Below are 60884 nucleotides of genomic sequence, written 5' to 3'. Positions count from 1 at the left end.
TGCCTGGCTAATTTTTATATTTTTAGTAGAGATGGGGTTTCACCATGTTGGCCAGGCTGGTCATCTCAAACTCCTGACCTCAGGTGATCCACCCGCCTCTGCCTACCAAAGTGTTGGGATTACAGGCGTAAGCCACTGCACCTGGGCCTCCTCTAGCTTATTGAATATGTATATTTGGTCACCTTGTTCACCATCAATTCCTGTTCCCCTTGCCCTTCCCGTGAAGTGTGTTTCTGGCTTCTGGCTGGAGGCTACACTTTCCCAGACTGTTAGAAAGGCCACCCTGCAGGCTGCAAGCCTTTATATCTATAAAAAAAGCTCTCTTTTTCAGATTTATGAAACTCATGATTCTTCAGTTGACAGACTGGATGAGAAGGAACTCTCCAGGTGAGGCATATGGGATACTGAAGCTTCCAGATCCAGGGGAGGGAACATGCCTTGAAGCTAGAAAAACCTTTCTTTGTTTAAGTTATAGAAAGTAGGGCTGGAACAGAGTGAAGGCGGGAAAGACTTTCTAAGACAAAGTTGGAGAGGTAAGCTGGAGCCAAATCATCCAGGTCAGTGTCAGTCCTTGAACTAGCTCATGATGGGATAAATACAGAAATTGAAAATAAGCTTGTAAAGCCTTTTAAACGATTTGACATAGTGGTTTGATATCTCTTCAATCTAATGAAAAAATTGGACTTATATTTTGAGGTCTCATTTCTAGTTTCATTTTTTCTAGTAATTCATTTTTATTTTATCTTATAAAAGCATCCATCAGAGAGGAATTGAAAATTGAAGAGAGAAAAAAAAGAAAAACAGAAAAACAAGCTGATTCTTTGTCATAGATAGTTTGAGAAGCATTGCTGTGAGATCTTATAAGTTCCAATAAAGAGTTAGATTTTATTTTTACGTTCAAAAGGAAGTCATAGAAAGTTTTAAGTTTTAAGATTCACTTGAATTGATTTATCTTTTACAAAGACCTCTACAGGGCTAGTCTGGCTATGACACGTGTCAAAAAGTGGAGTCCCTTGGCAGGTGAGGATATATTTCCTAGGCGTTTTATTGACACATGAAAAGGAAAAGAATAATAGAAAAAAAGAATTAACGAGAACTGAAAGATTGCATCTTAGAAATAGTAAGAACTGATACCTCACCTGTTCCTACAGTCCAGTAAAAATTCTGTAAGCCTTTTTGTTTTTGAGCCATTTGAGGCTGGGGTGGAGAGAAATGGAAACACATGTTAGATAAACGAATTACTTTTTGAAAGAGCCTTGGCGTTTGCTGGATGGAGAGTAGATTGAAGGTCTTCAAGGCAGGTATGGGGAGAGCTGTGAGGAAGACCATTACAAGGTCTGCTGTAGCTGGTGCTAGGATTGTGGCTATGAAAAAATGGGTAGTGGATGGATTCTGGATATATTTTGTACATGGACTCACAGAACTTGTTAATACAGATTTGATATGGTAGAGTAAGGGAGAAGTAGAAGTCAAGGAAAATTCTTGGGTGTCTGACTAAACAACAGAGTCTATGGTGATGCACCATTTACTGCTATAGGGAAGACTTAGAGAGTAACAGATTTGGAGGGGAGGGCGTATGAGGAATGGTGTGGGTAAAGAGCAAAATCAAACAATGTATTTTCTACATCTTGAGTTTAAGGGATGTGAAATACACAAGTAGAGATGTTAAGTAGGCAGTTAGATATATAACCTACATATACGTGGAGCCCTTAGGTGCAGTCTGGCCTCAAGATAGACATTGCGGGGGTGATCAGTGTATACGTGGTATAGATGGTGTTTAATAATATGGGAAAATAATAGTTATTATGGGGCTTGAGGACTCCCAGTCTTTACAACAGATGTCAAGAAGGGCCAGCAAAGGGAATATGGGTGGAGGAAACTGACAAAGAGGAGGTAGCAGGAACAGTGTAGAACCATTGAAACCAAGAGAGGAAAATGTTCAAAGAAAGAAAGAGGAATGTGGCTGGGTACGATGGCACATGCCTGTAATCCCAGCACTTTGGGAGACTGAGGTGGGTGGATCACCTGAAGTCAGGAGTTCAAGACAAACCTGACCAACATGGTGTAACCCCTTGTAGTAGTAGTCTCTACTAAAAATACAAAAATTAGCCAGGCATGGTGGTACAGGCCTGTATTTCCAGCTACTTGGGAAGCTGAGGCAGGAGAATCACTTGAACCTGGGAGACGGAGGTTGCAGTGAGCTGAGATTGCACCACTGCACTCCAGCCTGGGCGACAGAGTGAGACTCCATCTTAAAAAAAAAAAGAGAGAGAGAAATGAAAACTTGTGTGAAAAGTTACTGAAAGAAATAGTAAGATTAGCCCAGAGGACAGTAACTGTATTTGGCAATATCAAGGTCATTGGTGAGCTCATAATTAAGATTCTAATTATTCTTCCGGTAAAGATGAAACACTTTCCCTGTGAGAATGATCTATGTGGAGATAGTAGTCTTTAGTCCTGTGATAGCCTGTTCCTTAGTGACTGAAGCCCTTGCCCAGCCTAACAGTACAACCATGCCGATAACTTTCCCAATATTTTATCCCAATAATCCCAGTGATCTCTTACCTAGTCATGGCAAATAAATGCTACTACTCTCAAGGTTCCTACCAGGCTTGCTTTCCTTCTGCTTTCAAATACTATACTTTGTGCACTGACTTTCCTATGCCCCCAAACCAATAGAGGTCACATCTTATTATATCCAATTCCTATATATCTCCATTTGTATGGCATGTTGGACTTTTTGCCATAGCACAAGTGTGCAGGATCTGTAAGCCATTTTACTGGATCTTCTAGTAATTACTCTACAGCTGCACATATTACAATTGCTGGTAAGAGTTATTATTACTCTCCCAAATTCTGCTGCATGGGTCTCTTGAACCTCAAAGCCGTTCCCTACCTGGGAAGGAATGGTTAATATATCACATACTGACAGGATTTTACATACATAGATTGTAAAAGAAGGCATGAAAACAAGAAGTGAATTTTATTTGGACTGTAAATTGTATACAGTCCAAAGGACACTTGGACATCATGTAAACAACCTGTCCCTGATCGACAGTTGCAGGAATTCTTCTGTAACATCTCCACAAAATAGTTATCCAGACCCTACTGCTACCTACCCCTCCGGGTAATGGAAAAATGCTACTTCCTGAGACACCTCATTCCATTTTTAATCAGCTCTAAGAGAAAGAGAATGTTTAGTTTATTGTATCAAGACTTTCATACACTCCTCCAAGATTTTTTTTGTTACTTTGGAATTAAATCTTCCTTTTCTAGATGACAGCCCTTTAGATATTTGAAGACAATTTTGAAAGTCAGCCCACATCTTCTGTCCTTCCTTTCAAAAACTGTGACCAGAAGATAATCTGGTAGGTTATACCTCATCTCTTAAGGCTGGACATGCCTCCTCTCTCAGGTACTTGGATCACCAGTCATTTAACTTTATCCCATGGAAGTAGAGAGGGTTGGGTAGGGGCTGGGCAGAGAAGAAAGGGTTTAACTTAATATTTGAGAAAGCTGTTTCCCACCCTCTGCCTGATAGCTGTTGCTAGAGACAACCGGTATTGGGAATGCTTCATAATAGACTTCTTGAGCAATACAGAGACAAGTTATTATTTTTAAAATGTTTCAACAAAGCTAGAATAGCAAAACTAGAATTCATATACCTCTGAAAAACTATCATTAGCACTTATGGTGGCTATGATTATTGAAGAAACCTGGGAAAACATTCCTTGAAGAAATATAGAGTTAATAAACATGACAAAAGTTCCATTAGGATATCAAAATATATGCCTACTTTATGCTCCTATGCTGATTTTAGGAAACGAAAGCTTTATCTTTTGTTCTATGTTCTATTCAGTAATATCTCCAATGACTGTACTAGCTCACAGAGTATGGTGGTTAGTTACTACGTAAAACACTTACATAAGTGGTGGATTTAAGATGGCCACACATTCTTTATCCCTCTACCCAGTTACAGGTAGAGTTTAATTCTCCTCCCTGGCTTTTGTGACACGCATCACTAGTAGAATGCAGTGGAAGTGACACTCTGGGACTGAAGGCGTTGTTAAAAGAAGCCTTCCAACTTCTACTGAGGTCTCTTGGAACTCCGTTGCCAGACTTTTGGGTAACTTCAGCAGCCCTGTGGGAAGGTGCACTGGAGAGGAGCCGAGGGCTGATCTCCCAGCTGACAGTCAGCATCAGCATCAATTGACCGGTCATGGGAGTCAGCGTTCTTGGAAGTGGATCCCCAGCCTCAAAGGAATCAACTTAGTCAGTGCTTTATGGAGCAGAAATGAATGCTCAGCCAAACCCTTACCAGATCCCTGACCCACAAAACCATGAGCAAAATAAAATTGCTGTTTTAAGCCACTAAGTTTTAGGGCTATTTGTAATATAGTAACAAGTAAGTAGACAACGTGCAGTAACTTATTTAATTCTCACAATAGCCCTATTAGAGAGGCAGTATTATATATTCCATTTTACTGGTGATGAAACTGTCCAAAAGGTATTAAGTAATTTGCCTAAAATTCTACAAGTAACAAGACAGGAAGATGTGAATTGAATCAAGGTCTGCCTGACTTTAGACTCCCAATTTGGACTTTTGAGCTAAATTGTTAATGTAATTCTATTGTTTGGATGGCAAATGAGAAAGTAAATTTGATTTAATTGAGTGTATCGAATCTTTAGTTTTTCAGATGCCAAGATGCTTCTTTCACATCTTAGGATCATGGTGGTTTGTAAACAGATAAGAAAGTTTGGAGTCACCCAGAAAGAAAGCATAGTCAGTCACGCTTCACCAATCCAGGGCTCGCTTATCCATGTCAGCTCTTTAAGTCGTGTCTGGGATCCCTGAGGTAAGCACAAAGAGGTCTGAGTGGTGAGAAATAATCAGAAACCACAACTTGCAAAACTGTTCTGTAACTTGCAAAACAGACAAACTATCCAAGCTATGACCCTTTCAACATCAGCTCATCCCAAGCCCTATGTTCAAAATAAGACCACAAACTTGATTTCATAGTAACTGTACAAGGACTTGTGTCTTTAAAGATAAGACCACTGATTGTTCCAAAAAGTCATCGAGTTGACAGATTCTGACTCGTCACTGCTCAGACCCTCCTCATCATCTTCTGCCCTAAATCCATGCTATGACAAACCCCAGTTCCCCAAACCCTGTAAGTATCTAACTGCCCTAGTTTGAGACGTGCCACAGTTCTCATGGCGTGTGTTCTTCTTGCTGCAGGAAGCAGATAAACCTAACCTCTTTTTGACCCCAAGTGTGTCTTGGTGATCCTTAATGGGTAGGGTTTTTTTATTATTTTTTCATAACCATCAGACAACCAGGGATGGATTTTTTTTTTTTTGAGACAGAGTCTCACTGTCGCTCAGGCTGAAATGCCGTGGCGCGATCTCTGCTCAGTGCAATCTCCACCTCCTGGGTTCAAGCGTCCCTGGCTCAGCCTCCCGAGTAACTGGGATTACAGGCCCCCGCCACTACACCCGGATAATTTTTGTATTTTTAGTAGAGACAGGGTTTCACCATGTTTGCCAGGCTGGTCTCGAACTCCTGACCACATGTGATCTGCCCGCCTCGGCCTCCCAAAGTGCTGGGATTACAGGCATTAGCCACCATGCTTAGCCGGATAATCTTTTATAGCAGAAAAAAGAAAAGTCTAGCTTAGATGACAGAAAATTAAAAATGAGACATAATACCTTGAGGAATGTGCTTACTTGCCAGGGATACCATGGCAACATATCATAGACTGGGTGGCTTAAGCAACAGGAATCCATGTTCTCACAGTTCTGGAGGCTGGAAGTTCAAGATCACGGTACGTCAGGGGTTGGCTGCTCCGGAGGGCTCTCTCCTGGGCTTGTGATGGTTGCCCTCTCATGGCGTCCTCATTGGTCCTTCCTCTGTGCTTCTGCATCCCTGGTGTCTTAGTGTGTGTTCTATTTTTTTTTTTCTTCTAAGGCCACCTGTCAGGTTGGATTAGGGCTCGTGATAATGACCTCATTTTAATATAATCAACTCCATAAGGCCTTATCTCCAAGTACAGTCACATTCTGAGGTACTCGGGGTTAGGGCTTCAACCTGCCAATTTGGGGGTGGGAAGGAGGCACAGTTCAGCCAGTACAAGAACACATGGGGCTACTTGGGTGGGCATATGGGCCTGGGTTTGAGGATACTGAAGGGGTTAGACTTATTTTGTGGATCTCTACTTTACATTGGTGAAGCCTCCTGCAGCTGGAGGATTGTGAACAACATGTCAGGGTCGTGATGGAGACAGAGTCCCTGAGCTGCTTCTATGAGTGGATCATCTTGGATGTTTTTCCCACTGTGACACATGTGCTAGCCAAGGTTCACCAGTACAACACACCCACGGGAGGTTCCTGTCCCCCTTGGGCTAGCTCTAATTGCACCTTTGACTCTTGTTTCTTCTCAGGTTCGTTTTCCCTAGGAGAGAGTATGCTTGTTCACAGCTTTAGATACCACTAGATGACTCCCAAATTTATCTTTCCATCCCAGACCACTCTGTCCTTTTGACTCCAGACCCATGTCTCCCACTGCCTCCCAGGCTTTTCCACTTGAACTTTCCTAAGGCATTCTAAATCCAATGTATGCAAAACCCAACTCAGGATCTTCCCTCATTCCCACACTCAGACTTTTTAGGAATAATGCTCAAAATCCTAAGGACATTGAACACTCGAACAAAGGAGTCTTAGCAAAGCAATTTTACTTCTGTGCAGAGGGGTGCCTCCTTGGCCAGTTGCCATGAGAGCACACCTGAGCAAAGGGGCACGAGAGCCTTTATTCCTGACGCAAGTCCTGCTCCTGTACCCTTTCCCCATTGGCTGGGGTTGGGTCGTACAATCTAAACTAATCCCGGTTGGCTAAACATTTGATTTTTTTAGATAAGGTGGGCACATAAAAGAAAGCGGAGAGGAGAGGGGAAGGGGTGTCTGTAATGAGCTGGAAAGTGAGTCCTCTTTCCGAATAAGGAAAGGAATGTGAGCTGGTACTGCTAACACCTGGTACTGTGGCATGCCTGGGCATCTAACAAAGGCAAAAAGGAAAAAAAGGGGAAAAAGGGAAAAAGGCGGGGGGTACTATGAATTAAAGAATAAAAGATTGATTGGGTTATTTGAAGAGAAACCTCATCATATCCCACAGACTTTACTCAGCATTTTCTTAGTGACAATACTGTCTGTCCTTTTATCTAGGTCAGAAACCTAAAATAATCTTTAATTTCTCCCTCATCTTAACCCCTCACTTTCAACCCATTATTTATTCTATTGACTACCTCACTGGAACCTGTCCACTCCTCCTTAGCAGCCTGGACCACGCTAGGTCATCTCTCCCTCACCTTCCAACTGATCACTCCATGTCCCTGTATCCATTTTCTGGCCATCCAACCAGCTCTGCATGCTTGAATCTCATCCCCATGGATGAATTCTCATTTGTTTTTCAGGGTAATGACAAAACATTTTTAAAAGCCCTGCATGTTTCATCCTTCATCCTTCCCCTCCAGTCCCTTTCACATGGCTCTCCCTCTGGCTATCCCTGCCCCAGCTACCTGACCTTATTTTATCCCATTCTGCATGCTGTGCTCCCTGCTTCCAGAGGTAATTCCTATGAGTTCTCTCTGTTTGGAACACTCCTTTTCTTTGCTTGTGAATGTCCATTTCTCTTTCAGATCTAAAGACTTAAGCTAAATCATCACTACCCACACATAATCTCTGTCATACAGATTGTAAATGCACTCTCAATCTGCCTTTTTCTTGTGAAGGTCATATGATATAGTTGTAAGGGTCATGAGCTCATTAATACAAACTTCTTGACTTCAAGCTCCAGCGCTCCCACACTAGTTCTGCCAATCTTGTGTAAAATTTTAAAACACTCTGTGCTTCAAAGTTCTCAGTGATAAAATAAGAATAATGCAACAATAACAGTACTGACTTTATCAGATGATCAGTGTATTAGGCCATTGTTGCAATGCTATAAAATACTCGAGGTGGGGTAATTTATACAGAAAAAGGTTTAATTAGCTTATGGTTCTGCAGACTGCACAGGAAGCATGGAACAGCATCTGCTCGGATTCTGGGGACGCCTCAAAGAGCTTTTACTCATGGCGGAAGGTGGAGCCATCTCACATGGCAGAACAGAAGCAAGTAGGGGCCTGGAAAACACATTGGGAGAATAATCGAGGAAGACTTCCTCAGCCTTGTGAGAGACCTAGACAGCCAAATACAAGGAGCACAAAGAACACCTGAGAAATTCATCACAAAGAGAGCATCCGTATACCTGTCTCCTTGGGCAGGTGTTTTTCTAGGGTTGGGGCCTGAAAATGGAATTACTACATAGAAAGGTATGTTGTGTCTCTACTTCACTAGGGTTTGTAGTTGTACCAATTTATACTCCTAGTAATATATGAGCTGCCCTTTCCTTATGTAGCCTCCAAAACTTGACATAATTAGATTTAGTCATATTGATGGATATAAAATAATATTTATTATTGTTCTAATTTGGTTTTTTTTCTGATTATTATCAAGGTTCAATTATTTGGTTTTCCTCTTTTGTTAATTGCCTATTTATCTCTTTTGCTCATTTTTCTACTGGGTTATTTGTTTTCTGCTTATTAAATTTTAGGAGTTCTTTATATACTAGGGAAGAGAATCCTTGGTTCATTATATGTGTATATTACAAATATTTTCTTTCATTCTGTGACTTATCCTTAATTTTGTTTAGACTGTTTCCTTAACACCAAATTAAAAAAAAATTAGTAATTTTATTTTCCTTTTGTGTTTCTGAAAATGTACGTGAATTTGAAAATAATGGCCTTCTTTGTTATCTTGTCATGAATATAGTGTATCTCTCCATTTATGGAGATTTTTTTGTTTAGGGATTATTTCGTGTCCTTCACTATAGTATTTTGATTTTATTCATGTCTTGCACATCTTTTTTGTTGTTGTTAGATTTATTCCTAGGAATCTTATGGTTGCTATTGTAAATTCTTTTAATTGACATTTTCAAGTTGTTTATTGCTGTTGTACCAGAATGTTAATTTTCATTTATTGATCACATATAGAACAATCTTGCTGATTTATTGTCATAAAATTGTTTATAGTATTCACATATAATTTTTAAAAAATGCAGTTTATGGCCAGGCGCATTGGCTCATGTCTGTAATCCTAGCACTTTGGGAGGCCAAAGCAGGTGGATTGCCTGAGCTCAGGAGTTTGAGACCAGCCTGGGCAACACAGTGAAACCTCGTCTTTACTAAAAAAAAAAAAAAAAATAGGCGTGGCAGCTTGTGCCTATAGTCCCAGCTACTCAGGAGGCTGAGGCAGGAGAATTGCTTGAGCCCAGGAGGCGGAGGTTGCAGTGAGCCGAAATCGTGCCACCCTAGCATGGGCCACAGAGTGAGACCCTGTCTCCAAAAAAAAAAAAAAAGGAGTTCCTTCTCCCTTTGTATTCTTACCTTCTCTCTCTTTGTTGATCAATATTGTCAGAAATTTGTCTATTTTAGTAGTATTTTCAAAGATTGACTCTTTGATTTCTTTGATCCTCTCTATAATTTGTTTGTTGTTTACTCATTGACTCTGGCTCTTATTTTTACTATTTCCTTCCCAGCTCTGGAGTTTAGACTGTTTTTTTTAATTAAAATTCTGCATTAGTGCGTTTATTCATTAATATTTTTTCTTCTCTTTGCACATGAACATTTTAGGTTATGGCTTTTCTTCTAAGCAAAATTGGGTTTAGCTCATTCCTTCACGTTTTGGCTTTTCATCATTATTAAGCTCTAAATATTTTAAAATTTTTGTTATGATTTTTTTCTTTTGACCTATTGGTTGTAGATTTAAAATAATTCCAAACATATTGTTTATTTATTGGACTATTGTGATAGGCAGACCCTCCCCCACTACCAAAATATGTCCACACTCTCATCCCAGGAACCTGTAAATATGTTACTTTACATATTATTATTTTTAATTTTTTAAATTATTTTTTAAGGCTAGTCAGGTGAAGCAGTGGGAGTGGAGAAGAAACAAATAAATCTATGATCACTGGTTGTGATCAATTAGCTGTAAACACCAGTGCACTCGGACCGGCCAATATGTTGCTCTACGTGGCAAACGTGAGTTGCAGATATGAAGATGATGGATCTTAAAATAGGAAATTATCCTGTATTATCTGGGTGGGGAAAATCTACTCAAACATATCCTTAAATGCAGATAACTTTCTCTGACTGGAAACAGAGAAATGTGGGAGAAGCCAGAGAGATTGGAAGTATGAGAAGTACTCATCACTGCTGCTGGATTGCAGGAGGCAGGGCACATAGAAAGCATGAGAGGGAGTACAGGCAGCTTCTAGGAGCAAAGACTGCCTGGGGCTGACAGCCAGCAAGGAAGTGGGGACTTGGATCCTATACCTGCAAGGAACTGAATTTGACCAACAGTCTGAGTTTGGAAACATCCCCAGGGCCTCTGGAAAGAAACGCAGCCCAGCTGAACACCTTGATTATAACCTTGTGAACTAGATGATTCATGCTGGTTCATGCTGATTCATGAACCAGCTGATTCATGCTGCACCCAGATATCTGACTTACAGAACTGTGAAATAATAAATGGGTATTGTTTTAACCCACTAAATTAGTGACAATTTGTTATAGCAGCAATAGAAACCTAATACAATTATATTTTGCTTATTGAATTCTACATTTTTCTATAGTAACCAGAGAGTCGGGTATGCATGACATTAATTCTTAGTGTTTGCTGAGAATTACCTAGTATATGGTAAATTTTGGTAAACAAACCATACGTGTTTGAAAACGATGTGTGATTACTAATTGTTTGTTACAGGTTTTTCTCTATGTAATCACTATATAAAGATTAATAGTTTTGCTCTGCTCAAACTGTCGATTACTCATAGACCTATGTTGATATTTCCCATTGTGACTGTGAATTTATCATATTCATTTTGTAATTCTCTCAAATTTTGCTTTATATCTTTTTAGGTGATGCTGTTAAGTATGTATAAGCTAAAAATTATTATATCACTGTGGTGAATTAGTTTTCATTATTATATAATGACCCTCTTTATCCCTAAAAGGATTTTATTTTTAAATCCTAAAGTCCATTCTGTCTGCTATTAATATTAACATGGTTACATTAGCTTTCTTTTGGTTAGTATAACATTTTCCATATTTTCCTACAAATTTTCTGTGCTGTTGGGTTTCATGTCAATCTCTTAAAGAGAGCATATATGTGTATTTTATTTTTCTAAACCTTTTCTTAGAAAAATTCTTTTTTAGAATATTTGTCTCTTAATTGGTGAGTTTATTTTAATCACTTTCGATTACTGATCTATTTGAACTTATTTCTACCATCTCATTTTGTGCATTTTATATATTACATGTTCTTTGCATCTTTTTTCTTTTAAAAATTTGATTGGATTGATCAAATTATTTCTCATTTTTTGACTCTAATAGTTTGAAAGTTATATATTCTATTTCAATTGTTGTTACATTCACTCTTAAATTTATACATACTTAGTTGCTTTAATGGAATCTAAGCTTGCCTATATCTTTAACTCCTTTCCAAATAGTCTTTGGATTATTTATCTCTGTTTTCCTCCTTTATTGTATGTTATTTATTGTCTAGTATTTTAGTTCCTCTGTTTCTATATTCTCAAGTTAATCATTTTTATTTACCTATTTTGAAGATAAAATGGTATTTCAAATGACTGACCCAGGGATCTTCTTGATTGCTGAGCATTGAGCAAGCTGGAACCAACATGTATCAGTCTTTTTTCACGCTGCTGATAAAGACATACCCAAGACTGGGCAATTTACAAAAGAAAGAGTTTAACTAGACTCACAATTTCACGTGGCTGGGGAAGCCTCACGATCATGGCAGTAAGCAAAGAGGATTCAGTCCCCTCTTACTTGGATGGCAGCAGGCAAAGAGAGTATGAGGAAGACACAGAAGCAGAAATCCCTAATAAAACTACCAGATCTCGTGAGACTTATTCACTACCACGAGAACAGTATGGGGGAAACTGCCGCCTTGATTTAGTTATCTCCCACCGGGTCCCTCCCAAACCACTTGGGAATTATGGGAGATACAATTCAAGATGAGATTTGGATGGGGACCCAGAACCAAACCATATCACAAGGGCCCTTCTTACCCCAGTGGGGACTGGGTGGGGAGAGGGGAGACCATACTTGAGATCACCAGTGCTTACTATGGACACCAAGTGTGGACAATTGGCATTTACTCCTAAAGAGCTACCTCTTGTGTTGAGACTATCTGGGGCTAAGCCCAAAGTGTTTTCTCCTGCCTATCAGCACCCTAGAAAGGGAATGCAAGATGGAGGATCCCAGTCCCCTAACACAGGGCTTCCCAAACCAAGCCCTCCTCTCTACTCATGCCAAGAGAAGGGAATTCTTTATTCTCTACCTTACTCAACGGTCAGTCAGTCAGTCAGTATGTATGTATGTATGTATGTATTTTGAGACAGGTTCTGGCTCTGTTGCCCTGGAGTGCAGTGGCACAATCTCGGCTCACTGCAACCTCTGCCTCCCAGGCTCAAGTGATTCTTGTGCGTCAGCCTCCTGAGTAGCTGGAATTACAGGCGCCTGCCACCACGCCCACCTAATTTTTGTATTTTTAGTAGAGTCGGGGTTTCACCATGCTGGCCAGGCTAGTCTCGAACTCCTGACCTCAAGTGATCCATCTGCCTTGACCTCCCAAAGTGCTGGGATTATAGGTGTGAGTCGCCGGCACCAGGCCTCACTATTTATTTTAATTTATCACATATTATCAATGTGTTTACCAATGTTTCTTACATACAATTTATCTTTTGAGATTCAGTTTCCTTCTTACTGAAGTTCCTCATTCAGTATTTGTATTAGTTGGTTCTTTCATTGCTATAAAGAAATACTGGAGACTGGGTAATTTATTGAAAGTTTGTTAAAAAGAAAGTTTTAATTGGTCCTGCAGGCTGTGCAGGAAGCACAGGTTATGGCTTTTTTCTTGATGATATGCTAAGGAAGGGGTGGGTTATTCATGCCTCCCCTTTTTGGATCACACAGGGTAATCTGTGATTGCCATGGCATTTGTAAACTGTCATGGCGCTGGTGGGAGTGTAGCAGTGAGGACTACCAGAGGTCACTCTTGTCGCCATCTTGGTTATAGTGGGTTTTATCTGGCTTCTTTACTGCAACCTGTTTTATTAGCAAGGTCTTTATGACCTGTATCTATGCTGACTACCTGTCTTATCCTGTGACTAAGAAGGACTTAACCTCCTGGGAATGCAGGCCAGTAGGTCTCAGCCTCATTTTACCCAGCCCCTATTCAAAATGGAGTTGGACAGGTTCAAACGACTCTGACATTGTGAACCTATGGTTTTCAACACCTTATATTAGAATAACCTGGGATGCTTTTAAAACATCTAGAGATTCTGATTTTTAATTGGTCTGTGGTGGTATCTAGGGATCAGTATTTGAAAGAACTCCTCAGGTTATTCCAATTTATAGCTGGCGAAAACTACAACTTAAGACTTGACATTTACTTAAAAAGTTCTCCAGAGTAGCTTGCAATATGAAAATGGGCATTTCTCTGAGACACCAAAAGAAATGGTATGAAATCATTCATAAAAGTTATGATTACTAAAAATCATTCAGAATTTTAATGATTATTAAGAATCTTTATTTTTGAGAGGTCAGAAATGAGAACAATGCATTTTAAAATTATTTCCTTTTAAAATTGTAAGAGGATCTTGGTGTTATAGTATTCTGAGGATGCTGGTCAAAGGATGTGCTACCATTTGTGGTTAGCACATTATATAACAAATGCTTTGGTATGATTCTCCTCTGCAATAGGTTCTGAGTAATATCCTTAATATGATGTCATGTGGGATTCTATGGTGTTAGAAATGCACACCTTAGAGAATGGGACTTAGAGCTTAAACATAAAAGACATAAAAGATGATATTGCCAACGAGGCAGAATCAGCACATAAAGGAGTTGAAGGCACAGGTTTTGCATGACAGGTTAGGACTGGAGTCCTAGCACTGCCCATTTCTGAGTATGACCTGTGAAAACTTGCTGACAATTTAAAAGCAATAGTTTCATGATGTGTAAAACGGATCCTCATGCTTAAATGACATTCCTTAATGTTTTAGTTTTCGATGTATTCTGTTGATTTTCTATTAGTGTAGTTAAGATTTTTATCTCTTATGTACTCCCACATCATCAATGCTTTCTCTGACCCCATGCAAGCATCTACTTACATTATACATTTTTGGTGAAATCAATATTCACCATTTACATTCTTTTGATTATGTAAGTATTGTTCACAACATTATCATAAAATGTAATACAATTACATTTCTTTTATAACTTTTTGTTTTTTCTGGAGTTAGTAGTTGCTAGGATCCTCCCCTCCACCACCAATATATTTGGTTTTCCAGGTGCCTGTCAATTCTTCCCCAAGTACTCTGACAGAATTGTACATGTCCTTTCTGTATAGCCACTCTTGATCTATTAGTCCTGGCCTTTACTCTCCGCGGTGGAAACAACTCTGTTCTGGAGCCTTTTATCCTACTGATCCAGTCTGGATTGGCTGACCTCTAGACTTTTGCATAGCTGCCGTTGAGAAACGAATTCTCATCCAAATTCCCCTCACCTCTTCTGTGTTTCATTCCTTCTTTTGAAACTCATGTCTTTTTGCTTTACTTCCTTCTTGTGGTGGAATTTACCTTACAATAACTTTTTGGGAAACAATGCTTGGGAGATAATTTTGGGGGTAACCTGTATTCTAAAAATGTTTTTATTTTTATTTTACCTTCTGTTTGGTAATGTAGATGGGACAGAATTATATGTTAGAAATAAGTTTTCTTCAAAATTTTAATGATACTTTCTATTCCTTTCTCCTTTATTTTTGCTCTTTAAAAGTCTGATGACTTTAGTCGGGCATGGTGGCTCACGCCTGTAATCCCAGCATTTTGAGAGGCTGAGGTGGGCGGATCACCTAAGGTCGGGAGTTTGAGACCAGCCTGACCAACATGGAGAAACCCCATCTCTACTAAAAATACAAAATTAGCCGGGCGTCGTGGTGCATGCCTGTAATCCCAGATACTCAGCTGACTGAGGCAGGAGAATCGCTTGAACCCAGGAGGTGGAGGTTGCGGTGAGCTGAGATTGTGCCATTGCATTCCAGCCTGGGCAACATGAGTGAAACTCCGTCTCAAAAAAAAAAAAAGTCTGATAACTTTTTATTCCTGAATCTTTATACATGGTCTCTTTTTTCTTCTATTTAAACTTTCAGGATTTTCTTTTTATCCCTGGTGTGCTGAAATTTTATGGTGACATGCCTTGGTCTTTTTTGGGTACTTGGGTAGGGCTTTTCAAACTACAGATTTATTTTCTTCAGTTCTGGCAATTTTCCTTCTATTATATCTTTTTTTTTTTTTTTTTTTTTTTTTTGAGACGGAGTCTTGCTCTGTCGCCCAGGCTGGAGTGCAGTGGCCGGATCTCAGCTCACTGCAAGCTCCGCCTCCCGGGTTCACGCCATTCTCCTGCCTCAGCCTCCCGAGTAGCTGGGACTACAGGCGCCCGCCAGGTTGCCCGGCTAGTTTTTTGTATTTTTAGTAGAGACGGGGTTTCACCATGTTAGCCAGGATGGTCTTGATCTCCTGACCTCGTGATCCACCCGTCTCGGCCTCCCAAAGTGCTGGGATTACAGGCTTGAGCCACCGCGCCCGGCCCTATTATATCTTTTATATGTTCCTTTCTTCTACTTTTTCCATTTTCTTTTTCTGAAGTTCTTATTATTTAGATCTTAGTAGATCCTCTATTTTTGTTATTTTTTTTTTTACTCCTGTGTATTTAAATTTTACGGGATTTTTTTTTTTACCTTGCCTTTCAAGTGTTCTTTTGCACTTTTATTTTTAATTGTAATTATGACAGTTTTTGTTTCCATTTGCTGTCTTGTTTTAAAATGTCTTTTTATTTAACAATGTATTGTTCTGTTTTTATGGATGTCCTACCTTCTCTTGTTTTTTCTGTTCTTAATCATTCCTTAAAAAGTTTTTTTTGGTTACCATTCTCTGTATTGTCAGTGTTTCCTCTGAATTCCTTAATTCTGTTTTGTTTTTCTGCTTCTGTTTATAGTTTTAGAGGTGTGCCATTTATTTATCTGCTGTCTCCAAGCTGAATACTTACTCTTCCTTACTTGCTTCTGTACTGCTAGTTCTGGGAGTCTACAAACTACAGTTCCCAGGATCCTTTGCCAAGAGACTGCCTTTTAGGTTCTGTCAGTAAGTGGCATTCATGAGAGTTCAGAAGTGGGAGGAAAGGGTAAACTTTCTGATTCTGGCTTCCACAACAGTGGAAATTGTTGAGTTGCCAGAAATTGCTGGTGATTGTTGTGAGGATTGTGGGTTATGGCAACTACCAACTCCAGGTGTCTGTTCCAGCAGTAGTAGCACCTCTTAGGTATTTCTATATCTATGTCTGGGGAGCCTTTCACTGCCCTAGGCTGCCTCCTCATAAAAAGAATGAAGGAAATGAAATAGTCATTGATTTGCTGACATCCAAACAAATCTTTTTTTCCGTGGAAACCAACACCAGAAATAGTAAATGGGAAATCAATTAACCTTACCAATTCTCTATTCTTTTTTTTTTTTTTTTTGAGACGGAGTCTCGCGCTGTCGCCCAGGCTGGAGTGCAGTGGCAGGATCTCAGCTCACTGCAAGCTCCGCCTCCCGAGTTTACGCCATTCTCCTGCCTCAGCCTCCCAAGTAGCTGGGACTACAGGCGCCCGCCACCTCGCCCGGCTAGTTTTTTGTATTTTTTAGTAGAGACGGGGTTTCACCGTGTTAGCCAGGATGGTCTCGATCTCCTGACCTCGTGATCCGCCCGTCTCGGCCTCCCAAAGTGCTGGGATTACAGGCTTGAGCCACCGCGCCCAGCCCAATTCTCTATTCTTGCTGAACAAGATGGATAAACTATATTAATGTGATATATATATATATATATATATATATATATATATATATATTTTTTTTTTTTTTTTTTTACCTGAACTACTGGAGAAATAAGAGAGCCTGCTAGATTTGAAATAGATTGGTAACATTTACAGAAAGCTTGCTTGTTTATAACACAGCACTCTGGCCAGGACGTATACTTCATCAGGAAAATGTCACAACTGAATGGGAAATAGGAATTTGAAGCCATTTATTTCTCTATAAATGAAAACACATTCAGTCTTACTCTTTTGGTGATACCAGATGATACCATTTAAAGGCCATAGGTTCTTGCTTTAATTATATTTGTCACTAGGTTAATTAATTTCTGCTTCTGTGTATAGTTGCCCAGGTAACACATGTATGTGTCTGTGTGTGTATGCGAACTATATAACTTAATTAGTGGAGGACACTGGTCATGTGGATCACCAGAGTTTTTCCATATTAATTACCTTTACAAGTCAATGAAGGAACAAAGGTAAAGGCAAAAGAATTAGAACCAGGCCATTTTTTTTTCTAGCATAACACAGTTTTCCCTTACTTGGTTAAGCAAGGAAAGTTGAAAAACTCTTAAAGAGACTCTAGCCTAAGGCATTGAGTCTTGCAGAAGGGATTTCCAAACTAAACCATGAAGACAAAGTTGGACAAGAAGTAAATTTTTTTCTTGGTTACATGCCTCTGTAAAGCATATTATTTAATAAACGGTTGGTCAATTTCTCTGGAGTGAGAATTGCATTCTCCTGAATTGAATGATCAACACAAACTTCTATTAGCTTGGTACAAAAGTAATTGTGGTTTTTGCCATTACTTTTAATATGTGTGTGTTTATGGGAATCTTTGCTGGTTTGTTTCTGTGGTTGTGTCAATCTATGTACAGCAAATTTAGTATGATCCCTGTCTCCTCAATTTGGTGTAGAGAGAAAAATACTAACTTGGGAATCAGAAGAATTGGGATCTAGCTTTGGATAAAAAAGCGTAATATTTTAATATGAAAAGCCTCTTAGGAGACTTTACCACAAGAAGGATCATGCATAGTATTCTTTATAACAATGAAATCTAGAAAAAAAATCACTAAATTTCCAATAAGTGTGAATTGTTTAAATAAATTTTGGTACATTTACGTAATTGAATTTATGCAGCCATTTAAAATACTGCTGTAGAATCATTTACTGCCATAAAATGATGTTTTCATAGATAGGTTTACTTCATATAATGACTGTTCATTTAATAATTTTTGGCCATATTGGCTGTTTCACAGTTATACAATGTTTCAGACAATGTTTAACAAAATTTAACTATTTTTCACCCAAGCAATACTAAGTAAATATGCTATATGAAACATTATAGTTTTAGGATAACCATGTTAACCAACCCAAATTGTTAAACATTATGCTTTTAGGATAACCATGTTAACCAAACCAATTTTCTCAACACAGTAGTTTCTAATCAAATAATATAATGTGAAACAAGTAGAATTGGGCGCCATATTAGGTGATTCTAAAATACATTGATTTGTGTAGGTTCACCAATCCAGTGGGGTAAAGACAAAGTGTCTCTGTGCTCCTTCCATACATTACTAAGAATTATAAAACTGATATGGTTTGACTGTGTCCTCACCCAAATCTCATCTTGAATTTTAGTTCCCATAATCCCCACATGTTGTGGAAGAGACCCAGTGGGAAGTGATTAAATCATGGGGGTGGTTTCCCCATGCTGTTCTCGTGATAGTGAGTGAGTTCTCATGACATGTGATGGTTTTATATAGGAGTCTGGCATGTCCCCTGCTTGCACTCATTCTCCCTCCTGCTGCCCTGTGAAGAGGTGCCTTCCGTTATGATTGTAAGTTGCCTAAGGCCTCCCCAGCCCTGCTGAACTGTGAGTCATTAAACCTCTTTCCTTTATAAATTACCCAGTCTTGAGCAGTTCTTTATAGCAGTATGAAAACAGACTAATACAAAGACTTAACCTTTATTTTGCCCTACAGATAGCTTTCAGTGCTCTAACTTTATTTCTAAGTCCAATTATTTCTAATTTGAGTGTCAAATATAATCATGAATCCCTGAATATGTGAAAAATTGGTAAAGAAAATGGTGCATAGAAAATTCATCTTCCAAAGGAATGACTTTCTCACAACTGTCCCCAACCAACAGCCACTACAAAGACTATTCATCCTCATTTTGTGAGTACAATAGATCTTTATTATATTTTAGTCAGTGTACAAATCATATTCAGATACTTCAGAATACTGTTGTCAGTTGTTTGTATAAACTTGTTTTAATTGCGTGGTTAGCAATGTGAACATTGTTTAGGTCAGGTAGGTTAAGATAAAAATGTGTCATAAAGTTTTTCATTAAAAATTAAAGAAAACATTTAAATTTACTTTTTTTAATTTAGAAAGGCTTTTCAGAATGGAGTAATGCTGTGAAGCATGAGAGAAGTGAATTATTAAATTCAATAAAGCAGATTGCAACCTACAGGTAGCAAAAGACAGACATAGCACTTTGGGAGGCCGAGGTGGGCGGATCACAAGGTCAGGAGATCGAGACCACAGTGAAACCCTATCTCTACTAAATATACAAAAAATTAGCTGGGCGTGGTGGCGGGCGCCTGTAGTCCCAGCTACTCGGGAAGCTGAGGCAGGAGAATGGCGTGAACCCGGGAGGCGGAGCTTGCAGTGAGCGGAGATTGCGCCACTGCACTCCAGCCTGGGGCACAGAGCGAGACTCCATCTCAAAAAAAAAAAAAAAAAAAAAAAAAAGATAGACATAGTAGAAATATATAGATGGATATATAGATAATAAATTGAAAAGATGTATACCAAAATTGTTCCCAGTGATTCTGTTGTTAGATGATAGGGGTGATCTAATTTTTAAATTAAATCTGATGACTTTCCTCCCTCCCTCCCTCCTTTCCTTCCTTCCTTCTCCCCTTCCTTCTCCCCTTCCTTCCTTCCTTCCTTCCTTCCTTCCTTCCTTCCTTCCTTCCTTCCTTCCTTCCTTCCTTCCTTCCTTCCTTCTTCTTTCCTTCCTCCTCCTTTCTATTTCTCTCTTTTATTTGCTTAAGTAGCAAGATAATATTTTGAGATATAAACTAAAATTCCTGAAGAGGTTTTGTACCTCTTCGTTAGTCTGATGCAATACGAAATTTATCTTAATGCCATAGGGATGGGCTGACACAGAGCAGATTGCAGGTAAAAGAAAAGTACTTTTTAACTTTTGTGTTTTCGAAGTGAAGACCAGGCAAACACAAAGTTTGGAAAAGCACATGAACAGTTAGAACCAGTTCTCCCACATAAATACTGGATAATGTCTGCCTGGACTTGGGAGGAGCAGAAGAGAATCAGAGGGAAAGGAAGGTTATGGGTCTTGGATGGGTCAAGTTCTGGGATTTGGAGGCAGGAGGAGAGTGATAGAATCCTCCAATACATTTGGGGATTTGAGAGCAGGGAAGAACTCCTTGCAGAGGAATTAAAACTCACAAGTAAACAGAAACATCTCAAAATAACGTTAGCAGGATTCTGCCAAGTGTTGGTTTAGTGCTCTCACATTTGGATGATTATAGAGGGAGAGAAAAAGTGGGAGGTAGAGGGAGAAGACAAGAGTTAGCACTTCCAAGACTCTTATTACAGTCCAGAGATTTCTATCTCAACAATAGTTCAGTAAGGCTTTGGGTCAATATGGATCATTCGGTTATAGTAATGTACGGAGTATTATTTTCTCCAAATCACCATAATGACAACCAATATTACATACACAGAGATAACTTTCCTGGAATTTGCCTGATGTCAGAATGTATTTATAGTTGCTCTCAAGCCACTTTACAAATAAACAAAAGAAACCATTTTGAAAGCTTAGAAGTTCATGAGGTTTCATTTCCATTAAAACCTAATCTGAACAAAATATACCAATCTAGTTCCACATGAGGTTGAAATGTGACTTCATTTCTAACCTGCCATATAGTCTAATTTAAGAAATAGCATTACACACATAAAGTGTCTCCTTATGCCTTCTAGTAACAAATTCCATCTTCCTATTTACATCTATTAAAAAATTACAGCTCAAGAGTAAAAATATTTGCAAATATGCTTTGATCTTATTTCTGCTGTTGTTTTGCTTCCACTTCTTTCAGAGTTTATCATGCTAATTCTGCCCTTTACTCTGCACCTGGCTCTGCCCTTGCCACTCCACTGAAGGTCCTCTTTTCCAGGTTGCCAGCATCCCTGCACTGCTGAACCCATGCATCCCTTCGCTGCCTTGACCTCACTTAGTTTCCCATAAACAGTCAACGCTATTGTTCATGCTCTCCCTCTTGATATTTCCACACCCGCACTTATGTTTGTCCACCATCATTTTTGGATTTTTTCCCCTTCCACTTTTAAACTTCCCAAAAAGTTCTTCTTTTTCCTCTCTATTCCTTAAACATTGGTGATTTTTTGATGTATGTCCTCAGTCTTTTTTTTTTTTTTTTTTTTTTCATGTTATTCATCCTCATTCTCTTCTTGAGAAATCTCTTGTTATTTCAAGGCTTTAATTATCAGTTATACGCTTATTGTTAAATCTGCATCTCTGATCTAGCTGCTGCTTCTGAGCTCCAGGCTTATGTATCCAACTGCTTACCGGGCATCTCTACCTGGCTGTCCCATAGTCCCTCAAACCCTATATGCCCAGATTGGAACTCATCCTCCCCACAAGCCTGTTCCTCCTGTGTATACCTATCAGTGCTGGTATTCCAGGTTGCATCTTAGCCAAGCTAGAACCCTGGAGGTCCCATTTGACTCCTTTCTGTCTGTGAACCCCCATCTGTATTAGTCTGCTTAGGCTGCTATGACAGAGTATCATGGGCTAGGTGACTTAAACAACAGAAATTTATTTTCTCACAGTTCTGAAAGCTTGAAAGTCTAAGATGAATGTGCTGGTAAATTTAGTTTTTGGTGAGAGTTTTTTTCCTGGTTTGCAGATGGCCACCTTTTTAATGTGTCATTACATGGCAGGCAGAGAGAAAGAGAGAGAGAGAGAGGGAGCAAGTTCTCTGGTGTCTCTTCTTATAAGGAAGGACACATCCTATTGGATCAGGGCCCCATATTTATGGCCTCATTTAACCTTAATTGCTTCTTTAGAGGCCCTAACTCCAAATATAACCACATAAAAGTTAAGGGTTCAAAATATAAATTTTGTCAGGGGTTGGGAGAGACACTAAGTTTCAGTTCTTAAAACCATCCATCAGTCACCAAGATCTTTAATTCTGTGTAGTAAATAGTGTGTGAAATGCCCACTTCTCTCAACTCCATGGTCATTAGTTAAGTTCTGACACCATCATCTTTTGTTCACCTGATTTACCACAGCAAGCATCCTTGTTGTTTCCCTGCTTCCAGTCTAGCCCTCTCCCATCTAGTCCCTACACTGCAGCTAGGGTACCCTGTCTCCAATGCAAATCTGATTACATTACCCTTCTGTTGAATCTTTTCAACATCCTCCCATTACTCTCACAATAAAGCCCAGTCCGGTTCATGTGGCTCATTAAGACCTTTGTGACCTGGGCCTTGCTAGTCGTCCCAGTCTTACATCTCACAGCTCCCCACTGTCTTACTCTGTTTTGTGTTGCTGTAAATGAATACCTGAAGCTGGGCAGTTGATAAAGAAAAAAGGGCCGGGCGCGGTGGCTCAAGCCTGTAATCCCAGCACTTTGGGAGGCCGAGACGGGCGGATCACGAGGTCAGGAGATCGAGACCATCCTGGCTAATACGGTGAAACCCCGTCTCTACTAAAAAAATACAAAAAACTAGCCGGGCGAGGTGGCGGGCGCCTGTAGTCCCAGCTACTCGGAGGCTGAGGCAGGAGAATGGCGTAAACCCGGGAGGCGGAGCTTGCAGTGAGCTGAGATCCTGCCACTGCACTCCAGCCTGGGCGACAGCGCGAGACTCCGTCTCAAAAAAAAAAAAAAAAAAAAAAAAAAGAAAAAAGAAAAAAAAAAAAAAGAAAAAAGGATCATTTGGCTTATGATTCCAATGACTGGAAAGTTCAAGATTGGGCATCTGCATTGGGTGAGGGCTACAGGCTGCTTCCACTCATGGTGTAAGGGGAAGGGGAGTCGGTGTTGCAGATATCACATGCTGAGAGGGGACAAGCAAGAGAAGTGGGAGGTGCCAGCTCTTTTTAATAACCAATGTTTGAGGGAATTCATAGAGTGAGAACTCACCCTCGCCCCCCATGGAGGGCATTAATGTATTCATGCAGAATCCATCTCCATGACCCAAACATCTTCCATTAGGCCCCATCTCCCAGCATGGCCACATTGGGGATTAAATTTCAACATGAGGCTTGAAGAGGACAAACAAACATCCAAACTATAGCACCCACCTTGTGCTCAGGCTCCAGGCTTAAGAAGCATCCACTTTCCCCAAGGAACTACATTTTTTCTCTTGCAAGTCTTTAAGAACTTACTGTTTTTTCCTGCAGTTGTGTTCTGCTCCTTCTCCCTGCCTCCTCTCTTCTCTTTTTCCCTGTTTCCTCCCCAGCATCTGAAGAGCCTGGCTAACGTTTACTCATTTCTCAGGTCTCAGCGTTGTCAACACCACTTTCTCCCAAAAGCTTTTCCTACTCTCTAAGGCTGGGCTGGTGTCCTTCCTCCAGAGGCTCCTTTGCTTGCTCATCTCTTCTTACTGTGTCCCAGAGTCTAGCACAGAGCTTGACACAAAGCCAGCTTTCACTAATTAGAAATGGATGAATACATCTCACCCACTGTTTAGGCCAGTTAATCAGGCAATAAACCCGTTCTCTTCTGGTAACAGTGTCCTCCACCTCTGAACGAAAAAGTAAACCACATCTACATTATATCAATGTACTATTTTAGGGGAGTCAGCAGGTGATGTCATAGGACAGAGCTCTGCAGGGTGGGTGGGAATGGTCTTGAATGCAGGGAGGTCAGCTCAGTCACTGTGTAGGAGGGACGTCTTCATGTCCCCTCATTTGCTGCCAGGCCCTCATGACAGCTTTCTGTCTCTATGTGAATGAATGGCTGCAAACCTGAGAGATATTTAAAACACCCAACAACTGCTATGGTTGTATAGATAAATAAGTGAATGAGAAAATGACAGTGCTCGCTTTGGTGGCACACATACCAAAATTGGAATGATACAGAGAACATTATCCCAGTCCCTGCATGAGGATGACACGCAAGTTTGTGAAGTGTTAAAGAAAAAAAAAGAAAATCAGAAATGTGTTTCTGATTCTCTAAACTAAACTTTATGTCACAAAACAAGTGATGTAAGTAATTCTGGTGCATATCACTTACCAAATTATTCGAATCATTTCCAACTTGTTTACTGATTGTAGAAAAAATGTTTTTGTGGTTTTCACTGACTAAATAATGCTCCTTTCTGAGCCATGATTGAACACAAGAACTACATCAAGGTCTTCCAAGGATTTTACGATTAGCAACGGTGTGCATGTAGTTTGCCAGCAGCTCCTCCACAGTGGGACTTGGAGAGCCCACGTCCCAGCCTCACCAATAATGCCAGGGCTAAGTTGCTGCCCACCATTTACTCTGTTATTCCAACCCAGACCCACGTGGCAGTGGGGCCTTCTCTGCTGCCTCCGTCACCGCGTTGCTTAGCTGAGTGGCCACCAGGGGCCGCCCTCCCTAGACCACCAATGCTTCCAGACCCTTTCACTGCCTTTCTGGCCTCAGCAGGTGATAAAGCCTGGAAGTGGAAATGGCTCGGATGAGGTATCCTTATTAGCCAGAGGAACTACCAGCAGCCCAAGGCAATGGATTTTGGTGGGGGAGGAAGGTTTGAGCTTCACAGCACTTCCCTGCTTGAGAACGTTCTTTCCTTCTAGTAGGAAATATTTATGTAAGGGTCCCTTGGCCTGGCGTGGGAGTGCCTCGGTGCTATGTTCCAGTCTGTATCCCTGTCTCATGTCCCTTTACTTTTCTATGTGTGCCATGTGTTGCAGGCAAGCTGGAACATTCCCATACACACACACACACACACACACACACACACACACACACACACACACACAAGCTCCTGCCTCTTTCCTTGTGCTTGTGTAACCCCTCAGTGTGATCTTCTTGCCCACCACTAAGATAGAGCTATCAAGACAGGGGAATTGCAATAAAGAGTTTAATACGTGCAGAGCCCGCTAGATGGCAGACTGGTGTTTGATTATTACTAAGATCAGCCTCCCTGAAAATTTGGAGGCTAGGATTTTTCAACCATAGTTTGGTGGGCAGGGGCTAGGGTATGAGTGCTGCTGACTGGTTGGTAATGCAGTCATAGGGGTGTGGATAACCATCCTCTAGCGCTGAGTCTGCTTCGGGGTGGGGGCTACAGAGGAGTCGCTGGTCCCCGTAGGACCATCCCATCATCAGAAATGCAAAAGTCTGAAAAGACATCTCAAAAGGCCAATCTCAGATTCTGCAATAGTGATGTTATTTACAGGAGTACTTGGGGAAGTTGCAAATCTTATGACTTCCAGAATAATGGCTGATAGTCATTTAACTACGAATTGAGGCCCCTCTCATCCTCCTAACCTGGTGGCCTGTAGTTAGTTTTACAGAGGTGGTAGTTTTGGGGAAAGGCTATTATTAATTAAGCTATAAACTGAATTTCTCCCTAAATTAGCTTGGCCCACACTCAGGAATGACCATGGGCAGTTTGGACATTAAAGGCAAGGTAGAGTTGGTTAGATCAGATCTCTCTCACTGTTGTAATTCTCGTTGTTATGATTTTTGTAAAGGTGGTTTACCTTGGACTGTTGCCTCTTTCTCAATTGTTCTCCCTCCTCCTACCTTTAATTCTACCTGTTAATATTTCATCTCTCCTTCAGAGCTTAGCTGACATGCTGCCACCTCCTATGAAGGGATTCCTGATCCCTCCAACGAGATTATAATCTTTCTCTCACATTTATTCCTTCTCTTATGACGGTGACCCTACTAGACCTTATATTTTTACTTTAGCATTTGCATAGTTAATTTTTAAAATATTCTATATTTTCCTAAACCGATGATCCCAGAGAGAAATTTGCTCTGCTTTTCCTTTTCATCCCCTGAAGATCTTAGTCTAGAGCCTTTCACGTAACAGGTATATAATCCTTTATGGGGGGGATTTGGAATTATTATTTTTTCCTTTTTTTAGTTATTGTCTATTTATAGTCTTGTTTGATGGAATTATTTTGTGTGATATGTAAAAGTGTTATCAAGGGAAATTTCTAGAACCAATGTGAAAGCTACAGAAAGAAATGTTTCTGGTTTCTATATTTCTCTAAGCCTTAGATTCTTCCTCTGCTGAAATGGGGGTAATAATAGTCCAAGCCACGCAAGACTGTTGTGTGGATTAAATGAGACCATGTGTTACTTAGCACAAAGTTCACCATGCAGTAAGTGGTCAGGAAATAGCAGTTGTTTTTGCTATTGCTGTTATTATTACTTTGCTCTAATACAGCTGACTAAGTATGAAAAATGCTGCTACACAGATCTTCCTTCTTTCACTGGTATTTGGTAATTCTTTCATTCAACTTATATTTATTATCTAACTACTGATATTGAAAATCCTGTGCTTAGAAAAAATTCCACACGAGTCTCCTGTCTTCGTGGAGCTCAGTCCAGAGTGGAGTCAGATATTTATCCAGCAATTATGCAAGGAGAGATACACGGTTCTTCAGGACCCTAGTTTAGGGAGCCTAGGCCTAGGGAGAGAAGTCAAGCAAGATGTTCCTGAAGTGTTCAAATGTGGCTGTCAACTTCCTGGACAAAGTAGTTTAGGGGCCAGTTTGACCAGGGCTGGGATTAGGGTAAGGCAAGTGAGGCATTTGCTATAGGGACAAAATTTAAGGGAGTCTCAAAAGATTCAGCGATCAAGATAAACAATATTTTACTGCGATATTAAAAATAAAAATTAATGCAAAAAAGTTCCCAATGAACAAAACATCACACTTTTGGATAAAGATAGGGTCAGTAACAATGTTGTATTGAATCATATTGAAGCCTTAGGCAAAAGGAGAAAGTCAAATACTGATTCTCAGTTTTAGCCCTGGATTTGACTGGGTAAGAATAACTTTAAAAGTCCGTTTATATCCAGAAATTCTGGAAAACTAAGTACACTTACGTGGAAACCTCTAATTCTATCCAGCAGAGGGCAGTGATGCCTAAATAAACAGTTGGAGGCTTTTGCTGTCATTTTCATCAATCTTCATCATCAAATTTGGGGAGGGATTAACTTCAAGGTTAAAAGTTTTTGCAATGGAAATAGCGTATGCTGTGGAAACTTTATGTAACTCTGGTGTTAGAGGAACAGCAAACTCTTATAAACTGCCATACAACAAGCTTTCTTTTTAGTAGATGTATTTTTACAGATATGATTTGAAATGTAGCCAATTCCGGGACTTACAAATCATGAAGCCACATAGTGAAGAACATTCTGTAATTTTTGCGGGGGCCAATTTTTGGAGGCAGCAGTCAATTAGTGGCTGATTTCCATTTCATTCCTGTCTTCTTTCAATATTAAAATCAGAGACTTAGAAAGAAAGCTGGACATAATGTAGAAAGAGAGATCCCCTCATTTGCAAGCTAATACAGGCGAGGTTGGCTTATTATTTGTTAATTCACTTGTTCATTCATTATCTCATTTATTCAAGGATTTCACAAGCATATATTGTCTCCCATATGACAAATACTGTGGTGGCACAAAGGGACACAGAGACTCAGATGAGTCACAGTGCTCACCTTTCTTGAGCAACTACTTAAGAACAGGTAACAGTGGCAGAAGTAGATCCTTGTGACACTTAGGCTAAGTCGGTGTGCTGAGATATATGCCAAGCACTCTAGGAACTTGGTTCAAGAGCAGCTAATAGTTCTTCATCTGTTTACTGTTAAGGGTATTTTTGGAATCAAAGATAATTTTGGAAGTTTAGTACTTTGTTTTTATTTGACTCTGATTTGGGCACAAAAAAATACCTCTAATGAAACTTCATGCCTTTCTCAGGTTCTAGTTCAATGGGGACATCCATCACATGCTTCTTGATGACTGCCTGAGAAAGAGGACGGAAAGGTCAATCCCTAAAGAGATAATCTACACACGTAGTTTGTAAACTGTGCCTTGGGAACTCTAGGGCTCTGTTTCTCCAGTGTGGTCTGTATCACCCGCATCAAATACTTTAGAGTACTTGTTAAAAATCCGAATTTCCTTCCTGGAGACCTACAGAATCAGAGTCTGGAGGGATTGCGGGCAGGAAGGGTAGGGACCTGCCCTTCCACAAGTGTTCCAGGTAGTTCTTATGCATACTAAAGAGCTCCAGGAGCTCGACTCCTTGCCTTTGCCAGCTCACATAGACCCCTTCAACCACATCACCCCTTCTTCTAAAGTGTAAGTTCCATGAGGTCTGGGCTTTTTGCCCACCGTGTTCACAGCTGTATCCCCAGTACTTTGAACAGTGGCGCACAACAAATATTTGTTGACTGAATAAATTAAGACATTACATAAATTGAATTTCCACCTAAGAGTTCATTTTGAATAAATTAAGACATTACATAAATTGAATTTCCACCTAAGAGTTCATTTTGACCAAGGTTTCTAATACTAAAAAAAAAGTACCTAGACCATAGTTTTGGATCATTCTCTTTCCTTAAAGAATGGAAGCAAAGGTAGCTGAAAGCCCTTAGGTTTCTGAGCCCCTCTTAGATAATTACATTGAGTATGGAACCGAGTTAGCCACATTTTCAAGACCAAGTTACTATTGCCTTCAGATAATAATCTGGTAACCATAAGTATCATTCCTACATTTACTCCAATAAGGATTGGACTTTAGAAATGTCAAGTGTCAATTACTGGTGAGTTTGATTTCCCATCCAGCCATCCTGACTTGTAGACCAAAGCTCTTAATGCTGGAATGTCTGACACTCTTGATTCAATTTAAGGCACAGCAGTAATGTGACTTTCTGTGGGTTTTTGCATTGACAGTGATGGAGCTGAAACTAGGCACTTTCAGTTGGATCTTACGCTCGGTAAGATAGCATTTTTTTGATTCCTGTCAGGGGAGAGCCCTTGTTTCTGTGACCCTGTGTTCAATTCTACAACTAAAAGTTATTTATTTATTTATTGAGACAGAGTTTTGCTCTTGTCACCCGGGCTGGAGTGCAATGCCTTGATCCCGGCTCACTGCGACCTCCGCCTCTCGGGTTCCAGCTATTCTCTTGCCTCAGCTTCCTGAGTAGCTGGTATTACAGGCATGCACCACTACACTTGGCTAATTTTATATTTTTGGTGGAGACATGGTTTTACCATATTGGTCAGGCTGGTCTTGAACTCCTGACCTCGTGTGATCCGCCCACCTCGGCTTCCCAAAGTGCTGGGATTACAGGTGTGAGCCACCACGCCTGGTCTGAATGTTATTTATTCATTCATTCATTCACGTACCTGTTTTTCATAAATATCAATTGAACATTTCTGTCTAGAAATGCCTTTAGTCAGCTTTACAGAGAGAGTTGGGTAGTCTTTATATATTCATGGGAAGAATCTACTTGTTATTCTATACTGAGACTGCCACATTTGTGTGTGTGCGTTTTGTGGATGCACTGCTGAAAGTGAAGTCCTTGGATAAAAAAGGGGGTAGTCCCTTGTTCCTGATTCTCTCTTCTCAGTACAAATAAAGATCAACTTAAAAAAAAATAAATTATAGACATAAGCTCTGTTTGTATGAACTGGAGCCTGAAATCAAGTAGTGGATAATAGGAAGGGAGGGAAGCAATGTGGAGTAATAACAACCAGCTTGTATATTACATATGTTTAGGTTCCCCAAAAGCAGGATGCTGAAACAAGAATTTAGGTACAGGCTGTTTCTTTGGCAGGTGGTCCCAGAAGGCACTGCAAGGGAGTAGAGAAATGAGACAGAGAAGGGATCCTCCCCTTAGAGATGGGTTGGACTGAGTCTCTGAATGTCACTCTGAATGACGAGGAATTTTAGGTTATCCACCAAATTGCACCCCTCATTAGTTAAGGGTTGTCTGGGAGCATTCACTTCCTGGTACTTTCAGCCTGTGTCTTTCCTCCTTTGTGTGGTCAGAGGATAACCTCAAACAAAAGATGCTGCAAGAAGTCTTGATAGTAAATGGGAACTGCACAGGTGGCCTCTAGGTAGGTAGGGGGAAGCATGACTTTGTGATGATATATATATGTGTGTGTGTGTGTGTGTGTGTGTGTGTGTGTGTGTGTGTGATGGTGAATTTTATGAGTCAACCATTATTGTGGGTCTTTCTGTGAGGGTGTTTTTGGGTGGGGTTAACATTTAAATCGGTGGAGTTAAGTAAAGCAGATTGCCCTCCATTTTATGGGTGGGCTTCATCCAATCAGTTGAAAGCCTGAGTAGAACAAAAAGATTGACTCTCCCATTAGTAACAGAATTCTCCAGCTAACTGCCTTCAGACTTCATCTGCAGCATCAACTCTTCCAGCCTGATGACCTTTGAGCTGAACCTTTGCTCTCCCTGGATCTCCCACTCCACTGGCCCACCCTGTGATTTTGAACTTACCAGTCTCCACAATCGTGTGAGTCAATTCCTTAAAATAAATCTCTCTGTCTCTCTCTTTTATTGGTTCTGTTTCTCTGAAGAACCCTGACTAATACAGTATGCCTGTGCTTGATTTCTTCTGGTTAAGAAAGAAAGCAGTACTACTTTTGGACAAAGAAGGTAATGTGTGTTGGTTTTATGTGTTTTATTTTACCTATAAAATAAATTGATATTCTGATAATTTTTCTAAAGCTTGTAAAACGCTTTAGTTAAATCTTTTTTAAAAGGTAACCAAAAGTACAAACCCAGATAACTTTAAACTCTTAACACCAAGCACCATCACTGACAGAAGCAATTTCATTTCAGGAGCATTTTATTCTGCATAAGAGGGGATACAATGGTACAAATCTGCAGTTTGGTGGTGGTGGTTGTTCTTTTGGGAATTCTGCATGTGTAGGCTATAATTTTTTACAGTGGGTTTAGCTCATAATACATTCTGTCCATGAAGCACATTACCGTTGAAGGTGTGTTTGGCCTTTGCCTGTTTATTGCTACCCAGAGTATATATAATTAGAAAGAATTTATTATTTCCTAGAAGGTGTTAGGTGCCCACTCTTGTCTCTCTGATTCTTTTGATTCCTAAGCCCCTGAAAGGAACTCTTAAGAATAACTCTGGATGCAGGTTGGCAAAATAAATGTATTTTGGTTTGTACAGTCTGAAATTTCTCTACTGCATATACTGTATTGTTTTGCTACTTGTCAATATTCAGTCGAAGTCCCTTGAACATCTGAAAAGCTAAGCCTGATAAGAAGCATTAAACAGTCTCTTATTTTCTGCATTATAAAACTAATTTTCAGAGCAGCAATTTGTATGAAGCAAATAATCAGATTATTGCCTTTATCTCTAAGTGTTTCCCAGATGGAACAGCATATAGAACAGTATATTATGCAGCTTGAGTTGGATGTACATCAAAATCATTAGTTTATATTGAAAGCTTCACTGGGAAGATTAGAACTATAGTCAAGATAAAACTAACTCTTCGGAGATGAATTCCAATGAAGTAATGCCAAATAAGTGGAAAAAGGCATCTTTGGAAAAAATATTTGTTGTCTATATTTAATATTCTTAGATTTCTATTAGACAATCTAAAGCAGAGAATTAGTGAATAAGTTATTAATTTGGAGATGATATTGGGAAGAGAATGTTTATTTTCAACTATCCCTGTTTTACTCATGGCATTCTGCGTATTAATAGAATAAAAACAATTGCTGGCTGTATTAACATATTGTGGGATGTAAGTGACAGAAACTCGGCCTTCAACATAGCCAAGCAAAACTGGAGAGAGTGACAAGTAGAACCAGGTACTTGAACACTTTCAAGATTCTTACTCTGGGTATCAGCTTCATGCTTCTTTGACTTTCCTCTGAGTATCTTCATGATACCCAGACCAGACTGGCTTTCTCCAAATGGCAAAAGATGACCAGTGATAGTTCCCAAGTTTTACATCTTTAATTATACTTGCTGGAGAAAGTTTGACTTAATATACGTCGACTCATGTACTTATGAAACACACACCTCTCCCCAGTTTAATGTGGGAACACTCAGCCCTGGCAAGGAAATGGGGGCTCCATCACTGAGTACCTGCCACATTCCAGGTAGAGTTTACCTAGGGCTTTCTATACATGATCTCTAATCACGGAATTCTTTCCAAGTAAGCCTCACTCTTTTCCAGATCAAGCATAAAGTGGTTAAATCACCAAAGTCACACTGCTAATAAATGATGTATCTGGGATTTCAACTTTATTTTTTAAATTTTACTTTAAGTTCTTGGATGCATGTGCAGAATGTGCAGGTTTGTTACATAGGTATACATGTGTCATAGTGGTTTGCTGCACCTATCAATCTGTCATCTAGATTTTAAGCCCTACATGCATTAGGTATTTGTCCTAATACTCTCTCTCCCCTTGCCCCCCACCTCCTGACAGGCCTCAGTGTGTGATGTTCCCCTCCCTGTGTCCGTGTGTTCTCATTGTTCAACTCCCACTTATGAATGAGAACATGTGGTGTTTGGTTTTCTGTTCTTGCGTTAGTTTGCTGAGAATGATGGCTTCCAGCTTCATCCATGTCCCTGAAAAGGACATTAACTCATCTTTTTTATGGCTGCATAGTATTCCATGGTGTGTATGTGTCACATTTTCTGTATCCAGTCTATCATTGATGGGCATTTGGGTTGGTTCCAAGTCTTTGCTATTGTGAATAGTGCTACAATAAACATACGTGTACGTGTGTCTTTATAGTAGAATGAATTATAATCTTTTGGGTATATACCCAGTAATGGGGTTGCTAGGTCAAATGGTGTTTCTGGTTCTAGATCCTTGAGGAATTGCCACACTATCTTCCACAATGGTTGAACTAGTTTACACTCCCACCAACAGTGTAAAAGCGTTCCTGTTTCTCCACATCGTCTCCGGCATCTGTTGTTTCCTGACATTTTAATGACCACCATTCTAACTGGCATGAGATGGTATCTCATGGTTGTTTTGATTTGCATTTCTCTAATGACCAGTGATGATGAGCTTTTTTTCGTATGTTTGCTGGCCGCATAAATGTCTTCTTTTGAGAAGAGTCTGTTCATATCCTTTGCCCACTTTTCAATGGGGTTGTTTTTTACCTATAAAGTTGTTTAAATTCCTTGTAGATTCTGGATATTACACCTTAGTCAAATGAGTAGATTGCAAAAATTTCTCCCATTCTGTAGGTTGCCTGTTCACTCTGATGATAGTTTCTTTTGCCGTGCAGAAGCTCTTTAATTAGATCCCATTTGTCAATTTTGGCTTTTGTTGCAATTGCTTTTGGTGTTTTAGTCATGAATTCTTTGCTCATGCCTATGTCCTGAATGGTATTGCCTTGGTTTTCTTCTAGGGTTTTTATGGTTTGAGTTTTACATTTAAGCCTTTAATCCATCTTGAGTTAATTTTTGTATAAGATGTAAGGAAGGGGTCCAGTTTCTGTTTTCTGCATATGGCTAGCCAGGTTTCCCAGCACCATTTATTAAACAGGGAATCTTTTCCCCCATTGCTTGGTTTTGTGAGGTTTGCCAAAGATCAGATGGTCGTAGATATGTGGTGTTATTTCTGAGGTCCCTGTTCTGGAGTTTCAAATTCATCTTCATCTGTGTTCCTTCCTCTGTACCATGCTGCTTCACTAAAAAGTTTGTTTTGTTTTGCTGTGTGACACGTGACATTCATAACACAGTTTGGTCAGTAATATGCCCTTTTGCCTGTTAGATACCCTCAGCTTTTGTCACATTTATTCTAATCCTGAGCAGTGGGAAAACAATTTTAGATAATTTTTTTCCAACTTCTGCAAGTGGTAAAATGCACAAGTGTTAAACTCGGATGAGTATTATTTATAATGATTAGTCAACCTAGACTGAGAAACCAGTGATATCATGAAGTTGTGCTTTTAATGTGAGAGTCTCAGGTGCCCAATTCTTTCCCTCCCCAGTTCACTGTGGTAGACAGCGTTGAATTTCACCTGAGCTCTGAAAACAGTAACAGTTTTCTGTTCTGGGAAACAGCTTGTCACCAACCACCCTTCCCATGTGACTTAGATAAGGCTTCTTGTCCACTCTTGACTCTTTCTCATGACAAATAAGATGACTCCCTTGTTTACCCGTGACAAGGACAGATACACACCCTCCAATTTCACATGCTTCGTCTTATGAATAATTAGATGGATTGTTTGTCCTCCTGTAACTAGCTAGGCACAGAGATAAACATTTTCTTTTAAGCTGACTGACTGAGACTTCTCCTGATTGCAAAATCAATCCTGACTGTAAACCACTCCACTTATAACTTGTCTACACCTACCTATAAAGGTGTAAGACAAAGCCACCCTACTGGGACACTCTGATCCTCAGATCTGAGGTGCTCCCCATTGCTCCCCATTGCTATAGCCAGAATAAACTCAATTTCTGTACTCGTTCAGTTCTTGTCTTTAATGAGCCATATCAGGTCTCACAGATTGAATTCCATCTCTCCTGACCCAAGTGTGTCTGTGTTTGTGCATACATGTACACTCACGTGTGTACGTCAATATCCTAAAAGAAAGTGTGTACATCAATATCCTGGAAGAAACTTTGGAATTTACATTGAATATGAGTAGCAAACTTCAAATTTTATAACAGAAAACTCCCATGCTCAGTGTAGATTGGTGCTACCGTCATAGATTCAGAAGCATGCCAAATGCTGCTTAGAGAAATCTCACCGGTGATTATTGCCATTTAAGATTCATGCTGAGGACCAGGATAGCTTTTTGTCCAGGTTCATTTAGATTTTCTTTCATTCTAGGAAGCTGTATGTCATAAATGTGTTTTTTGTGTTGCTCCCTTCACCTGTTATAGTTAGAACCTGTATATAACCAGAGCACCATGAGGCCAAATCTCTAGCAAGTGCAAATTCAAAGAAACAGTAATCTGACAAAGTGTAATTGATTGCAAGCAAATTGTAAATGGAGGTTCTCAAAGGACATCAAGAGGCCTCTTAAAACCTATTCTGTTTTCCCCATTCATCTCTTAATCACCCCGAAACTTTTCAGTTAACTGTTTTCTCCCTCTGCCTCCACATACTGAAGGACACCATGTAGAATAGTAGTGTTTGCCTTCTCTCATTCTCTGAAGACATTTCTGTCCTTGCTCACTTAGTTTCTAGGCTTTTGAAATGTAGAATTAAGGTGAGCAGGAAATGAAAAAAACAGAACAGGACTGAGGTTTACTCATGGAAGAAAAAAAGAATAGTGATTAAAGGGAAATGAGTGTGCGTGTGTACGTACACAACAGAAAATCACAACTCCTATGTAACTCAGTTTACGTAACACAGAATTTTGCATACAGTAAATTCTTAGGAACTATTTGAAACACATTAATGACTTCCAGCAGTGTGTGTGTGCTTTTTTTTAAAGCAGTGGAACCATGTATTTTTTTAAAAAAAGAAATATTAAGTGGAATTTTAATAAACAAAATAAAACTGAAGTTTGGACAAGGAGCCTGAATATCTGTGTACTCTGCTTCCCCCCTGGAAAAGACAGTTTGAAAAATAGTTAGAAATTCGATAAAAATATATGCTATTAATTTTTAAAATTAAGAAACAAATCATCATTTTTTTTTATTATAAAGGCAATATGTTTATTTAGAGAAAATTAAAAATATAAATAACTACTGAATATTTCATAATTTCAGCACCCCAAGATAAACTTTATTAACAATACTGTTAATATTCTCCTGTCCAGTCACCGATTTTTAAATCTGTATCAGTGTGTCAATATATCAGTGTTTTAATATGATGATGCCATGGTTTTTGTTTCTGGTTCATAGAAAGAATCATATAACGTCATTAAAGCCTTAACAGTGATCTTATGTACTGTCCAAAACACATTAAACTGTGGTCGCCAGGTTATTTAAAAGTTGACTTTCCTTTGAGGATTTTTTTTCTTAGAGATTGCCATTATCTGCCACATCAAAGGTAATGATCTTTCTCCTCGTTTCTTACACCTGAGTAAATTTTCTGGCTCCGTTGGACTCGCTTCATAAATATCCAAGCAAATGAACAGTCCAAATGGTCTAATTAAACTGTTCTGCATTCTGCTTCCCCTGTCAGAAAGGGCAGAACCAGGCTTCAAGTCCGGGAGTGCAGTAGCAGCTGGAAAAAAAAAATGGCACTATGGGACCTTGAGAGGTCTCCACAATTTTACAAGGTGCTGTCACTCTGAATGAATTAAATAAATTATTTATTTATCTTAACCTACAGATTCTGTTTAGTCAATTTATTAAGGAAGCCTAGGACACTATTAAAACGGGGCTGAAACGGGGGTTTGAGATTAACTGTGAAATTGATTTATCCTCGTTATGCCTGACTCTCATTTGCCCAGATAACTGAGAATTACACTCTTTTCCTAAGGAAAGAACAGTTCTGGTGTGGGGAAGATAAGAGTGTAAATGAAAGAAGGGACACGAGATTTCTAAGCAACACTCTGCCCCGACTTCTACCTCAAGCAGTTAGGGCAGAAAGAGTCCACTGTCTTTCATATCAAAGCCAAGTTTCAATCGCTCACTTGACTTTAAAAAGTGCAAAGCATGTTCTGCTTTATGTTTTAAACTCTTGACCTGCGATCATTATCAGGTAAGAACCATATCAATTACCATAACTGTAATTGCATTGCTTTTAATATTATCTAGAAAATCATACACATTAATAGTGGAGCTTTCTATCTCTGTTGAAGAACAATTACTTATAAAAATTTACTATACTATGAAAGTAGATGATTTTTATTTCTTTTTTTGTGTGTGCAAAAGAAATCCCAGCATTGAAGTATCTTTAAAAAATTGTTTTTGGGAGAAATACATTAAGTTTTTTCAACAAGATCTTTTAGTGCAGTAGTAATTTCACATTATAGAAATGCAAATGTTTTTTCCTTCAGGATTAATGTGCTTATTTCTTGACTGATGATCATCCTTTTTATCTGGCAGGGGTGTGATAAGCCGAGTTTGACTACTTATATGTTTTGTTTTACAAAGCTTTATAGTTCCTGTGCTATTTCATTTTGGCTGTAGGCTATAACAGCTTAAAATAATTATTTTAATATCTGGAATTGATAATAACAGTCTAAAAAATACACCATTGTTTGCATTATATCTTCACTTAGAAGGTAATGGCTGTAATAAGATTGAACTCATCTATGAATTAATCACATTGCCTGCTTCATCCTTCCAGTGAATTCTATCTTTTGAACAATGTACAGAGAAACACTGTAAATTTGTAGGTTGTACTTGCTTTTATCTCTTTGGTGGTAATATATTTGTTGAACAGACAGCAACTATCTTTATGGAGGACCACCAAGCTAAGGTAATATTTTTAGGGTTTTGGTTACAAAGTAGATTTCTGATTGTTCTATAGTTTCCAAGGTCAACTGCTGGTGGGTGTTTTTTTTCCCATATAAAAATGGGTGCACCAAAAATCTCACAAATCACCACTAAAGAACTTACTCATGTAACCAAATACCACCTGTACCCCAATATCTTATGGAAAAAAACTCTTGATAAAAAGATTACTTTCTTTTTTTTTTTTTTTTTTTTGAGACAGAGTCTCGCTCTGTCGCCCAGGCTGGAGTGCAGTGGCCGGATCTCAGCTCACTGCAAGCTCCGTCCCCCGGGTTTACACCATTCTCCTGCCTCAGCCTCCGAAGTAGCTGGGACTACAGGCGCCCGCCACCTCGCCTGGCTAGTTTTTTGTATTTTTTTTTAGTAGAGACGGGGTTTCACCGTATTAGCCAGGATGGTCTCGATCTCCTGACCTCGTGATCCGCCCGTCTCGGCCTCCCAAAGTGCTGGGATTACAGGCTTGAGCCACCGCGCCTGGCCAAAAGATTACTTTCTTAAGAAGCAAATATAATTTCTTTCTTTCCAGTTCTTTTTTTCTGTAGTTTTTTTTTTTTTTTCTCTTCAGCAACCTTTCCCCTCAACATTATTTCTTTTCTCTGACAACAATCGCCAAGTGGATATATTTTGGGGTCTTTTCTCAGTGATATTTTGTTCCATAAGAAATAATAATCTTTAACATCACTACAAATCATCACAGTTGATCTGATTTTGTGTTTGAGTATAACTTATTATCAACTAAGTTGAAAACAAATACCTTTATTTATTTATTTTTATTTTTTTGAGACAGGGTCTAGCTCTGTTACACAGGCTGGAGTACAGTGGTGTGATCTTGGCTCACTGCAGCCTTGATCTACTGGGCTCAATCTGTCCTCCCACCTCGGACCTGGAGTAGCTGGGACCACAGGTATGTGCCACCAGGCCTGGCTATTTTTTAAAATTTTGTAGAGACAGGGTCTCACCATGTTGCCCAGGCTGGTGTCTAAACCCCTGGGCTCAAGTGATTCTCTCCCTTTGGCCTCTCAAAGTGCTGGGATTACAGATATAAGCCAGCATACCTGGCCTGAAAATAAATATCTTAATGGTCAAGATAAAAAAAAATTGGAGTGAAATCCAACGAACATAAAAGCAGCTAATTTAAAGTGAGCAATTCATTGGCATTTAATCTATTCACAATGTTGTGCAATCAGCACTTCTACTTAGTTCCAAAATATTTTTGTCACCCCAAAGGAAAACTCCTGCCTATTAAACAGTTACTTTTCATTTTTTCCTCCCCACTGCCTGTGGCAACCATCAATCTGCATTGTCTCTATGGATTTACTTATTCTGGATATTTCATATAAATGGAATCATATAATATTTGTCCTTTTATGTCTGGCTTCTTTTGCTTACATGATGTTTTTGAAGTTCATTCATGTTGTAGCCTGTATCAGTACCTTTTTCCTTTTAATGGTTGAATAATATTCCATTGTCTGTCTACACCATAACTTGTCTATCAGTTCATCCATTGATACATATATGGATTGTTTCCGCCTTTTGGCTGTTGTGAATAATGCTACTATAAACATGCCTGTACGTGCACTTGCTTGAGTAGCTCTTTTCAGTTCTTCTGGGTATATACATATGAGTGGAACTGCTGGGTTGTATAGTAATTCTATGTTTAACTTTTTGAGAAATATAATTTTTTATTTCAAATTTTGGGCAAATATTTATATCAGTAGTCCTAGTCAGACACTCAGCTGTGCTTGATTTATCTCATGGCTCACTAGGCAAACTTATGTGAAAAGCAAGCTTATAAAGAGAAAACAAGATTGTTCCAAACTGAGAACAGAACTATATCTTCCTAATTTTTTTTTAATAAGGGGTATTCAACTACAGATTGTGAAATGAATGAGATATGTAGTAGAATGTGAACAATAGTACTTTCTTAGACCTGGGCAAGCAGGACCCCTGCCTGGACCCTAGGCTTTGGAGTACTTTCATCAAAAATTCTAAGACCCTCTTGGGTGTCAGGCACCTGTAATCCCAGCGCTTTAGGAGGCCGAGGCAGGTGGATTATTTGAGGTCAGGAGTTCGAGACCAGCCTGGTCAACATGGCGAAACCCTGTCTCTACAAAAAATTAGCTGAGTGTGGTGGTGCATGCCTGTAATCCCAGCTACTTGGGAGGCTGAGGCAGGAGAATTGCTTGAACCCAGGAGGCGGAGGTTGCAGTGAGTCAAGATTGCATCACTGTAGTCCAGCCTGGGTGACAGAGTGAGACTCAATGTCCAGAAAAGAAAAAAAAGAGAGATGGCCCCAGTGACTTCCAGAACTGTGCCTGTGGGTTGTCCTGGGGTCCTGTAGCTGGGCTGTTTCCAAGAGGGAGGATTGCTCCACTGTGATATGTTTTGTGGGATCACATGGTATCAGACCACCAGAATAATGCTAATACACTAACCTTGGATGACTTTCATCACATCAGACCCACATTGAGTTCTGAGGTCTGGGCTTCGATGGTCCACCTTGGGCTTGAGCCATATGCGTGCCTCGTGTGTCTTCTCTTGCCTCCATCATGTGTCTTGACCATGGTGCCACTTGTAGTCTACAGCACGATGTGGCAGGGGTCAAGGCGGGGAGGCGTGTCATTTTCCCTCAGTACCTCCCTTCATTAGCACCCAGAATGGTCACTTCACCCTTCTTCAGTTTGCACACCAATTGTTAGTCTTCCAGGCATGACGTCCATATGGCTTCCATGGACTTTGGAGACCTTTGTTCTGTGACACCAGTGGGCCTTTCCGATCCATGTCTTCTCTTGCCTCCAATCGAGGTGTTGATATGGTACTCTCTGAGGTTGGCCATAAGCTGTCCTGGACAAGGGATTACCATTCCCTTTGTGAACGGGATTGCTTCTTTTACAGCACCCCCAGACCCCCAACTGTCCTCCTTATAGGTGGCAATGTGTGGAACGCAAGTGTGTGGTTACCATGAAGAGTTCACATTCTAAGAATGTTGTGATTTAGAGGGAAGACATAGTTGGAAGATATGTTGTTCTATGTTTATTTTATTGAATTTTGAGGGATAAATTTAACATGTCTAGAAAACAAATTTTTGTCCATATTTTTCTTTATTACTGTGGGTAAATTTTATATTTATGGCCTTCACCAATGAAGTGCAATAACAACCTTTAAGATAATCTGTTAGAAGCTAGCTTCACAGGCAGTGTGATGGATGATGCAGCATCATGAGGAATGATATAACTAGCTCTAAATAAACAGGATTAGGGGACTGCAAAGGCAAACACATCTGTGTTATTTCAATACAAAGAGATTCTGAGTAGCTAGGGCATTGAGAAAAAGTATATGGCTATTTTTTTCACGGTGAGAAATATGGCATTGATGGGCCTGAACAGAAAGTCCTGGTGCCTAGGCACTCTGAAGAGCCTTCACATGCACTGATTGGACAGTAAGTCAATCTAAATACCTTTCTTTACCCATTATTCTTGATTGGTCATTATTGTAACTCACATGGACCCATGAATTTTGCAATGCGTTTTAAAATAAAATATCGCCCAGGGCCCTGCACATTCTAGGGATAGCTCTGGTGGGTCTTGCTGTGAGTTTATATAACTAATGAATGCTTCCTATGACTGAACACTATAGTTGAGAACATGTTGGAGAGGGTAGCCCTCTCTAAACAGATTGATCTTTATATTAGGTTGTAAAAAGAGTACTGCGCACAAAACAAGGAATATCAATAGAGTCTAGGTCATGAAGAATCCTCTGTCATGTTTGTAACTTGGACATTATTTCATATGGAAAGTTAGTTTAGAAAGACTGTTATTGAGTAGAGGATCACTGTGAAAGAGCCAAGACTAGACAAAATGATATAATTAATGAAGCCATTGCAACAGTTCTAGAAAATATCATGAGGGTAGTGATATAAAGAGTAGACATAATAGATGATCTCTACAATGCTATTTACAATAATTTAAAGTGAAAGATATTCAAATTATTCATTAACATAGAACTGATTAAAAATTATGGCATGTCGATTTGATGAAATATAATTCAATTACTATAAATGATGTGGATCTATATTTGATCTGGAAGGTTATTCACATTATTTTTAACTGAAAAAAGATGACACAACAATTTGCAAAGTATGAACTAATTTTGGGGGGACTAACTCTGCCTCACATCTGTTATTGTATATTTACACAAGAAACATTTGTGAAGGTGTATATCCTCGAATACCAACAGTGCTTATTTTGAGTGGTTGAATTAAAGGTGTTCTTGAAAAATTACTCCACCCATATCCACCCCCACAACCTATAACATCAATATAAAACAAACTGCTACATATATCTCATTAGCTTAGGATATAAAAAGACTACAACATAATTACCATTCAAATGAATGTAGCATAGTGTCTCAATCCATTGCGACGTATGAAAAGTTCATTTTTCCACAGAAAGTTTCTTCTCTAATGTTTCCTGGAACCCCAAGTTTATCTACTAAGTCCAAAGTGACCAGTTAAAGTGTTTGTTCAGGCTGCTGAAAAATCCCAGTTTCTTTGCTGCTACTTCTGGTTCTGCTGGGGCACATCATTACCTCCAAGATCAAGTAATCGAGGTTACTGTGCAAGACCACGTCCTTGGCAGGGGCTGTCATAATGGTTGAGGCCCTGTCTGCCACAACTCTGCCGCTGCAGTCATTCCTCACAATGATAGATCAAGAGCTGTTCTAGCATCAACTTTTTGTGTCCAGGATCATCCCTTTTCTTCCAATTTGCTCCAAACACAAACATAGTGAGCTTACTTAACTGCCTCAAATCACAGCCCAGTGTAGACTTTCTATTCCAGTCTGAACAGTCACAATAGTCCACACACAGTTTTCACAATGTTGGCCATCCAGACTTAAATAATCCTTTGTGATTGTGCATGTGTCTGAGTGGGGGGAGGGAAGCATAGACAACCTTGTGTATAATAATAATCCTTCCTCTGGGAATTCCATTTCTGTTCTCTCAAGGATACAGTTCAGTTATACAAACCTTCAGTTTACATGACTATGCTCAACAGTGAACATGTCAGGCAGTACTGTTTTCATTTGGATATGAGGTGGCCTCCCATTTTTCTCGGAAAGCAATGATTGGATAATTGCTTTACATTGATGTGATTGAAAGATATATCCTTGTAGTTTTGCAAATAGGGTAGTTCCAAAGGCCCTCAAAAATGTTCAGAAGCTCCCCAAATAGTGGTTTTCTTTTTAGAATAATAAAAACATTAACAAAGTACTTTGTTGATCATCAGGCTGGCTGATATTTACTGTAGTAGTAAAGAAGCAATTTCATGACTTCCCTCATTTAAGAGGAATCATTGATTTTCTTTCAAGGAAAAAGATATCAGTAGTACTCACGATTAAAGGAAAATGTGTTTAAGTTTGTCAAGTACTGTGAGTTTGGATTTTATTCATATTATTATATTTCTTCTTCTTCTTCTTTTTTTTTTTTTGAGATGGAGTCTAGTTTTGTTGCCCAGGCTGGAGTGCAGTGGCATGATCTCAGCTCACTGCAACCTCCACCTCCTGGGTTCAAGAGACTCTCCTGCCTCAGCCTCCTGGGTAGCTGGGATTACAGGCATGTGCCACCACACCCAGCTAATTTTTGTATTTTTAGTAGAGACGGGGTTTTACCTTTTGGTCAGGCTAGTCTCGAATTCCTGACCTCGTGATCCTCCCGCCTGAGCCTACCAAAGTGTTGGGATTGTAGGTGTGAGCCACCGCGTTCGGCCATATTATTATATTTCTTATTAAGAACCTATGCTGAAGTCCTGGAATTAGCTGTCCTTAAACACTTAATTTATATTTTTTATGAAAAGGATGCATACATAATGCTAAAAATCATATAAAATCCCCAAATACCTCTTTTATTTTAGATCTTTATTTTATTTCCATTCCCACTGGTTCCCCTGACTATTGCTGGTCTCCTTTCCAGAGACATCCACCAATAATTTTTTAACCTATGTTTTCTCTATTTATCCCCATATTTTCAAATAATATATGTATATATCTATAGTTTTAGTCTTCAGTTTTAGACATCTTTGACTTCCTGTAGCAGATGAGAGTTTTGTCTCTTTTTCAACTTTTTAAAATCCACTGATTATTTCATGTGGTTTGGTTAAATCTAGATTCAAGTAAGCCAAGTGACTACAGTTTCTGGAGATTATAATTCTCTTCTTTCTTCTCACACTCTTTCTCTTCTTCCATTCACTTATATGTTTTTGAACCCATTGATAATTTCCCTCACCTCCATTACCATTGTAAAATGCCTCTTAATTCAATTTCACACAAACTTATCAGATAAAATTTGTTTCATCTTATCGTGTAGATATTTTTTCTCACCTTCCTTGTCCTGTTCTGGACTGGTTACTTGCTTGGTCTAATTCACAACTATTATCTTTGCATTTCATTTCACTACCTTTCTGAAAATTCTGTTTGCTTTTCTTTCTTCACTTGCTTTTCTTTTTCTTGGTGACTCTCTTGTTTTACTGGAGCACATCCTTCTGTAGTTTCCTTAGAAAGGGTCCAAGGGAAGGAATTGTTTTGAAACTTTGTGCACCTGATGCCTTTTTGATTCTGCCTTCATACTTAATTGACAGCTTGCCTGGGCACAAACTTTTTAGTAAAACTGATTTTCTCTTCAGGCTCCATGGTTTTCTAGCTTCCAAAGCTGCTGCTGAGATATGGAATGTAATGCAGATTCCTGAAACTTTGTGAATGTTTTTCCCTCCCTGTGGAAATTTAGGATTTTCCCTTATTCCTGGTATTCTGAAATTTCGGAATGTATACCTTACCCTGATCTTTTCCATTTATTGGTCTGGGCATTTGGTGAACCATTTTAATCAAACTACACTGAGAAATTTTCTTGTATTTTTTTCCCCTTCAACTTGGACTATATGGATATGATGAGTCTCCTGCACTGATGTTCTAATTTTCTTAGTTTTGTTCTATTTTCCTTCTTCTTGTTTTTACTTTCTAGAGGAGTTCCTTGATTTTACTACCATTTCACTGAAATTTTTATTTTGAAATTTTTATTGGTTATTGTAGTTTCAGTTACTAAACGTCCTTTTCTTCTCTAACTAATCCTTTATGACATAACATCTTATTCTTTTTCATGACTCCTATAGCTTTTATTTTCCCTCTGATGATAATGTAATTATTTTTAAAGGTTTTTCTCATTTTCTGCATTATTTGTTTTATCCAATTCCCTGTTTGTTTTTCTCTCTGCCATTCATGTTGGAGACATTGTTCATTTGCTTCTAATGATCTATGGCTGTCTATTCATGTTTAATAGTGATAGCTAAAAACTTATTGAAAACCGTCGTGCATTGATATTGCTGACTGATGGGCCTTTGTATTAGTCCATTCTTGCACTGCTATAAAGAAATATCTGAGACTGGGTAATTTATAAAGAAAAGAGGTTTAATTGGCTCATGGTTTCATGGGCTGTACAGGAAGCATGGCGACATCTACTTCTGGGAAGACCTCAGGAAACTTACAATCATGGCAGAAGACAAAGTGGGAACAGGTGTCTTCTATGGCAGGAGAAGGACCAAGAAAGAGTTGGGAGGTGCTGTAGACTTGTAAACAACCAGATCTCATGAGAACTCACTATTTCTCTGACAGCACCAGGGAGGGATGTTGTTAAACCATGAGAAACTGCCCCCATGATCCAATCACCTCTCAATAGGCCCCACCTCCAGCATTGGGGGTTACATTTCAACATGAGATTTAGGTGAGGACACATCAAAACCATATCAATCTGCCCTTGGCCCCTCCCAAATCTCATATTCTTCTCACATTGCAAAATACAACCATGCCTTCCCAACAGTCTCCCAAAGTTTCAACTCATTCCAGAATTAACTCAAAAGTCCAAAATCTCCTCTGACACGAGGCAAGTCCCTTACACATATGAGCCTGTAAAATGAAAAACAAGTTAGTTACTTCCAAGTACGATGGGGTATAGGCATTGGGTAAATAATCCCATTCCAAAAGGGAGAAATCAGCCAAGAGAAAGGGGCTACAGGCCCCATGCAAGTCCAAAACCCGGAAAGTCAGTCATTAAACTTTAAAGCTCCAAAATAATCTTTGACCTCATCTAGAGCACACTGATGCAAGGGGTGAGCTCCCAGAGCCTTGGGAAGCTCCACCACTGTGGTTTTTCAGTGTTCAGCCCCTGAGGCTGCTCTCATGGGTGGTGTTGAGCACCTGCAGCTTTTCCAGGTACATGGTGCAAGCTGTTGGTGGATCTACCATTCTGGGGACTAGAGGATGGTGACCCTCTTCTCATAGCTTCACTAGGTAGTTCTCCAATGGGGACATGGTATGGGGTATCCAACCCCATATTTCCCCTCTGCACTGCCCTAGTAAAGGTTCTCTCTGAGGGCTGTGCCTCTGCAGCAGCCTTCTGCCTAAACATCTAGGTTTTTCTTTGTATCCCCTGAAATCTAGGTGGAGGCTCCCAAGCCTCAACTCTTTTTTAATTTTTTTTTTAAATTGCCATAGGTTATTGGAAAACAGGTGGTGTCTGGTTACATGAGTATGTTCTTTAGTGGTGATTTGTGAGATTTTGGTGCACTCATCACCGGAGCAGTACACACTGTACCCAATTTGTAGTCTTTTATCCCTCACCCCTTCCCATCCTTTTCCCCTGAGTCCCCAAAGTCCATTGTGTCATTCTTATGCCTTTGCATCCTTATAGCTTAGCTCACTTACGAATGAGAACATATGTTTGGATTTCCATTCCTGAATTACTTAGAATAATAGTCTCCAGTCTCATCCAGGTTGCTGCAAATGCCATTAATTCATTCTTTTTATATGGCTGAGTAGTATTCCATTGTATCTATATACCAGTTTCTCTATCCACTCGTTGATTGATGGGCATTTGGGTTGGTTCCATGATTTTGCAATTGTGAATTGCGTTGCTATAAACATGCATGTGTGAGTATCCATTTTGTATATTGTTTTCCTCTGTGTAGATACTTAGTAGAGAGATTGCTGGATTGAATGGTAATTCTACTTTCAGTTCTTTAAGGAAACTTCAAACTGTTTTCCTTAGTGGTTGTACTAGTTTACATTCCCACCAGCAGTGTAGAGGTGTTCCCTGTTCACCACATCCTTGCCAACATCTATTATTTTTTGATTTTTTGATTATGGCCATTCTTGCAGGAGTAAGGTGGTATCACATTGTGGTTTTGACTTGCATTTCCCTGATCATTAGTAATGTTCAGCATTGTTCATATGTTTCTTGGCCATTTGTATATCTTCTTTTGAGTATTGTCTATTCATGTCCTTAGCCCCCTTTTTGATGGATTGTTTGTGTTTTTCTTACTAATTTAAGTTCATTGTAGATCCTGGATATTGGTCCTTTGTCAGACGGATAGATTGTGAAGATTTTCTCCCACTCTGTGGGTTGTTTGTTTACTTTGCTGACTGTTCATTTTGCCATGCAAAGGCTCTTTAGTTTGATTCAGTACTAGCTGTTTTTTTTTATTGCATTGCTTTTGGGTTCTTGGTCATAAAATCCTTGCCTAAGCCACATCTAGAAAGGATTTTCTGATGTTATCTTCTAGAATTTTTATAGTTTCAGGTCTTACATGTAAGTCCTTGATTCATCTTGAGTTGATTTTTGCATAAGGTGAGAGATGAGGATCCAGTTTCGTTCTCCTACATGTGGCTAACCAATTATCCTGGCACCATTTGTTGAATAGGGCATCCATTCCCCACCTCATGTTTTTTGCTTTATCAAAGATGAGTTTCTTTTGTCAGGGATAAGTTGGCTATAAGTATTTGGGTTTATTTCTGGGTTCTGTATTCTGTTCCATTGGTCCATCTACCTATTTTTATACCAGTACCATGCTGTTTTGGTGACTATGGCCTTATAGCATAGTTTGAAATCAGGTAGTGAGTGTGATGCCTCCAGATTTGTTCTTTTTGCTTAGTCTTGGTTTGGCTATGTGGGCTCTTTTTTGGTTCCATATGAATTTTAGGATTTTTTTTCTAGTTCTGTGAAGAATGATGGTGGTATTTTGATGGGAATTGCACTGAACGTGTATGTAGATTGCTTTTGGCAGTATGGTCATTTTCACAATATTGCTTCTACCCATCCCTGAGCATGGAATGTGTTTCCATTTGTTTGTGTCATCTATGATTTCTTTCAACAGTGTTTTGTAGTTTTCCTTGTAGAGGTCTTTCACCTCCTTGGTTAGGTATATTCCTAAGGATTCTATTTTTTTGTGTGTGCAGCTATTATAAAAGGGGTTGAGTTCTTGATTTGATTCTCTGCTTGGTTGCTGTTGGTGTGTAGGAGAGCTACTGATTGGTGTACATTAGTTTTGTATCTGGAAACTTTGCTGAATTCTTTTATAAGTTCTGGGAGCTTTTTGGAGGAGTTTTTACAGTTTTCTAGGCATACAATCATATCATCGGCAAACAGCAACAGTTTGACTTCCTCTTTGCCAATTTGGATGCCTTTTCTTTCCTTCTCTTGTCTGATTCTCAGCCAAGCCTCAACTCTTGCACTCTGTGCACATGCAGGCTTACCAACAAATGGAAACTTCTAGGGCTTACAGTTTGCACTCTCTGAAGCAGTGGTTCAAGCTGTACCTGGGCCTCTTTGAGCCATGGCTGGAGCTGGAGTGGCCAGGACACAGGGAGCAATGTCCTGAGGCTGTGCAGGATGGCAAGGCCCTGGGCCTGGCCCATGAAACCATTCTTCTCTCCTGGGTCTGTGATGGAAGGGGCTACTGGAAATCTCTCTGAAATGCCTTCAAGGCTTTCTCCTCATTGTCTTGGATATTAGCACTTGGCTCCCTATGCAAATTTCTGCAACCTGCTTGAATTCCTACCCTGAAAATGGGCTTTTCTTTTCAATCACGTGGCCAGCCTGCAAATTTTCCAAACCTTTGTGCTCTGCTTCTCTTTTAAATATAAGTTCCAGCTTCAGGTCATTTCTTTGCTCATACTTATGAGCATAGGTTTTTAGAAGCAGCCAGGCTGTATCTTGAATACTTTGCTGCTTAGAAATTGTTTCCACCAGATACCCTAAATCATCTCTCTCAAGGTCAAAGTTCCACAGATCCCCAGGGCAGGGGCATAGTCCAACCAAACTCTTTGCTAAAACATAGCAAGAGTGACCTTTACTCCAGTTCCTAGTAAGTTTCTCATTTTCATCTGAGACCTCTTCCATCTGTACTTCATTGTCCATATCACTATCAGCATTTTGGTCACAACTATTTAAGAAGTCTCTAGAAAGTTCCAAATTTTCCCTCATTCTCCTGTCTTCTTCTGAGCCCTCCACACACTTTCAACCTCTGGTTATTACCCAGTTGCAAAGCTGCTTCCACATTTTCAGGTATCTTTATAGCAATTCTCCACTCCTCAAAACCAGTTTTTTTGTATTAGTCCGTTCTTGCACTGCTATAAAGATCTATGTGAGACTGGGCAATTTATAAAGAAAAGAGGTTTAATTGGCTCACAACTCTGCAGGAGGTACAGGAAGCATGGCAGCAGCTACTTCCTGGGAGACCTTGGGAAACTTACAATCACGGAGGCAAAGTGGGAGCAAACATCTTACATGACAGGAGCATGACCAGGAGAGAGAATGGGAAGGTGCTGTAAACTTTTAAACAAGATCTCATGAGAACTCATTATCATTATGGGGCGCAGGGATGGTGTTAAACCATGAGAAACTGCTCCCATGATCCAATTACCTCCCACCAGGCCTACCTTCAGTATTGGGGATTATATTTCAACATGATATTTGGGTGGGGACACAGATCCAAACCATAGCAGCCTCGAAGGACAACCAAATGATTATCCTGCTTTTTGATTGAAAACCCTTATATGTTAATTTCTTACTGTCTTTTATTCTGGGGTGGTTCAATTTTACCAGAAAATAGCATCCAGTCTACTGCTTGAGGGGTAAAGACTAGACTGCTAGAGTTCTGAAACTGCTCAGGGAAAGAGTCTGAGGGTCTCTGTTCAGCACATAAACTTGAAAATTAGCTCCTGGTTTTAGTTCAGCATCTCATTTGTGCCTGGCCTCCTCACTTCTATAGTCTCTTATTTATTTTCCCCCAGAATATGCTGCCCATCACCTTCAGGGACTGGAGGCACTTTCACCTGTTAGTGTGGAGGAATGATCTGGGGTCTAATTGTTTCTTACACCACTTCTAAATAATTTCTCTTTTTTTCTTCTAGCCTGCTTCCTCACCTGTGCCTGCTGCCTCACCAGGTGTAATTCTTAAGAATTGTTTGTATTAAGCTGGCTTGCTTCTTGGTTAGATGGGTGTTCCTATTCCATCATTTTTCCATCGTAATATGTTGCGGTTCTCTGTTTTATGTCTTCTGGATTTATAAAAATGGAGATTGTACTTCTGTTTCTTATTCACATTGTTGTGTTAATTTTAGAACATAAAATGGAAATGTTTACTATTCTTAATTGATCTGAAGTATTCACCTCTCAAGTCATTATTCCTTATAATAAAAGCATGACGAGAAACTCTGTTAATGTATTTGCAAGTGATTTATCTTTATTGGGGATGTTAGCTGGTGTTTCTCTTCAATTATGAGATGTGTACTTTCAGTTGACAATGAGAGATATGAGATGCCAAAAACCAGTCTGGCTAAAGTAGTTATGGTTATATGAACATAGAAAATTTATTCCTGAGACGTTTCTCAATATAGGGCATAACTTAAATGAACAATTCTACCAGTAACTAAAAATTAAAATGAATTAATCTTTTAATATCTATTAAGTGCTGGGCTCTAAGACTGCAGAAAATAATGACTGAATTGCACAGTGTTAAAAGTAAAACAAATTCTTACCCAGTCAAAGCTATATCTACCCTCTTCACAAAAGCAGGGGGAGTGTTCTTTTCTGCTGTTCTCATCCAGCTCTCAGGGTAGTTTGCTCTGTGCCATTTTCTCCTCTGCAAGTCTGCTCATTGCAACTACATCTCATTGGTCTGATACAGGTTATCATATTGAAGTGATAGGAATTACAGTTAACTAACTCAGAAATCCAGGAAATACTGCATTTAATTTTTGTTTTCTGGAAATCAACTTGATTTCAGCTTGAAGCTCCTAACCTCACAGCATACTCTTGTTCAAACTTACCTCCCTGCAGGGTAAATGCACCTGAAAGCAATAACTTAAGCATAACCTTAGAATGACCCTGTATGGCAGGTGCACCTGAATGTGTGTTCCAAACTAGGGAATCTGGGAGTGGCCAACCTGGAGATTATTCCTTGTCTATGAGGAATAGCTGAGCCACCAGCCGACCCGTGGAATGTGAGCCAGACAGGAGATTGAGGCCCTGAATTCTGGGGTTAAATGAAGGTTGCCAGGTGGAGGTTGTTAGGGGCAGGGTGTTAAGTAAATTTCTCTATAAACTGCAAGCCGTTCGCAAGCGGTTGCGGCTTTCCTGCCCAGCCCACCATCACTGGCTGTGCAGTTGTCATGTCCGGCCCACCGCCACTGGCCTATGTAAGGTGGCTACCTTGCCCAGCCTGCCACTATGAGACTGTGTGGTTCTCCTGCCTGGCCTGCCACCACTGAACTCTCTTCCCTGTAGGTAAGTCCACAATAAAACCCCATGTTTTACTTGTTGGCTCTGGGCCTCTTCAGCCTCTTGAGCCTGGTGCCATACCCATTGGAGTCGATAGCATGATACTGAACCCCTTGAAACCACTTGCAAACAGCACCCTCCCTCTAACCACTTCCTGGCAACCCTCATTTAACCTAAAACTCAGGGTCTCATTCCCCTGTATGTCCTGTGTTCCTTGGGTCGACCATTGGCTCAGGTATTCCATATAGGCAAGGAATAAATCTCTGGGCTGGCCACTCCTGAATTCCCTATCTTTGAACACACATTCAGATACATCTGCTGTAGAGGGTCATTCTACGGACATGCTTAAGCTACTGCTATCAGGTGTGGCTACCATACAGCCAGGGAGCAGTCTACATGTCATTTGCTCTCCAGATTTACAGACCTCTTTGTCCTCAACTGTATTTCTCAAATTCTTTCTTCCCCCTATAGGGTCTTGGGTGTTTTGGAAAAAAAAAAAAAAAAAAAAAAAAAAACCTGGCAAAGGAATTGTATGCAGGTAGCTTCTGAGTTCTGGCCTGGTATAAGGAACATGGCTGCAGCCAAGCAGGCACAGGGCAGCAGGCATAGGCCAAGGTTAACAACCTTGATGACTCGGCGGGTTTGTGGCAGAGGCACACAGTCCTGTGTCTTGTACAGTCATAGCCATGTAGACATAACAGAAGCTCACCACCTGGCTCTCAGCCTCGATTGTTTGTGCAATGTATAAAAGTAACACCCTGTGAGGAAGCTGCTGAATGAAGCTGTGTCTCATCTATCTGCTGTCTCTCAAGTGTTCTTCCAGCTCCCTGCCCCATGTCCCTCAGTCTCCCACCCACTCCCCTCAGCCGGGGCTGAAACCTAACCCTGAGCATAATACCTGCCTCACACCATCTCTAAAGGATGGATACCTTGACTTCCACCTTTTTTTTCCATGCTCAGCCAGGAGGAGGAGACTTCTACCTTAAATAGGAAGGAGGAAAATATATGAAAAACATAATTAGTATCCCCAAAATACTCTTGCTCAATTGTGAGCAGTCAAATCTACTAGTGTATTTGGAAGAGCATGCATTCAGAGAAGAAAAAAAACTTAGAGATCACCAAATCCATGCTTTTCATTTCTTTTTTTTTTTTTTTTTTTTTTGAGACGGAGTCTCGCTCTGTGGCCCAGACTGGAGTGCAGTGGTGCAATCTCGGCTCACTGCAAGCTCCGCCTCCCAGGTTCATGCCATTCTTCTGCCTCAGCCTCCCGAGTAGCTGGGACCACAGGTGCCCGCCACCACGCCCAGCTAATTTTTTGTATTTTTAGTAGAGACGAGGTTTCACTGTGTTAACCAGGATGGTCTCGATCTCCTGACCTCGTGATCCGCCCACCTCAGCCTCCCAAAGTGCTGGGATTACAGGTGTGCTTCTCATTTTCTGGTGAAGAATCCCAGGGCTTGAAAGGTCAATGCTCTGATGAAGGGCAAGTGGACTGTTTTTTTTTTTTTTTTTCTGTGCGTTTGGTTACTGTTTCTGTCGAGTCTAAACAAATGCCGAGTCAATTTCATCGAGGTTTTTGGACTACAAGGACAACTCGAAATTGCTTGAATTTGACCTTGTATCTTGTTAGATAATGTTTGGAACCAAGGCCTTGTTCTATAGAGTGCCTAAAACTGGACTTTCAGTGACTACCAATCAAAAACAATATTCGTGTTTTCTGATTCTGGGGAAATGAGAAAGGTAAAGGGGCCTAGATCTGGTTTTGACAGTATGCTTGCCTAATCCTGTGAGTCTGCAACTTATTTGCTGTGGAAAACAGCATGCTTCATTCATTCGTCGCATCAGGTGGATAAAAGCACGGGGCTCTTGGCCCACCTGACCTTGAATGAGTTGAATTCTTGCTCTATCACTTTAGGAGTAGTGTTACGGCAAATCACTCTAAATAGTTCAGGTCTTGAGTACCCTCATGTTTAAAATGAGTTTAATGCCACCATTGTCCACTCATCTTCCAGCATTATTATGAAGATTAATGTGCAATGGTGTCACTAATTAATGCAGCCAACAAATACTTATTCCACAACCAGTGTGTTCCAGAGCATGTACACTTAATACAGGGGTGAGCAGAACTGCCTCTACTCTTGCCCTTATAAATCCAGTAATCACACAAACAAGTCTAGAACTGTGTGGTAAGTGCTCTGATAGAAAAGTGTTATAAAAAAGCAGAATGATGGTAAAGTTCCATGAGGAAGTGACATTTAAATTGAGGTCTAAAGGGCAAGTAAGAGGTCACCAGGCATGGAATGACGAAAAGAACATTCTAGGCAAAGGGAATAGCAGGTGCCAAGTCCCCAAGGAGGTCACCAAAGCAGGCTTGTGAGGCTGGAGCATAGGGGAAATGGCAGAAGATGAAGGTGGAGCTGGAGGCACAGGCTGGATCATGTTAGCCTTGCACGTGAAAGTTCTTTGCAGGCTTGTTAAGAATTAGATGTTAAATAAGAGGCTCCAAGTGGGGCTTAAGAAATCATAGATGTTAGGGTTTTGGGATAGCTATTATTAATGCTTAGTCTTTGATTGATGTACGGTATCAAATAGTGGTTGTGAATATGGGATTTGGAGCCAATGGCCTGTGTTTGAATTCAGGCTCTGGCAATGCTTAGCTGTGTGAGCTCAGGCAGCTACTTAACATCTCTCTGCTTCTGTTTCCTCGTCTATAAAATAGGGAAATAATGGCATCTACTCAGTGGGTTGCTTTGAGTTAAATAAGTCAATATATGTAAATTAAGGATACCCTGGGGCATATGAAGCACTCAGCACATGATTATTGTGTCTAGGCTATACTGTGGATGACAGTCTGATTTTCAGATAAATGGTGCAAGTATGTTTTGACAATACATCTTCCATAGCATTCTTGTAGTATAGACAGAAGACTGAGTTTGGGATCAGACTTCTTGGCTTTGCAAGGGATTAACCTCTAAATTTCAGAGTCCTCATCTGTAACTTGGGCGAACTCTTCCTCTGTCACTATTTTCATCATTTCTATCCTCCATGTCATTTTCAAATAAGCTATATTTAATATGTGGAAATGGGTCTCCTTTAGAATAAAGAGAGGATTCTGTCTTTGAAATCTGATCGCGTAGCAGCACTGTTCAACAGCTGAATGTATTTGCTCTCCCTGGTCTGAAAAGTATCCCTGGTTTGGAAGAACTGGAGCAAAAAAAAGGGGCAAAGCACCATGCCTATTGTTATTACCTTGATAACAACTTTTGTTTCTTACCGGAAAATCCTGTTCTATCTCCCTGTTGCTGCCTTTGTTTCACAGAATAGTCTCACTTCTGTCAACAAACCATGTCCTTTCTGTTTCGTATTGTATTTGGATTCTGCCTAATTAATTTCCCTTTCCTTTGTGAGAACACCTAACACTCATACAGAATTGAGATTGGGGATTTTTTTTGTGATTGCCTTATTACCTTCTCCTAAGTCCGGTGTTAATGGGTAGCATCTCCACACGGCCTGCATCCTTCGTGTGTGTTAGATTACAGCACCTTGATGTTTGGGATATCAAATGGGACCCATCTGTGGGAGAATTATATCACAGAAGAGAATAATGAATTTCTATGCGTTTTGAGAGAAGGGAGTCCGAGGGAAGAAGGTAAGGAAATATCTTACAAAATGCTCTCTCTTATGTTGCTTCATCCAATCTACATCCTTCTGGGTAGCAGATATGATCCCTATTTTAGAAATTATAAGCCTAACAGCTTTATTAGCAGAGCTTTGCTTACCCAAAGTCATGCAGCCAGCACATGGGAGAACTGAGGCTTGAATCCTTGTCTTCTGACAACCAAACTCACGCAACTGTAGGTTATCAAGGAGTCAGACACTCGATTGTTAATTTTCTCCTTGGCTTTCATTTAGTGATGTTGCTTAGGTACTGCTATTAGAAATAAGTAAGGAATGTGGTGGGGCATTTCAAGTCTAGAGGTACCTGCTACAGATGTTGTCATTCTCAGTGATTCACAGCTGGTGATGCAAGTCTGTCGAGATCAACAGGGGGTTTGTGCCTGACGTATTGGGGGTACTGTGAAAGAATAACTGAATCAAGCACAGCTCTTTCGACACATGTGACAGCCAAACCATGTCAGACCATGTTCTGACTGTGACTCTGGACCAAATTGATTAGTGACAGTTACTCTACACGGAACCAGGGGTGCATTATATCTTTAATCTGATTAGAGAGGTAGGGAAGACTTGGGATGCCCTTATATCCTTCTGCTTTAGAAACAATGCCCAGGATTGTTAATCCTTGAGGCAGGCGACTACCTCTTTTCAACAGCAGAGAGCTGTAGGAGGCAACACACGTGGTAGAGTGAGCTGGCTTAGTAAAGCCATTGTAACATTCACAGAGGATGTGCATTAGAGCCATAATAAGGCTTTGATAACATTTCACAGGTGGGAAAACTGAAGCCCAGATTGGCAAAATGACTTGTCCAAGGTTACATGCAAATTAGTGTCAAAGCAGAGCCTAGAATCCAGGACCTTTTCTCCTTTGGTGGTCTTGCATCTGTAGGGCGCTTTGAAGTACTGGTTCTCAACTTTGACTTGCATGTTGGAAATACCTTGGGAGATTTACAGACGGTGATGGCTGGGTCCTATCCCTAGGGGTTTGGATTTAATTGGTGTAGAGTGTGGCCTGAGACATCAGGATTTTAACAAAGCTCAGGTGATTCTAATATACAACAAAGCTTGGGAACATTAGACCAGTAGTTCTCACACCTTGCATACATTAGAATAAGGGAGCTTTTAAGTATATATATCTGAAGCCCCACCCCGACACAATCACATCAGAATCTCTGAAAAGAAAAATTAAGAGAGGAGGAGAAAGTATCTTCTGATGCAACCTATTTTACTCTTTTGGTCAGTGGGTCTTCACTTCCAAAGTTACACCTGCTCCACCACTCTCGAACTGTCATGGCTGTGTTTTGGCTCCCTCTAAAAATGAGCAAGACTACTTGATTTCAGCTGCAAGTGATCTTAGATTTCATGTCAGTGATGTTATCACTTGTGTGGGGCTGTTAGAAACGAATGAGGAAGGACAGAGCATCTCAAGCACAGAAGACCCTCCCAGATGCTAATGTGCCTATTTCCATTGGATCACCATTTGCTGTGGTTTTAATGGCCACTCCAAAATTCAGGTGTTGCCAATTGCGATGGTGTTAAGAGGTGGGGCCTTTCAGAGGTGGTAAGGCCGAGAGGATGTCTCCTTCATTAATGGAATTAAGGCCCTTAGAAAAGAGGCTTCATGCAGCAGCATTTGGCTAGTTCACTATCTTGTCCTTCCACCATGTCAGGATGCAGTAAGAAGGCCCATGTCAGGTGTTGGCACCTTGATTTTGGACTTCCCAGCCTCCAGAACTATGATAAATAAATTTTTTTTATAAATTGCCCAGTTTCAGGTATTATAGCAGCACAAACTAAGATGCTTGTCACAGTGATTCCATTAGAATAACCTGAGAAGCTTTTAAATAACAGATACCTGGGTCTTATCCCGCAACTATTTAATTAGCCAGATATGACACCTGGGCTTTGGTATTTTTTTTTTTTAAAGTTCCCAGATGCAGTAAGGAGTTATTAAAGCACCAAATCCTACTGGGTGCTAGGCACCACAGCTGCACACTCAGGGCTTGAATGATCATGCCCTAGTCCATTCACCAAGCATGCAAAAAGCTGCCTTGGCTGTGCTTGAGCCTCTAGTCAGAGAGCGGTTATTCAGTATTCCATCAGCATGTGGTGCTATCATTTTGCTCATTGCTCCTGGGCTCTTTTAATTAAGTTTGGAAATATTGTGCTCTCTATATTTTCCTATAACCCCCAACCCTCAGAACCTAAAGTCGGGGACAATAGCAAGCAAATTTTGTGTGAAGGAGCCCATCAGTGGTGGCAGGAGCCGTAATGGTAACTGCAGAAGTTCATCCACCCACACTGGCCTCCTGGGCCTTTGGCCATCAAAACGTTTGAATATCAATAAAAACAATCATGTTGCATGTAAGTAAGGAGCCAAAACCCTCTTAGTAGAGGGAATCTGGAATGAATAAAAGGTAGCAGGTCAGGAAACATCTTGGGAGATAGGAAGCTCCAGGTCTTGGTCTTCCCTCTTTGGTGGCAACCTGACCATCATTCTTCCAGCCTTCACAGCCAGCCTTCTCAAAATGGCTTTTCTGCCTTTCATAAAGGTGGCTAAAAATGCTCAGGTGTTCAGGTTGTTCTTGATCTTCTTGTATCTGGAAAGAAATGGAAATGTAATTTATGGTGCTAAAGAATCTCAGTTGGGAAGGTATTGTGGAAACATACTGTAAGGTTCTAACTGAGGTTTGAGGGGAGTGGGTGGACGAGTGGCAGGCAGCTGAAAGAACACTCAAAGAATTTTAGGGAATTTTGACAAGCCTTTATTCTCTCTCTGGGTGCAAATGGGCTGTGGGTGCAAGTAAGGTGTATGTACAGCATCAGCAGGGTAGTTATACCTTTTACAGACAATAGTGGCTCCAAGCCAAGCACAAGCACACATGAGTGGTTACTTACTACACCTCATGTGGTATGTTTGCATCATGTGTGGAGCTGTGTGCCTGTACTCCAAACCTGCTGAGTCAGACCATACCAGAAGATCACCTTGGCCTATTTCTGACTAAAGCACAGCCGTTTCCCTTATACTCTACTCCCTAGGCTGAGGGCATCCTCTGGGGCAGGGACACCTACCCATAGGGCAGAGCCCTGAATCTATAACCCGCAATACAAAGAATAACAGCTCACTACTAGGATCCCAGCTATGCTACTTATGACTGAGGGCCCAGCATCTCTACAGGGGGTTGTCAGTAAGGCTCTCAACCACCTTAATCTCCTACGAGACCCCTCGTGGGGCTGCTGTTATGTTCTGCCAACTGTCAGGGATAAAGGTACCACATTGTGTTCCTAAAAGGACACAGAGGCCTCCTCGGGCAGCAGTTGCTATGTCTAAAGCCATTCAGTTTTGCAACACTACCTTTCTGATCCGGTCGTGACAGATACCTACCTTGCTATTCGTTGGTGGAAGACCAGAGGATTTGCTAATTTCATATGTGGCCTCCAGTCATCTGGTGTCGCCCCAAGCTGGGCACCTTGGCCAGTTTCCTAATCAAACTGAAAAGGCTCTACACCCCCACCCAGCTACAGCACTTAGTCTTTGAGCTAGAATGCCTGGGCAGGACTGGGTTGCCTGGCATTATCCTCCTCCTGAGCGACTTGCGTCAAGTCCATATACAACTGCCATCTACTAACAGTTTCTGGTATTTCACTGGCATCTTTCCACACAGTCCATATGGCTGCCTATGTTCACTCAATCAACATGTGGTCACCTTGCCCTTGTGCCAACCACCTACTCATTAGCAGTCGCTGATGGAGGGAGGGGTGTCATAATAGAGGCCAGCTTTTCCATCTCGGAGGTGGAATGGGACATACTATCTGTCCCCTTGTCCCACAGATGAAGCATCCAGGTGGGCAGAGGTTCCCCTGGATGCTGGTGGCACTATTTAATTCCCGGAGCTCTGTGTGGCATCCTGTAGGAAATGAGCATGCTCTTCCCACAGCACAGTCACAAACACCCATCCAACTCCGCCGGCAAAGCTTCATTCCTTCTCGGTGCTCTGTGCTTCCAGTTGTTTCAGCTCTTTCTCCACACCTGTGGGGGATCGATCTACCACTGCTCAGGTTTCCACCACAGCCCATCCGAGCAGCATACCTGCCACCAGTTCCCACAACCCATGTTGTGGCCACGAGGCCAACCTGGAATCATCAGGGACTTAAGGCTCACTTACCATGGGATTCTGCTTATAGTGCCAATTGTCAGGTACTAACTGAGGTCTGAGGGGAGTGGGTGGGCAAGTGGCAGGCAGCTGAAAGAACGAAGAATTGCAAGGAATTTCAGCGTGGCTTGTCTTTCTGGGTGCAAGTGGGCTGTGGGTGCAAGCAAGCCATATGTATAGCGTCAGCAGGGTAGTTATACCTTTTACAGACAATAGTGGCTCCAAGCCAAGCATGAGTGCGCATGAGTGGTTACTTAATGCACCTCACATGGTGTGGTGACATAATGTGCCTCATGTGGCATGGTTGCATAACATGCAGAGCTGTGCGCCTGCACTCCAAACCCTCTGAGTCATGTTGCATCAGAAGGTTGCCACGGCCTGTTCCTGACTAAAGCACAGTCGTTTTCCTTAAACATATGAAGCCACATGGAGAGGGGACAAATCCCATGGAAGCTTTCTCTGGCTTTCTGCCTGCTTAGTATACAATATGCAAGTGGATTGGGGGCTGGCATGGCTTTGCTCAGTTATCCTTTCAGTAGCTCCCATCTTCTCAGTGCAGACCACCTCTCTTTTGTGAATCCTGACTGTTCGTCTGAATCAAGCCCTGTTCTCTCTCCTCTCTTTCCCAATGGTACAAGCTTTGTTGTACCATTTAGACACTGTTATACTAACGACACTTCTCTCTGTCCCACTACACTGTTAAGTCTTCTCAGGCAGTAACCTGCTCGATCATTTCTTTGGCTATGTAGCTAACACAGTGCTTCTATATAATTGATGCTCACAGAAATTAAAAAAACAAATGATCGAAAAGGGCCTTCTTCTCTCTCCATCTTCTTGACTTGGATGTTTATAACATTTCTTCTGTAGTTCTCCAAGTTAAGGTTCAGGTGAGAAGATCTTTGTGGAAGGCAGTTTCAGCAGTGGAAGAGTGGAAGCTGATGCCTTCATCTGTGTTTCACAAGACGAGGTGGTCAGCAGAGCTGCAGACCTGATAGAACTGGGGATCAAGTTCTCACTTTCCTGATCTGAATGACTCGTGAAAGATCTAAAATGAGGACCTCTCTGAGGTGGGGGGGAATTGATTGAAGCAGGACAAAGAAATAAAAATTCTTACCATTTCACAAATAGAGACACAGAGAGGATCTCACCTCTGTGTCTGGCACTTAGAGGACATGCAGTAAATATTTGTTGGGTGAACTTGTCTGCCATAACCTAAGAAGGTGTCAGTTCACAGGGACTTCACATAGTCTCTACTGTGCACCTTGGCTCCATTTCTGTTGCTTTCCTAGCATGACAATTACTATTAAGTTGAGACGATTCATTAGTCATTTCCAGAACAGTTTTACTGGGATGACTATTACCGTGTATTTAACTTCTCAGATCTCCATAGCATTTTATTGCTGATCATTGTTCCACCAATCCATTCAACGGTGATGGAGCTGTATTCAGTCTTGGTAAGGGCCAATCTGTTCAGCTAGCTGCATGTCCAATGAGCCCCCAGTTAAAATCCCCACAGAGGCCCTCCCAGATAATACAGACCTTTAATTGTGTGGTGTTACCAAAGATCACACAGATTTTTCCTTTGATATTTTTTATTAGCAAAATATTATAGTGATCGATGATTACCATTGTATAGAAAACATACTAATGAAGATAAAATTAAAATAGGTTTCAAGGTACCAGCATGCAGGAAATCAAGTTCTTAAGAAAGAAAAGATGATTGACAGGTATCTGGGATTTTTGTGTTTATGTGTATACCTACGGAAACCAATTTAAACAATGTTCTTTTTGGTCCCCTTGAAAAAGTGCTATAAACTGTTCTGATCTAAGATGCATTGATATATAGAGAAGGAAGGCAAATATCTATGAAATAGTTACAAAACAAGGGTTTGGGTTGTTGAAAGTGTTATACGTGCCATCCCATGAAATCAGAATTTTTGATCTGTATGATGACTTAGTGGTATGTGTCAGATGCTTTCT

General features: G+C 40.3%; 1 non-coding gene across 1 annotated transcript; it reads left to right on the top strand.

Moving 5' to 3' along the window:
- Positions 1 to 24121: 24121 nt before the first annotated feature.
- On the top strand, positions 24122 to 24228 carry LOC115894050. Its single transcript, XR_004054106.1, has one exon. It is a non-coding gene; the product is annotated as a U6 spliceosomal RNA (small nuclear RNA).
- The last annotated feature ends 36656 nt before the right edge of the window (positions 24229 to 60884 follow it).

The sequence above is a fragment of the Rhinopithecus roxellana genome, chromosome 16 (genome assembly GCF_007565055.1).
Source record: "Rhinopithecus roxellana isolate Shanxi Qingling chromosome 16, ASM756505v1, whole genome shotgun sequence".
NCBI lineage: Eukaryota > Metazoa > Chordata > Mammalia > Primates > Cercopithecidae > Rhinopithecus > Rhinopithecus roxellana.
The sequence above is the reverse complement of the archived record's forward strand: the minus strand, read 5'-3'. Positions and strand labels throughout refer to the sequence as shown.